Below are 58,654 nucleotides of genomic sequence, written 5' to 3' on the forward strand. Positions count from 1 at the left end.
CCGTCCACTGGCTGAAATCCGTGAGGATGCAACCCACCTGTTGGTAGCTATTTCCCCATCCTCTCTCTCTCTCTCTCTGTCCCCGCCTTTTACTTCATTTCCTCTATCTTTGTCTCTCCTCTATCGCAAAAATTGTTGGCATGCAATGAAGTGCATAGTTGCTTGCTGCTGAATAAAACTTGAGTGTCTCGCATTTTGTCTTTTTCACCCTGGGGTCAAATGAACCATCATGACTCTGCTCGGGTTGAGTGGATCGTGACACAAACCTAGAGCCATCTCAATACACCATTGTCATTGCAATGATTAATGCCGATAACAATCAAGAGACGGTGGGTTCTGTCACCAACAAGCTTAGGAATTATGAAAGTATGATCCATGGCCTGATACAGGCTCGTGTCTCTGCTGTAATTAAAAGCCTCCAAGACGAGATGAAGGAGATGAGGGAGGAGATGAGGAGGAACAGTTCCCATATGGCACCAGTACGAGTCATAGGCCCCAAAGTAAGAGCTCAACGCTCTCCAGCTAAAGAGAGAGAGTGCACTCTGTGAGCTGATCTGTGTTTTTTTCTGCGTTACCATAGGGAAGACATGATGAGAAGGTGGGATAAGAAACCCACTTCTGTCCTGGCAGGAAGGGTGAGTCAGCTCAAGGAGGGAAACACTAATTGAGGGAATTCCACTAAAGTGAATGTAGACTCAACCTCCCCATACCAAGCTGTTGGGTATTACAGAAGGGAGGATGAGAGGCTTATCTGTTGGATCCCCTTGAAGGAACCTCTACTATGTATGCCCAAGAAGGAAATGATAATCAGAACTAGATGGGCCCTCCCTCTAGCCAGTGAGAGGCACGGAAAAACCAGGTCTTTGAACAGTGTGGATCCTATGGCCTGTGTCACGGTGTGACTTCGGTTTTGACGATTTTAATATATTTAATTTATTTTTAGAGATAGGATTTAGGAGTAAAGACAATGCAGGCTTAAAACTTAAAAAGGTACAAGAAGAAATTTATTAATAACACAAAAAAGAATTCAGAATAAGATTCCTAGATTATTCCCTCCTCCCCTTTCTGTCATTCCACATTCCTTAACAACAACATACAGAGAACACTTCAGTCAGTTATCTACTTAAATAATAATTTCAGTTCACTCAAGACAGAAAAGTCCCATTTTTTATTTAGGCTTAGGGGGTGTCTTCACCTTCACAGTCTGCATCCACCCGGGACCTATAGAACCATGAATTTTCCTCCCATTTACACAGTCCTTCCAGAGCCGTGTCATGGGTTACGATGCACACATGGGGTACAACTTTTAAAGGCAGGCTGCTGAAAAACAAAATTCTCTTCATCTTCTTCTGTATCAAATGTTTCTGTTCATATTCCAGTCCCAAAACAGAGAGCTCCATTTTCCCCGAGGCAAAAAGTTTTCTTCTCAAGCACCCCAAACCTCCCCATGTATATTTCAGAGTTTAAAGGAATTTTAGTGAAGTCACAATCCCTTCATAGCCCCACAAAAAAGGTTTGCAGCTACTTATCTGTTGCATCTTTTCAATCTCTTCCCATCAGGAACTTTATCATCATTCCGCTGATTTCTGTGGACTCCATGCTTTATTCCTTCTCATGCAGGGGAGTTCAGGAGATTAAGAATCTTATCCAGGCATTAAAAGAGTTAAAATTGTATCCAGATCATGAAGAAAACCACATGGGCAGCTGGAGACCTTTTCTGCCACATGGAGAGGCAAGCCGAGCCGAGCCGAGCCGGCAGGGCCGAGGCCATGCAGCTGGTGCTGGGGCCATGCGGCCGGTGCTGGGCCGGGCCCCTGCTGAGCCCATAGCCGGACCAGGGGGCCGGTGCCCCGGCCAGAGGCCACCGTATCACCCTGAGAGCCGGAAACCGAAAGAGGATTACTTAGCTTGATCCGAGGTGATTTGTGAAAGTGAAATAACTTTTCATTGGTTTTCCTAGCTGTCCATCACCAAATCAGCTCTTCGATTAGTGCCAGCAGCTCACAGGGGAAGCTCCCAGAGACGGGAGAGTCCCTCCCCTCCCCAGCCTCATGAAGCTTCCCTCAGGCAAAATCCACCCCTCCCCCCTAGCAAGTGAAACTAACACAGCCTGGCACATCAAAGCCAAAGAAATATGAAGTGTTAGCTGGTACTGGTGCATAGTGTACCCTAATGCCATCGGGACATGTAGGGGCAAAACCTGTTTCCGTTGCTAGGGTGATGAGGTGACTGCAGCAATTGAGTCTTCTGGAAGCTGAGGTGAGCCTGACTAGGAAGGAATAGCAGAAACATCGTATTGTGACTGGCCCAGAGGCTCCGTGTATTCTAGGCATAGACTTCCTCTGGAATGGCTATTACAAAGACCATAAGTGACTCAGGTGGCCTTTTGGAATAGATGTTATAAAGGCAAAAGACATTAAGCAATTGAACACCTTGCCTGAACTATCAGAAAACCCATCTGTGGAAAGACTCCTGAAGGTGGAAAACCAACAAGTACCAATTGCCACCTTGATGGTGCACCGCTGGCAGTATTGGATGAATCCAGATGCCGTGATCCCCACCCACAAGATAATCCCTGTACGGCCCACTCACCCTTCAAAACCCCATTTGGCCCATGTGCAAGTCTGATGGAAAATAGAAATTGTCTGTGGACTATCATGCCTTGAATGAAGTGACTACATCACTGAGCACTGCTGTGCCAGACATGCTGGAACTCCAGTACAAGCTGGAGTCCAAGGCAGCAAAGTGGTACGCGACCATTGATACTGCAAATACATTTTCCTCCATTCCTCTAGCAGCAGAGTATAGGCCTCAGTTTGCTTTCACCTGGAGGGGCAAAGCTGAAAACACAGCCCCACCATCTGCCATGGATTCCACTGAAAAGGGATAAAGCTCCAGAACATCTGCAATACATCGATGACATCATGGCGTGTGAGAACATGGCAATGGAAGTATTTGAGAAAGAAGAGAGAATCATCCAGATTCTGCTGGAAGCTGACTTCACCATCAAGAAGAGCAAAGTCAGAAGACCTGCTGGAGTGATCCAGTTCCTCAGAGTAAAGCGGCAAGATGGACGGTGTCAGATTCCCACTGAGGTCATCAACCAGATCACCACAATGTCTCCACCAACCAGCAAGAAGGAAATGCAAGCTTTCCTAGGCTTTTGGAGAATGCACATTCCTAAGTAAAGCCAGATTGTGAGCCCTCTCTACCTGGTCACTCACAAGAAGAGCAACTTCCACTAGAGCCCTAAAGAGCAACAAGCCTTCACCCAAATCAAACTGGAAATCATTCATGCAGTAGCCCTTAGCCCAGTCAGGATGGGGTCAGAGGTAAAGAATAAGCTTTACTCTGCAGCCAGGAACAATGGTTTGTCCTGGAGCCTTTGTCAGAAGGTGCCTGGGGAGACTTGAGGCTGACCACTGGGATTATGGATCTGAAGTACAAAGTGTCCGAAGCTAACTACACTCCCACAGAGAAGGAAATCTTGGCTACCTATGAAGGAGTTCAAGCCACCCTCCAAGGTAATTGGCACTGAAGCACAACTCCTCTTAGCATCATGACTACCAGTGCTGGGGTGGATGTTCAAAGAAAAGGTTCCCTCTACCCAACATGCCACCAATGCACAAGGAGAAAGTGGACTGCCCTCATCACACAGCACACCTGTATTGGAAACCCAAATTGCCCTGGGATTTTGGAAGTAATTATAAACTGGCCAGAAGGTGAAGACTTTGGTCTCACTAATGAAGAAGAGCAGGAACAAGTGACACGGGCTGAAGAAGCCTACCGTCCAACCAACTGCCAGCAGACAGAACACGCTATGCTCTTTTCACTGATAGTTCCTGTTATATCGCAGGGATGAACTGGAAGTGGAAAGCAGTCATATGGAGCCCCACATGACAGGTCGCAAAAGTTACTGAAGGAGAAGGTGGATCAAGCAAGTCAACTTGTTGAACTCAAAGCTGTTCAGCTGGCCCTGGACATTGCTGAAAAAAAAAAGTGGCCAACACTCTACCTTTATATTGATTTGTGGAGGGTAGCCAATGCTCTGTGGGATTGGCTGGAAAGGTAGAAAAAGGCTAACTGCCAACTGAAAACCAATCTGGGGTTCTAAAGAGGGGAGAGACATTGCCACTCGGGTAGAGAAGCTACCTGTAAAACTCTGTCATGTGGATGCCCATGTCCCCAAAACTCAGGCTAATGAGAAGCACAGAAACAAGGAGTGAGTAAATCAGGCTGCAAAGATAGAGGTGTCACAGATAGACTTAAATTGTACAGATGTACTACTCCTAGAAAAAGCTTTCTCCATAGTACACATGCTGCATGGGCTCATGGTAGTCCTGTCCCTTCCTGGAAGCCCTGAATATTGTCTATAAGGATGAGTGGCTGTTAACTGATGCTGAAAGCATGTATTATGTCTGCTGTTGAAAAGGCTTTGAGGTTGGTGCTTCAAAATAAACAGCACTCCTTACCACTTTGATTTGGGGGTTGGTTTTTCCTCTTTGGAATTTTTCCCATTGACATGCTAAAGAACATTGAGATGTCATTGAGATGGGGGAGAGGGAACCTCCCTGTTGTTTTGGGAGTTTCTCTTGGAATGAAGTGAGAGAAGACAACACAAGATTAGAAGCAGGTAAAAGGAGAGTGGAGGGCAGTTGCTGTCTCTTGCTCGCTCTTGGCTTCAGAGGAGGAGGGTCACTGATACCACTGCCATATGCCAGCCAGAGTTGCCTTTTCTGCTGTTCGACCCCACACCTGTGCCCTGCTAGGATGCCCAGTCGCTTTAGCTTGCTGTTTCCAAGTAACCTGCTGGAGCATGGTGTTATAAATTACTCACCATAATTGGGTAGGTCAATCAATAAGGCACTTTATTAGTTCATTGATAAGGAACAGGCAAGCAGCACTGGGACCTGGGGAGTATGTGCTCCACCAACATGTCCATCCTACTCTGGGTCACTGACCCTCTTATAGGCAGTTTCTTGGTGAGCTGTGACATGCCCCTGTGCTAAGTGCAAGTTCGAGCAAGCCTGAACATGTTTGCTAGCACTTCAGCAACAGTGGCTACAAGCCTCCACAAGGTTTGGACAAGGCTTGAACATGTTTTCAGGTTACACTCCTCGCAAGCAGGTAACAGCAGGGACAAGCCTGTTCATTTTCAAACAAGGTCGCATTTTTCTTATATGTATAAGTGGATACAATTCATGATTATAGTGAAAATAATAATAAAAACAAAAGAATTTGACAATTTAAAAAGTGATTAAATATTCTTATGTCTCATGTCCATGCTTTACTTTGGATTCAATATTCTTGTTTTATTGATCCCATGGTGTATTTTCATAATGACATGAATCACTATGTAATATCTCACAATGGGACCAACATGGCCCCAGGGTTCATGAGCAAAGCCTCTCCTCCATCCCTTCCCATCTTGGACACAGCCGCCATCACCACAGCACCCCCTGAAGCCATGAAGGAATCGTCACACCTGCCCTGCCCACCGGGAGCCCACCAGTGTTCCCTGCCAGCTGTGATGGGAACTGCACCAAAGTGAAAAGTGTCTGTGGCCAAGAGGACTGGAACTGAGTTCCTCTTCTCTATGTTGTTAATTTCATAGTTGTTGTTTTACAGTTTGCCTTGTTACATATACTAGTAAAAAAGTGTTATTCTTATCCCCATATCTTTGCCTGAGAGCCCCTTAATTTCAAAGTTATACTAATTCAGAGGGAGGGATTTACTTTCTCAATTTCAAGGGAAGGCCCTACTTTCTCTAGCACACCTGTCTTTTCAAACCAGAACAGTAATTTTCAAGGTTAATGCAAGAGTGTGAGCTGCTGAGTGGTATTAAAAAGTTCAAGGCTCCAGGGGGCTTGGAGAGCAGCTGAGGTCAGTTGTTCTGTTCAGCTTGAGGAAAAGGAGACTGAGGGGAGACCTCATCGCACTCTACAACTTTCTTGTGAGGGGAGGAGGAGAGGCAGACACTTACTTCTTCTTTGTGGTGACCAGTGATAGGACCTGAAATAGGCTCTTCAAGAATATGGTCACAGCACCAGGCAGGCCTGTCAGAGTTGAAGAATCATTTGTACAATGCTTTCAGGTCAATGGTGTGATTTTTGTGGATGGCTCTGTGTAAGCCCAGGAGTTGGGTTTGGTTGTCCTTGTGGGTCCCTTCCAATTTGGCATATTCTGTGTATATTAGCACATTGAACTTTGTGTTTTGTGAGATGTCTCCACCCCTGACAGATGAAGACTGCAACAATTGTTTCAACAAACAGACATCAAAATTATAACAACTAAGTCCCATTGATGGACCCATGGTTGATGTCTATATACATCTTTCTATTCTGTCTTCTTTTCTTTTTCTTTCTTTTAATTATCTTTCTTTTCTTTTTATATTTTGTTAAGTGTTATTTTTCTATTTTTTAATTGCTATATTACAATAGGTTATAAGCAAAATGACTACTGGGACCAAATTGTTCTAAAATAAACCCTAAATATATATTTACAAACACGGATCATTCACTGTTTGGGGTGGGTCATAAGAGGATGCTGGGGCACTGGAACATGTTGCCCAGAGAAATTGCAGATTATCTCAGTGATTTGAATTGACATGCCCAGTGATCAAAATGCAAGCATACCTCAGGCTGCTGGTGTGAAATTAGCCTTTCCCAGCAGTTCAGTGAAACTCTGGACCCGTCGACTCTAACTTTGGAGCATGGAGGCTAAAATGGAAGAACATACTGCCATTGCTTTTTCTCTCATTTCTACTGATCCTGTTCTTATTTCCATGCTGCTGCTATCTTCTACAAACAAGAAAGCAGAAAAAAAGTATAAAGTACAAATTTATAATATACTTCAAATAAAATAATATAACTTTCGTGCATGAAGTTGAAATACCTCTGAAAATGAATCCACAGCTTTGTGATAGCTATACCATAGCTGCAAGGTTGTTTGGTGTGAATTTTCTTAAAGAAGTCAAATTTTTCTTTATAGCATGGATCTCCTTGCTGCATTACTGCAAAGAATTGCATGTGCCAAATGAAGAGCTCTTCAAGTGTCAGTCAAACGTCGCAGTCTGAAATACCTTCAAAATACCTAAATAGTATACTTTTCAAAGTCTGCATGCAAATGGGGAAAAAAAGAAACACAACCCAAAACATGAAGCAATATTAGGAAAACACTGAGAAGTCTCTGATGTTTAATGTTTTATTAAATAGGTAGCAAATAATCAGCTACAATAGCTTTGACTCAATGTTGCCAGGTGTTTTATGTTCTCAAGCACAAAACTCTGCTTTGCTTTTGGCAGTTCTTTTGTCTAAAGATACTAGCTTTTTATGGGAGCTCAAATGCCTTTTGTCTTCACAGCTGCAGCATGCTGAGAGGCAAGCATATTTCACAGATAGGAACCTGCAAACAAATTGGTCTACGTGCTCCAGTGAAGTCTAAGAATCTTATTGGGAAATTCAACTGGCACCAGTTCACCAGTAATACTTCTTAATATTCTATGTGATTTCAGTTTTCAGTGCTTTAAGAAAGTAAAGAACACAAAAGGACAAAAAATAACAAAAACCAAAGTCCCACAACCCAACAAAAAACCTAACTCAACCAACCAATCAAAACCAAAACAGAGATGTAAATGAGACACCACTGACAAATGGGCAAGCAGTAATGTTCATCACAAAATACGTGTTCCAAACTTTAAAATCTTTAATCTTGCAAAAAAAAAAAAAAAAAAAAAAGAGGAAAAAAATTATAAAAACACCATTATCTGTTGTTGATACCCATGGCAGTTGGAGGTCTGTAGGAATATGGTGCATTTAGTGCCTTTCTTCTGGCATTTCAATCTATTTCTTTGCTAGCATGATCTGTGGGAGGTTCTGCTCAAAGCCGGTATTATTCATAGGTGTGTTGGTTTTGCTCAGCCTGGTTTTTCTTAACAGGGAGGTGGCTTCTGTGAGAAACTGCTGGAAGTTTCCACCATGTCCAGCAGAGCCAATCCATGATGGCTCTGAGGATGGACATGCTGCTGGCCAAAACTGGGCCAATTAGAGACGCTGGTAATGCCTCTGTGATGACATATTTAAGAAAATCAAAACAAAGTCACTTGGATTTTCTTTGCGCCAGAGAAGAGAAGGAGGTGAGAATGTGTGAGGGAGACAACATGGAGACACCAGGATCAGTGGAGAAGGAGGGGCAGAAGGTGCTGCAGGCACTGGAGCCAGGATTCCTCTCCAGGCTGTGGTGACGGCCATGGTGAAGCAGCTGTGCCCCTCAGCCCATGGGATCCAGAGAAATGCAGAGATCCACCCCACCCCGGGGGGGAGGTTCCCATGCCAGAGCATGATAGATAAAAGCAGTGCTGCAAATCGCTGGGAACAAACTGTGCCTGCTCAGTACCAGAGGTCAACCAGCTGACACCACAATTTGGGCATCAAACATCACCAGAGACCCCAAAAGACACCCCTAAGGACCAGAAAATGACTTCTGATATGGATGGGACTATGCAAAACAGGGCAATGGATATACATCCAGCAAGCAAGGATACCTGATAAATATGTAAACAACACATGTAACAAAAAGCCTTACTTGCCTGTCTTTGGTTACACAAGACTAGAGGAATGTGTTCCTCATGTCCAGCAAGTTGTATTAAAGAATATGTACTTTCTAACATTTAAAACTGTATTAGAAAATTTCTGTCCAGCTGAGATCAGTACCAATATAAAATTATTTCTTCTTTGAAACAAATTAAAGTAGCTTGTCTACCTTGCCTTTATAATAAAAGCAGACCCTATCCGGAAACTCAATTTTACAAAAGCACAATTAAAAGAGTAACATTTACTGCTAATTCTTATTGTTCACCTGCTTAAAATAAGAAAGAAAGAATGCAAAAAAATGCAGTGACTTTAGTTGCAAATTTATATTTCATACAAATTCTAATTTTCATTCTAATACCATTCTAATAGTGGTATTAGCAGAATTCTATTCCAAAAAGAATATAAATTTATGTGCTGTATTCCTAAGTACATGTTAATGATTTAAAATAAAAAGTGTAAGTTGTTTTTCTTCAGTAACATTCTTTCATCCTCTTAATTGCTTCATGTTCTCTGGCCAAGTAATTGATCCTGGCACTGTCATGTCATAGCCCTTTGGTACCACAAGACCAAAAGGTAATAAACAAACATGAAAAAATAATGCTAAACATTATGGGATTTCTCAGTCCCTTCAGGACATTGTGGCAAAAAATTTATGCAGAAATATAATAAATTATTTTAATTATGATAAACATTCAGTGTAGGAATATCATGACAAGGAAAATACAGAATAGAATAGAATAGAATAGAATAGAATAGAATAGAATAGAATAGAATAGAATAGAATAGAATAGAATAGAATACAATACAATACAATACAATACAATACAATACAATACCAGATAGTCCCTGGCTCTGTAACTGCACTGGTACAGGAAGTGCCATTCCATGTCTCCAATGGCAGACATCTATGTGCAGCATAAGAAATCCATTCAAAATCTGGTTTTAGGCATTTTTTTTCAGGTTTCAAAATATTCTTTACCTTCACATTGTAGGCAGCACTCTTATGTTCAAGAAATCATACTTTTCCACCAAGTTTTCTTTAAATAAAAGAGCTCAATTAGTTTCATACAGAGCTAATGAAAACATTTCAAATAACAAATATGTAGACCTAAATAGCTAAATTTTTAAAGGTATCTATCTAAGAAGGCCCTCACCTGCATTCTAAAAAGCAGTCAAGTAGCAATCATACTTAAATATAAAATTAATCACTTTTTATTAGAAAAGTTTATGAAAGGTATCTGGAAATTCTTTGCAGAGCATATTCTGCAATGTTTTGCAACAGTCTGTAGTTAATCAGTTTGCATATATATCATAAGGGAAAGAGTAATTAAAAGAAAAGAGATTTAACTGAGGTTTTTTAAATTGATTACTCAAAAAAATTTCTCATCTATGCAAGGTATATTTTGACAAAGATGTCCTCAGATAACATAAATAATAGAGTCTAGAACATAATTTGGAGACTTAAAGAACTGGATAGTTTCAGGGTTTAAGAGCTTAATATGGGTTACAGGGGCAGTAGGCAGCATGCTCCTTGTAACCTCCTATCAGAGCAGAAAAGTGTGGTTACTTCTTATCTCTTCATTTCTCAAAATCACCTGAAAGTCATTCCACAAGGACTTCATAAAGAATGAAAACAAACAACTTGAGATTGGTGTTAGCGAATACCCAGGTTGTGGGTTTGATGCTTGTAAAGATCTTTCATCTAAGAATTGGACCTGATGAGCCTTGCTGGTGCTTGCCAACATACAGACAGACTGATAGTGGGGAGGGAAAAGGAAATGTGTTGCCTTTTGGTGCTACAAGTATCAGGAACCATAGAATGACATTTTAGTTCAACTAGCTAAGGAAGAGTTAAGAATATGCAGAGTTCCTAAGTGCCTTTATCCGAATTACTGTTTCATTTTGTAAGGAGAAGACCTTTTCAGACATCCTTGACATTCAAATAATTGTGTGAACTCATTTCTGTGCTCTTCCAATTAATCTGAAAGGTCTGTTTTATGGAACTAAAAAAATAAAATTGATTATTTTTGTTTTTCTCAAAGGGAAAAACCCTAGTAAGCTCTATTATTTTTAATGGACAATTTAACTGTCTCCAGGTCTTCTACTGGTCCCCAAGTTCTTTCACCTTTTAGATGTAAGGCAAGAAAGTTCCATATTCCTTTCATAAGTGGAAAAGGTTTTACACTTTAATTTAGAATGGGGAAATACAACCCTAAGGCGCATCTTTCAAAAGCTGCTTTATACCATAATGATCACAGAACACCACAATTTTTTAAAAATTCTGCTCCCTGTCTTTGTCTCAAACCAATAAATTAGACAACAATTAGTAACAGTCATGAACTCTAAAAAAAATCTAAAAATGTCTGCCAGTTTCCACACACAGATCTGAAGTTACCTCACACTTCATGAAAGAATTACCTTAACTCTCTTGAAGCAAATTTTTGCATGCAAACTTAAACTTTATTTATACCTGACTTGAATACTGAACAAATCTATGCAATTCAATGATTAAAGAGCCACTCACCCCCCCAACCCAAAGAAACACACACATATTCAAGGACTTCAATAATTAATTTTGTTTCAAAATAAAAAACATTAATTGCTCTACTTTTTGGTTTCTATCTGAAAAATCAAAGACTATTCTAATCTGCTGATTATTAAGAGCACTAGTTTCTGATTTAGGAAAAAAAAAGTCCAAAAAACAACTTTCACCATGCAGCACCAGAACCCTTGGTTTTAAGAATAGCATTAGTTTTGCTAAGAGGGCATGTTAAAATACTAATATTGTCATGCCACAGTTTTTACTGACCAAGGTAATCCTCTTTTCTTTTCCCCTAATGCTTTGCATCTGACATGCAATTTACCACACTATTGTATCATAACACCCTAAGTGAGCAACCCAGCTCTATTAGACTTTACACAGTCCATGCATCAAGGACATTTCTGTAGGAAAATTTAACATCAGTGACTGTATTTCTAAAAAATATTCTCCCTTGACTTTTGAATATAAAAATTTCTTCCATCCTATGTCCCTGTGCTGCAAATAAGTTGCTTGGACTTGTCAACAGAAAATACAGAGGATAGAAGCAGGTTGATAGATGTTGGCAATGGGAGGACCTGGATAAGTCAAGCTGTCTTGTAAAAGGCTATCACAGAAGCTTATTCACGTGCTCCATCCCTCCAGCACCCGCAGCAAAATATATTGTCCATATAATCTGAAACATTGTTCCCATTAAAAGGCCTACATTTTTTCAAGGGGGAGACAGGTAATAGTTTAATAGCTCATGTGCTGCTTAAATCAGTTTTACACTTTCCAAATTAAACTAACTGTGTGACACGAGACCATGAATCTGTTATCTCAGTTAATGGAACGATAAACTTCTTAATAAGTTAACTAATCACTATTTTTACATTATCTGATGTATTTATAGGACCCAACACTGTTAAGTTTAAGGTCTCAGGGATAATGAGTCTGCTTCTGAACAAGATCTAGTTTTTGTCCATGTTACTTCAACTGCAGACATATATCAAGGCTTCTTTGCTACTCTGGCTTTTTATTCATTCCCTTCAACACAGTGACAAATGCCAAAGAGCTCACCACCAATGTGGATTTCTCATTCTGTAGGCACAGTAATACCCCTGAAATGTTTGCTGTAGTATACAGAAACAAAACAAGCAAACAAGCCAATAAAAAAAAATCTTATAATGGATTCTAACAACTAAAGGATTATCCTATCAGGACAAGATTTAGTTGAGGAACAATTCGACACAAGAGCAACATTTATGGCACAGTCACTTTGTAGCATTACCCTAAGTCAGGGTCCTCTCTTCCGGGTTCACTGGCTTTGAAATACACTGACTGCTCCATTACCTTCGGCTGTGGTCCGTCTAGATACAAACCTTTCCACCACTGGACCACAGCTGAAACAAAAACTAGAGTTTCCAGGACCTACCACTTTCCAAAACACCCTTTTCCTTACTGTTGAGAATACGTGTGCTGCAGATAGCTCGATAGCACCGGAGGACTAGCTCGGGCTGTTTCTCTCGTGCTGCACCGTCAATAAATGAGATATCTGAGACTTATATGGTAAACCCAGTCTGACTGTGTGAGTGGGGTGTGGGGAGATCAGCGGCGATACATCGGGTCACTGAAGCCGCCGCTGCAAAGGTGGATTCGAATGTCAGCAGTGACAGCTCTGGTGCTGGAAAATGGCTGCCAGGTAGCCTCCTAAATGGTCACATTGGGAAGTTCGCCAAACATTTCCGCTTTCACTGAAGTCAGTTATAAAGTTTCCGTTTTTTGTACACAGAATCAGGCTAAGTCAGGAGACTGGTTAAAAAACCTACCCCGCCTAAATTTGTTACGTTCGAACTAGCCCCTCGCTCGCGCCCAAATGCCACCGACCACCCACAGGAGAAAGGCAGCGCCCATGAAAGAGATGGAGCGACACGGAGGGAAGTGGAGGGGCTTCCGCTTCCGGCGGCCGCGCTGACGGTGGCGGGGTCCGGCTGCACTGCGCGGCAGTGTTGGGTGTCAGGCAGGAGGACATGCGGTCGCCGGCGCTGCCGTGGTTCCTGGTGGGGCCGCTGCTGGTGTCGCTGTTGCTGCTGGAGGCCGCCCGCTGCGGGGAGGCTGCGGCCCCGCGCCCCCGGGACGCGGCCACCGCTTCCCCGCGCCCCACGGAGGCGGCCGGCGGGGCCGCCACGCGGAGCAGCAGCGGCAGCAGCCGCCTAGCCGAGGTGTCGGCGCAGCCCGAGCAGGGCCAGCCCATGACCCAGCGCGCCCTGTCCGTGCTGGTGCTGGCCAGCGCCGCCCTTATCGTCTACTTCGTGATCCGGACCGTGCGGTGAGGGCGGGGAGGGCGCGTGCGGGCGCGGGGGACGCAGTTGCGCGGCCGAGGCTGCGGACCGCGTCGGCCCCGCGGTTCCTGAGGGGCCGGCGGTGCCGCCTCTTCGGTGTGGGCGGCTAGCAGCTCGGTGGGCTCCGCTCGCGTCACCGAGAATCGCAAATCAGTGTAGGGCGTTTCCCGACTCCCTCCTGAGCCCTCCGAATGAACTTGTCACTGTGGCATCCGTCAGCCTATCTAAATTTATTTTGTATGTTCTTAGAGTGATTTTTTTACCAGTTTGCAAACCTCCATATCACTAAACTACTAAAGTTGTCGTTTTCCTCGACTTTGTCCGGGAAGATCTTTTTTTTATGCTTTCTTTCACAATAAAATTGACCTATTTTGTGTCTTTTTAAAGAAAGGGCCCTTATAAAGCTTGGTACCACTTAGTTGCCTTTATGTCTCTCATGGAAACTATTCTGCACATAACTCGATGTGCTTTTGCAGTTAAGTACAGTGTTTGTCACTGTAATTTTTTATTTTGGTAGTTTTACTTGTCTCTCTCATGCTTTAATAACTTGAATTTTTCAGAGCAAGGCCCAAATGTATGATTATGCATAAAGCACCTCAGTTATGGAGCATATTCTCCATGTACTTTTCATTACATTTAGATACACGCATTGTGTCTAGTATCTGCATAATTTAATTTAGAAAGGCAGTTGAAAGACTGTTTTGTGTATGTCATGTACTAAGATAAACAGTCCAAGTAAAGTAGCATATTTTCATCCATACATCTTACAAATCATTCTTGAGAAGCCTTGAGGGCACTTCTCAGTGTTAGTGTGTCTTGTCTGTTGGATTTGGAGATGTAAGTAGTACTGTGGAAATGCCAATAAAATAAAAAAAAAGAAATAATTAAGGGTCTGTCATTGCAGGAGCTGGAGAGGAAAATTATCATCTATTGCCATTATTTTCTGAATGAGTGGTAATTACTTGATATTCTGGTTTTGGCAGTTGGGTGGTGTTCTGCATTTGCAACTGGAGTGCTCTCTTCTAGGTGCTACTGTAAACTGGAAGCTTAACACCTCATATTTCGTAATTCTGTTGCATCTTGCTTCTGAAATTTGGAATAGATAAAGTGTCTGGTTTTGAATTTGAACTTGTAGCCGAAACGTTTTTGCAGTAGTTGTATAAGAAATATAAGGATTAATTGCAAACGACTCATTTTTTGGATAGGTTTTCTTGGCATGCAGATGTGGCTTGTTGTAAGGCATAAAAACATTTTGCAAACTTTCTACCAGGTTGCCTGATAGGTGGATGCAGGGAAGAAAGTAAGTGTAGTATTTCTGGATTTTAGTAAGGCTTTTGATGCTGCTCTTCACAGTACCCTTCTGGACAAGTTCTCCAGCTCTGGGGTGAGCAAATAGCAAATTTGTAGTGCACTGGTAGAAGAGGCAGCTGAATGACAGGGCTTATAGGGGTGTTAGTAAGGAGGGGTACATCCGACTGGCGCCCAGTCACTGGGCCTCAGGGCCCAGTTCTAGGGCCAGCTTTGCTCAATACTCTTACCAGGAGATGAATGTGCCATTATCAGCTTTGCTGATGACACCAAGCTGGGAGGTGCATTTGGCTCTGTCGAGGCGTAAGAGGCCTTGCAGAGGGATCTAGATGGAGCACTGGACAATCACCAGTGGCAGGACATTTAACAAGAACAAATGTGGACTCTGCAGCTGGAACTGGGCAACACTGGGCACTAGTTTTACTTGGGAAAGAAGTGACTGCAGAGCAGCCATGAAGAGAGGGATCTCAGGGTGCTAGTTTACATCGAACTCAGTATGAGCCAACATGTGCCCTGGCAGCCGAGAGGGCAGACTTCACCCTTGGGTGCATCAGTGCAGCCAGACGGTCAAGAGAGGCGATTGTCCAACTATTCAGCATTGTCATGGCTTTCCTGTGTAGTAAGAAGCATACTAAGGCACTTGAATACAAACAGATTAGGGCAACCAAGTTAGTGAAAGAGCTGGAAGGCCTGTTCTCTGAGGAGCAGCCGAGGACTCTGGGTTTGTCTGCTTTGGAGAAGGTGATGCCTAAGGGGTGACCTCATTGCTCCCAGCAGGTTCCCAAGGGAGATGCTTATCCCTTCTTGCTAAGATCCAGCTATAGGATGCATGGTAATGGTTCAAAGTTGCACCAAGAGAAGAATAAATTGAACATTAGGAAGCACTTTTTTACTGGTCGGGTAGTCAAGGATTGGATTAGGCTTCTTAGAAAGGGGGTCAGTGTTTAAGAGGTGTTTGGACAATACCCATAGCACCATGCTTTAAATTTTGGATTGATCAGGCAGTGGACTCGATAATAGTTGTAGGTTACTTCCAACTGAGCAGTTGTCAATCACAGAGTAAAAGATCTTAAGTTATTTTTTTTGACACTCAGGACACTGCTTTAAAGTCATGGCAATGATCATACATGCATGTTGTGTAAGCAACATGTCCAGTACTCCTGTGGCTGAAGTTTTTTTACTACTTCGTGTATAGAGAAGGGTTTGAGTCACAACTGATTAGTGTATCTTTTTTCAACAGGATTTGCTTGAATCTAAAATCTGTGCCAGCTTTGTGATAAGTTTTTTTGCATTACCTACAATCTAAACATTTGCTGTGACTGTCTTAGATTACTCTCAAATCACAGTAGCTACTCACTTTCCATTTTCACCCGTTAAAGAAAAAAGGTAAAATGTAAAGTGAGATTGACAGAAATACTGACTATATGAGTAGCATGTACTGCCTCTTCTTAATTTCATGTTTTTGTTGTGTTTAAAATAGTTTCTTATCTGCTAGGATATCCATAATGCTTGTCCTAGTCCTAATTCCTTAGCTTCTGCTTCAGTGAAAACCAAGAGGCACAATGTGTAAGGAACAACCCTATTTTTTATCACAATGTCATCTTAAAAGTTTTAGAATTTTTTTATACTTGATGTTTTAAAGTATTCAACTTCTTTCTATGTTAAGAAGTAAAGAAAAGCTGAAATAAATGAAGAACATGGAAGAGACTTTGTCTTGAACTGAAAGGTGAAATTTTTGATTTTGGTACTAGCCTTAGCTTTAAATGAAAAAGCTAGGTATTTTGTTCTAGGCGAAAGCACTTGAATGCCTGGGGTAACAGTTGCTGCATTTTCGCATCTTAATTTAGAGTGGAGGAAATAATCATGTTGATTATTTCTTATAACATTAGAAATTGGGGAACATTGGAGAGCATTCATCTCTTTCCCATTCTTACAAGGATATATTTGATTCTCAGTTTCAAAAAGAGATCTGTTTTATGTATTGGAGTGTAGTGAAAAGGTAAATGAAGATTGAATGTTGTTGTGTGTTCTTTCAAGAAGGGTATTTAAACAAGTTATGTAAGCATGCTAGAGTTTCCGGACAGGATTTGAAGCTGAGAATCTCAGTATTGTGTTTGCTATCTCTTACAAGATAGTTAAAATGGTGCCTAAATGTGGGACAGAGAAATCACTATGCACAGTATAAAATAGTATATGTAATATGATAGCAATATATATCTATATATACTATAATATTATAATATATTAATATTTGATTGGCTCAGAAATATTCTATGTTGAAGTTCCTGAATGTTGTAAACATGTTTTATAGGCACCTAGCTTGTTTGCCAGTTACTGAAAGTTACTCTGTCAGCATTCTGTGAACAGATGCCTTTTGTACAGTGTTTGGTGAGTTGCTACTAGTCTGAGTTCTGGAACTTGAGCAAGGCTTGTTCCATGGGTTAAGAAGTTCTGGAAAGCCAAATGCAATGGTTCATTGTGTGGGTAATGCACGTGGGACCCAGGCCCATGCAGCAAAGCTGTGGAGAGTGAGAAATGCAGATGCAGACAGTCTGCTTGTTTTTGATAAAGCACTATGCCTCAATCCTGAAACATGAGTCACTGCCTCTTCCTTCCGTGCTTTGTGAAGCATACAAGACATTGACTCTACAAGATCTGTCTTATTCCAAAGTGTAATTATAGATGATTTTTTTTAAACTTGATGAGTAAAAGACTTCACAAACGATAATAAAGTCTCAACCATGGCTTGTGTTCTAACTTTGCTATGACTTTATTTGGTTTGTGCCTGATGTGATCATATGTTCTTTACAGATGCATAAGGCACATAGGAATATGTAGCAAGGCAATTATTTTCTCAGAAGTATATCAGAAGTATGCTTTGCATGTATTGCATGTATTTTTATGTGGCTCTTATATTAAATGCTAAGTGCTGTTTTGTATTCACTATATTAATCCTGTACAAAACTGCAGATGACACTCTTATTGGTCTTAATCATTTAATGTAAACTATTGACACTTACAGTTGTCTGACCTCCAAATTTCATAGATCTGTATGTGTACACTTATCATAAATTTTAGAAAACTTACACTATGTATCAACATAGCAGTATTTTACATTATTGGATCAGAAAGTATCATAAGATTTGCATTACTTGAATGTTTTAAAATACTTTTCAGGCTTAGAGGGCAAAACAGAAAAACCCGAAGATACGGAGTTTTGGATACAAACATAGAAAACATGGAGCTGACCCCATTAGAACAAGATGATGATGATGATGATACAACACTATTCGATGCCAGCCATCCTCGGAGGTTTGTATTTAGAACCTGAATGTACTTCTAGCAATAGAAGTGATGGAGTGTGGGTGATAAGCAGTTTGTCTGAGAAAGCTCACTACTGTGTTTCATATGCATAGTTGGAGAAGGGATGTCAAGATCACTTGAATTTTAAATGGGCAAGAATTTAGTGAGCAAGAAGATAAAACACCATTTGTCTTCAACTTGTGAGTTCCAGAGAAATGGAGAGGAAGGTAGGATATTTTTGTTACAAATACAGTGTCATTGAAGCTAATATTAAGTCAACAACTAGCTTTTACCTTTCTCTTTCCTTTTTTTTCCTAATTTGGAGGCTCCTCAGTTTTTCCTGTGTATTCTCATCTATGAGTTCTGCCTCAAGCAGCTTTGCTTCATTCTGCTTTCTTATTGCTAAAGTAGTCAGCACTTAGTTGATGATGATCCTGCACCACGTTTTACGCTTGGTACTGCTGCCCTGAAAGATTCACATTCTTAAGCTAGTCTCTGAAACTTTGTAGATACAGGAAGTTTTTGTTGCATTTCCTTATTGTGTTTAACTTTTCTTCTGTTTCATTAGTGTCTTTAAATATGATCAATTAAAACTTAATGCAATTCACACTTACATTTTTTTCCTTATTGAGTAATGCATTTGCACTTGCAAAAATACAGAAATAAAAAAATTGATGGGATTATCCTAGTCATAGTTCATAGTGGAGGCTACTTGACTACTCTCAAGTATCAGAAGAGATCAGATGAATTCTTCCAGTCACAGCAAGTAATTGATTGACTCTGTTTAATGTGAAATCAGATTCAAATCTTCAGCAAAACAGTTTGATAAATGCAATACATGATGTATCAAATGAATTAAAAGTATTGGAGTAGTAAGTGAGGTATTCTGCCATTTATTAGGTGGAAGTTGGGATACAATTCTGGAACTTGAATAGAAAGGTTCAGTCTGCTTTAACTTTGTTTCCTTAATGGGAATCTTTCTGATTTAAATTTTTTTCAGAAGTCAAAGCCTCTCTTGATTTTTTTCTCCCCCATACACTAGATTAAAGTAGCTAGAATATCTCCACTTAGCATTCCTCTGTATTTTAGAATTATGTGACATTAACCATTACCCTATATTACAAGTCTTTTTCTAGTAAAATGTGATGGTAATTGTCACATTGTATCCAGGAATTCCCTCAATGTCTTTCTTAAATCTTTTAGCTTCTGTTATAATTCAGCATGCTTGTTAGACATTGAGGTTTGATGACCAGTTAACATTATATTCTTTATAAATGCTTATTTAAGGAGTATCAACTATGTTTTTAGCAGGAAGTAAAATGATAATATAGCTACTTGCCATAAATAAAAGTATTACTCAATTATAACTTTCAGAGAGCATATTTCCAGTTTTTCTTCCTATTTCTTAAACACTTCGTTTTGAGGGAGAAGAAAAATTTGTTGAAGTATTTTACTGTAGAAGTATCTAAACTGTTGTTTCAATAGTGCTCTGAAAGTGTGTGCATAAATTATTGAATTTATTTTGATACTGGGAACTCAGGAAAACAAAGACTTAGTTATATTTAGTGAAGATGGTGAATTTTCTCTGATTTTTGTATATCTTCCTGTGTTCTCTTTTATGGGGAGTAGTTCTTAAAATTATTAAGAGCTACTTTTTATTTTGAAATATTGTTTCGTGTAGGATGAAAGCAGTGCTGAACAATGTGAATTCACTCTACAAATCTCTGGAAAACAGCTTGATAAAATGGTATTCAAACTTTGCAAAGATATGCCATTGGTGGGAGGATAGTTTGAAAGCTAGAGTACTTGAATTATTTTATTGTTTTTTTACATCTTGATTGGGAATGTACTTTTAAAGTTAATTTATTACCCCTTGTTTTGACTTGTTTGCATCTGCACTGAAGCTTAGTAATCAGTTTTTGTGTTACTGCTTAAGCACAATAACCCAAGGGAGTACAAAATGCCTAATTAAACAAAGACAACTTGATGCTGAGGACAACTTCATGAACATGATACTCACGTGTTCTTGGGACATGTCATTATACTTTGTTCTGACATTTGCAGTAATTCAGAGGTGTGGTCGATTAGGGTTTTTTTTAAGGTAGCTTAAATATATAGTCAGGCCTGGAGCCTGGGAACAAGGAAGAGAGGCTTGTAGTAGTTTTTTGAGTTTAGTGCTTTGTTGAGTAAAGGGCAGTAGCAGTTTTACTTAACTTACGCACAAAAATTGAGCTTATTTAGTGCTTAAGTTTCTTTCTCTTGCAGCTCATAACAGAAGGCACTAAAAAGCTAAATGCAGTTACAGGAAATTCTTATCTCCATATTAATTTACATTTGTTATTAACATCAAAGTAGTCAAGTTTTGGTATATATATAAAAGTATTATTTTTATATAAAAATACGTCTTTTTTCCTGACTTCTTTGTGACCTGTTAAAAGACTGTAGTGGCACCAGTCTTCTTTCTTTTTTATTGCTTGAAACAATCAAGCTTTTTTTAAGGTGATACTCTACAAAATACTATGCCTGTATTAGAAATCCCTATAAGCTTATTTTGGGTTAGGTGGTAACTGTATTAGACCCTTTGCAGGACTAGGCAGAGAAACTGGCTTCTCTCCTAAAAATCACCATAGTAGTGTTAGTATACTGTTGTCCAGATATATTACTGCTTTCAAGGGTTGTTACTGTCTTTCAGAGCTGTTTGGAAAAAGGTCCCCAGTGCCCTCAGCAGTAACATAGACACAATTTAAGTGTATTCTTGCTGTCATCATTGTCCATGTCACTGGTCTCTGTCCTGCTGTTTGGGGCAGTTTACCAAAACTAGGTTTTAGCCATTTTGCTCAATAGCTTACTATTAAATGCCCAAGTGTAAAATTCTAGCCTTTAGTCTCTCTCAATACAATTTTACATACATGTTAACGGAGGAACAGTATATTAATACCACATACTTGTTTTTCAAAATTATATCACACTAGTAGTTTACAATTCTCATTGAATGAAACTACTTGCTCAGTGCTGAAAGGCACAAGGAGAAGAATTTACTCAATTTTTTTATAGTATTCCATAACTGGAATGCTACCAAGACTTGCAAAAGTTTCAGTATGAACTTGGGAGCCTTGAAAGTTCAAAAATATATTCATCATGGTAAGTCCCTTTTTATTTCTGTAAATGAGTTGTCTCTCTACTTGGAAAGGTTAAATAAGTGCAGGTTTATGGTTCACAGTAATATGGTAGCTATGAGTCAAATTTAATAATAAAATGTCATGTTTCTCTGTGTTCTTTCAAAATGTGTGATCTTTAAAAATGTAGGCTAAATTCACCTTGAAACAGGGCATTTCAGATTAATGCATCTGTTTCTTCTATTGTAGAGAAGTACGTGCCTTTCAATGAAAGAACTTAATCTTAGAACCAGAGAAGGAGACTGCTTCAGGGGAGAAATAAGAAGCAAGAGGGTATGCAAGTGTGAGGGGGGGGGGGAGGGGGGGACTAATATAATGTGTGTTTTTATGGCATCCTTAATATCTTGCAATAAGTAATCTATCAGTTTGTTGCATCTTTTTCTATATAGAGATTCTCAATGTATAGTCTATGGGGAGAGAGTACTAACTGCACTAAAGTAAAAACCTATTTGGAAGGGAGATTCCTTGTAAAGCAGGGTATTTTTTGCTTGTTACGAATCTTGTATGCCATTAAGTGTGGTATACATTTTTTTCTACAGTAACCTGGAATGTTATTTTTTTCTTCTGATATTGAATTGTAAGTAAATATAGCCACTGTAGACTTCTCAGAATTGTTAGAACTTGATTTTAATTGAGGAGATGATTTATTGTTTACCAATAAAAAGCCAAACTACTTCCTTCTGTGTTGAGAATTAAAAAAAAATTAAATTAACAAGTTCTGTGCAAACTTCACTGAAAAAATAAAATGTGTTTATAGTGTTCCTAGTATTTAGTGTGATACTCCAACACTGTACATTTTAAGGATACTTGGGTTATACTTGGGTAATTATGTAAAACATGGTATTGCAACATCTTCTTGGTGTTGAGACTCCTGATTGCAACTGTTGAGTTAATTTTTTGTCGTCTATCTTCAATGTGTATGAACAGATGTGGCTCAGTGACTATAGGGTGTTGCTGATGTAATCCATGTGATAACAGTATTCAGACCTGTAGTGAAAAAGAAATAAGCCTTTGAGAAATTCTAAATGTTGTGTAACTCTTAAGATGAAACATTGACATCAGAAGCAGCTATTACTGCTGAATACTGAAATATGTGGTAATACTTACATGCATGTAGTCGACCTACAGCAGTTATGTTTAGTTTTCGGCTAGTTTCATAAAAAATATTAGAACAGTCTTTAAGACTTGGAATATACACTTTTTTTAATGTGTTGCAATTTCCACTGTAATCTTGATAATGTAGACAAAATGTTCAAATTCTAGTTTAGAATTAATGTGTGGGTTTTTTTGCTAATTCCATATACCATATACCCATATATACCCATATATACCAAGGCATAAACTTGCTACAGCATTATTGGTGGGGGTGAATATGTATCCTCAAAGTGCCTAAATTATGGGCTACAAAAAAAGAGGAATAATTTTTCTTGATTCTTACCCTATTGGTTTTTGAATAAAGTTGGAGTACTTTTCTTTGAGGTCATTTCTGCAGTCATAGGGTGGGGAGGGAGTTTGCTGTAGATTTTCTTTACCTCTGCCAGCTGATTTGTTATATTGAAACCTTCTTACTTTCTCTAGTAACAGCTCAGATGAGATCAAATCAGCTTCCCTAGGTAATTTTTATCTACATCTGCCCATGTGCCACACAGAGCTGGGAAATAGATTGTATTTACAACAAATGCTAGTCTTTATTTTGCTTCCTGTTGTACCTAACTTTTTCTGCTTATGTTTAAAGATAAAACTGAAATGAAAACACTGCACTAATTTTTGGAGCTGCTTAGTTGAGGAATCTGGATACACTGTAAAGAAAAGTTGGGTTTTAGACTGCAGGTGAGAGAGCAGTAAATGATAGAAGGTAAAGTATGCTATTTCCATAATCAAAGGAGACCACCAGTGTTTAACTAAACATAATTGAAATCTTTCAGAAATTTAGATTACTGTCTTCCTGAAATCCTAGAATTAAAACCTGTAGAATCTTTCTAGGCTTTGAGCCACCCTGAGGAGGTGTTATGCTTGTTATGCACAGATATTTGAACTTGTAAAACAAGTTAAAATCACTAGAAATGCAATGCTTTAAGCTCTTGTATGTGCCACAGGTAAACCTTGATGTTTTCCTGCAAAAAAAACCCAAAATGGAACAGGTTGTTTATGTTTCCAAGCAAATTTTCTGTTGGGGAAAAAAAAAAAACCTACAAAATTTCTCAAACAGTTTGTGTAGGCTTCTTTCATCCATTCCTCCAAAAATATAAGGCTCTAGTTACAGGAAAAGTGTCTGTAAAGCAATCATGCAACTGGTAGTAAGTTGGAAAAATTTGATTTCTGGTATGTCCAATACCATGTGGTTGATGGAGCAAACTTCCTTGGACTTATTCAGCTTGTATCTAATTTCCGTACCTGAATTGGTTCTCCTTGCATTTGCAGACGCAAAACTAGTAAAAAGAATAATGATTTTGTACATCTTGGTCTTAACAGTTGGAAATTTCAGCTGTGAGTTACATACAGCACCCGTTGATAGGTGTAACACCATTTCCAACTACATGTGAAAACATGTTCTTAGAGCTGTTCTAACGTACTTTCAAAAATTTGAGAAAGAATATGCCACCACAGAAGCCAGTAACTGACCTGTGCATAAACAAAACTGAAGTTTATATCAAGTTTATTTATCACTTTAAAATTTCATTTAAAAAGCAAGATTAAAAAGATAAAGACAAATAATTATGAAATGTGTAACTGAGTAGCTGCCTGTGGAAAAACTGATCCCTGTTTGAACTGAAATATTAATAGGCCAGTAAAGAATGTGAGCTGATCTGCTGATGTAAAGCTCATTGAACATAGCAGATAGCCCAAATTTAATGAGAAATTAACTGGGAGAGAGGCTGGGTTTCTTCTATAACTTGAATTTCTGAAGGCAGAAAATGAAATGTGGAGAAAAATCTTGGAAGGTTGAAAAAACTTTAAACTTTTATAAAGATACGCTTACAATTTTACGAGAGCTATCACAGCATATCTATTACTGTTTGTTAGGACTTAGTGAGTTTTTTCCTTCATTAGTGTAATTTGAGGCACAGCTTGTACAAGAATATGTAGTTCCTGGTCAAGTCTGAATGTATTAATTAAGTGCATTGGTAGGATAATGGAGCAGGCACCCTGTGATAATGAATAGGTCTGGGCACAAGAAATCCATGTGACTGAAGAGGCAGAAAGCATTTTTATTTTTTGTGTTAACCAGTAAGACCTACGAACAATATTTTAAGCCAACTGAAAAACTTGAGTCTTGAAAGACCCAGTATGTATGGACTGCTTCATAGTTTTGTAATAGACTTCTGTTTGCTACAGGTGTCTTGTTTCATGGTACTACTGATGATGGTGTTCCAAACTGTAGATTGTAAAAGCCCTGCAGAATTTGTCCAGCTCTCTGGAGTTGTGTCCTCTGATGAGATTTTTGTTTGATTTTTCTCTGTCCAAAATTATTCATCATTTCCAAGTGGCTTGTACTCTGTTTAGCTTCCATCTTGAAGCATTCTTATTTAAAGAAACGATAATGCAAGAAGATTTTTTTAAGGTATTATCAGAATGGATGGATAGGTTTAAGATTTTATTATGAGATAAAAAGAAGGTTCTTAAATAATGAAATCTTTTGCATGTAATTACCTGCTTTCTTCAGTAGGGAAAGTATGAGCTTATGATCTTGACATAAGCCTTTTCAATGCTTACGGCAGTATGCTTTGCACAAAAATGCATCATATAATGTTTTCCTAAGTGATGTGGACATATGAAACAAATGCACATTAAGTAAATTTGCTGTCACAACTAATCTAGGAGGAGCTGAGAGATCTGAATAGATTATGGGGCAGCATAATCACCAGGCATATGTAATAAAGAGCAAGTGCTGGATTCTCCAACTGGAATGAGATAATAATACATACAAACTGAGGGACAAGAGGCTGAAGAGCAGCTCTGGAGAAAGATGTAGAAGGGATTTGAGTTAATGGCAAGTTGAATATGAATCAACAGTGCCCTGGCAGCCAGACAGGCCAACTGTGTCCTGGGATACATCCGGGCGAGGGAGGGGCTTGTCCCAGTCTTCTCTGTTTTGAGCACCACAGTACAAGAAGGACAGGGAACTACTGCTTTGTTCACCTTGGAGAAGAGAAGGCAGCGGGCAAGAGGGGCAGCAGAGTGGGAGATGCTGATGTTTCTGCTGACCAGTGAAAGGGCAGAAGGGATGGGAATGAAGTTGTATCCAGTGGAATTCACGTTGGACATATGGTGTACTCTGAGTTCAAAAGTTATATAAGAGTTCTTTTTGATACTTATTTATTTATCAACCTAGGTAATGGGCACTTTGTTTATCAGTTTTCTTCCCTAAGCTTCACCCTGTTTAATAGAAAAAAGGATTCATTCATATTAGCTTCAGGAAACTTTGTCCATAATTACAGATGATGAAACAGTACATATTCTCACCCAAGCATTTCATTGCTCATGTTTTTAAGAAAAGTCAGTGTCAGTTCAAGAGCTGACTGGATCATGCATTGTATAAAGAAGTACTCATTTTTAAGAAACAAATTCTTTATTCTTTCCACAGCTTTTTCTTAAAAAAAGAAAATAAATCCAGCAAAAAGCCTGTAGGTAAGGTAAATGGCATTTGTGAGGAACATTAATGAAACTTCTTCAAGAGATTACATTATTGAACGGTCTGTATGGCACATTTTGAACCTTGGGAGATTTCACAGGGAATACGTTTGCTTATATTACTTCTTTTACCTGCCTTGGATATATCCAAAAAGACATGTGTGATTATGTGGATTTCTGTGCAGACCAAATACAGTAATTTTTAGTCTGTCATCTGATAGAGTCCGTAGGCCCCTCATCTCTCTAAACAGAAACCACAGTTTTACAAATATATAAATTAAGCCTGCTGAATCAAAACAGACATATGTACATCAGCATTTTTGTGATATTTCTGATAGCTAGTAGTACACTTCCCAGCGAGAAGGTTGTTCGGATAGGTGGTGAGATGTAATTCGAACTTTAACAGTCCTTTCTATCAGATCTTTGATTTGACCTTTCCTAATATGAAATCTAAATCTTGTTTTTAGTCATTTTAAGACTATTGCACTGAAGCTACAGTGAATGGTAAAAATAGCTTTTTATTGCAGATCTGCCATTTCTTTCAAGATCATTATATTGCCTTTCCATCTTGTCTTAAAAAGACCCCCCTCTGTGACCAGCTGCAGAGGGAAGTTAATGAGTGGCTTTCATTGGTGCCTGGCATCTGGCCCAAGTCAATCCATGCCACCTCCCAAGGTAGTCATAACTGACAAACTTGCTTAGTATGCCTCCAAATCCTACATCTAAGTAATCTATGAAGACGTTGAAGAGCACTGTGCCTGGAATGGAGCCCTGTGGAACCTCACTTGTGACAGCTTGAGTCACCTATTGGGCCCAACCCATGAGCCAGTTGCTACATTTGTGATTATGTGTTTATCCAGCTGAGTGCTGGACATTTTGTCCAGGACACTGTGAAAGACAGCATTTTTGACTACTGAAATCCAGAAAGATGATTGCATCAAGTGTCTTCCCTTGATTGATGAGGTAGAGAATGTCATGAACAGGTAACAGAAGGACTTTCCCTTCATGAACCCATGCTGGCAGTGAATGATGACTCTCTTGACCTTCAGGTCAACAGTTATTTTTCAATAACTCACAGAATAATCTTCTCCATAGTTTTGCCAGGCACTAAGGTGGTACTGGCATCAGGTAGTTACCAGGGCCACTTCTCTTGCCCTTTTTGAAAATTGGGATGTTTGCCAGCTTTCAGTCATCTGGGACCTTCTATGATTCTATATTTCTTTGATTATCTTGTGATAGAAACATACACAAAGGTTTGTGCAGCTGTCATACTTTTGGCCTTGAGTTGTATAAATAATTTAACTTCCTCCCCTACCCATATAAAAGATAAGTTACCACATTTTCAATTTTAGCTCTCTAAATAACTTCAGTTGACTAGGAGCCTTAAATTTTGTAGCAGTTTCAGAACCATTTGATACTAGAAAGTAAATGCAGAAAATAGGGTTCTGAATTTCATATGGGTACCTACACATTTGCTTTATATCTGCAAGTAGGATGGACATTCTAAACCTTATTCTGTACAAGCTGGACATGACAGTATTCATTTTCCCAGAGGCAGTATAAGACCAGGGCTTATTTGCCTGAGCAGCTATGGTGCTTCTGGTCCTATTTTTTTATGTTTTCCACTAACATACCATGAAATACCCGAATGCCAGTGTGCTATGTTGATTTAACTGAAGTATTTGTAGTCTTCTGGATATAAATAGTAGACAGTCATTAAGATTTTAATTTATAATCTTGCCAAATCTAACTGTCCCCAAGAAAAACCCTTAAATTCACTTGTGTTGGTGTAAGTTTCAAGGAAAAGAAAACTAAATTAGGATATATTAAAACTTGCTAATTATAAAAGATTTTGTTCTTTTTATATGAATGCAAACTCTGTTGTCCTTGGTGCAAATACATGTTTTCAGTACCTATGAAATTGAAATATTTTCCTCATTTTTAAAACGGCAGATGCTGTTCTGCCCATTTGCATTGCTAGACACCATAAATCAGCAACAATTTTTAATGTTTCAAATTTTAAATTAAAATAAAATTTTCATATTAGATTCAGTTTTGTTTCCTTCTAAATTCACAAAAGGGCAAAATTATGATTAAAAAATGCAAGTTGCAAAGTTTTGGGGTTTTATCTGTGTGTTGTTGCTGTGGTCACTGTTCTGTCACCTAAACTGGTTTTGAGTGCAAAGTATAGTGAAGTTAATGTACTCAACACCCCTTATAACAAGGTGTGAGACTTGCCTTGAATATGACATTCCACAGCAAAATCCTGTTGAAATATTTAGGATTGTCTTTTGTTTCTTTTCTCACAGTGAACAGAAGTTCAGTTTTGGGTAGCATATGTGTTAATCTCCAATGAGCAAAAGCGAGAGAAGGCTATTGTGAATATATTTTATCAATATCAAAAATAAATCAAAAATATATTAAAATATATTTTAACATCAAAGTTAAATCTACAGCTTCTTAAAATCTTTCTCTGGTTAAATGGCAAGATGATAATAGTTACATGTTTTTAGAATTAATTTGAATATTTTGTTTAGAGGCTACTTAAAGTCTGAGACTGACAATGTACTACCAGCCTTTTACGTAGAAACAGCATTATAAACTTGCCTACGCTTCTGAGTGAAGTTGCAACTCTGACAGTGGAAGAGAGCATATACATTGTCCAAGGTTAGCCCTTGAACAACAAACATTTTGGGTTGTTAAATAGACTGACCTGTTTTGATTACTGTTGCGTGTGTAAATTATAGTCCTTTGCACTTTGCAAAACTGACAACATTCATCCTACAAATATTCATGGCAGACTTCTCAGACTTCTGTGCCCATACACTGAAAAACAACATCCCCTTAAAAATTCTGCAAGCAAGGCTTCCAAGTGTATTTCTTTTTTTCCTATCTAGTAGTCAGAAATCTAGTAGCCAAGTTGTTATTTAAACTCAGTAACTGGTCATATGAATGAAATAGATGTGTTATAAAACTTTACTAGCATTGCAAAGTAGTATTTTCAAGTTACTTCCACCATTGAGAAGTTTACAGAACAAACTGACTCCAGCAAGACTTTCACAGGAGTGTTGTTGATTGTGGGAAGAAGATGAGAGTTTCCCTTGCCTATTGCAGAAATACAAGAGGGTCACAATTAAGCTTGTATTGCCTGAATCTCAGAAGTAGCATTCAGTTACCAACAATGGTGAAAACAGAAGTGTTCTTAAGCTTTTCCCCTGAGGACATTTCTGAATAATGTCAGTGATATATCTGACATAGATGTGTGGCAGCAGATATCCTATCATCACTGACAGAGAATCCATCTACTTACATTACTAGCCGAAACCAGGTGCCCACTTTGTTGGGGCTACTGCCAAAAAGTGATATGTTCCTTCTGGAATATACTACCTAAGGCTCTACTACTAGCTGTGGCTAAGATGGCTGCTAGCCTAAGCCTCTTTTTTTTCATTTTGATTATCTGCTGTCAGTCAGCTTGGACTTCTCTTCAGCAGCAGCTTGCAAGCTGAACTATAATCATCATCCAGACTTCCTCTTCCTTATCAGCCAAGCACTCAAGAAACATACTTGATTTAGGGTTTTGTGGATTTTTCCCCAGGGCCAAAATGGGCCCCACAAGCCATTTTGTGAAGCTGCTGTGAAGGACTTCGTGAAAGCAGGCAAGCTCTGTCAACTGTTCCTACTAACATGAGAGGGCAACACCCTTTAGTGTATAAATGACTATGAGTAGAACATGGATGAAGTGCTGCTAATATATTTTGTCACCTTTTATTGTAAATTTAAGTACACTTTTGGCACTTATAGCATCAAAATTACAACACCTGTATGTTACAACATACAGGTTTTCTCTATTGGAAAGGCATTTGTTTTCTTTCTGTCTGTGACTTGTAAATGCTGCATTTTATGTTTTCTGCTGTCATCTTCTCGAGGATGAGAGGCTGCGTCCAGATCACTTAAAGGAATATGTAGTGGAAAATGAAGAAGCCTTTGAGGAGCCATGAAAGGAATGGAAAGGTGAACTTTCTTGCATAGGTATCATTCAGAGTTGCTGTTAATGAGTGTATGAGTCAAGTGATTGCATTTTGCTGGATTATAAACAATTCCGTGTTTTGCTTTCTTCCTTCTTTCCTCCTTCCTCTCTGCCTTCCTTCCTCTTTTTTCAAGTACACCCTTTTCTGTTGTGTAGTAAGTGCAGAGAAGGAGACATATCGTTCCTATGAAATGCTCTCCCAAACATGATCACTATCCAGAATCAAAGTCAACTTGGCAGACACCAGGCTCTGGGTTTCCCATCCCTTACATGTGTGCACATGAGAATGCCTGGAGGCTTAGTTCTTGGTCACCTGGAGAAATTAAGGACCCACTATTTCCATTAGAATTGATTATTAGAATCAGAGCCATGTTAGCCACTGGAGAAGTAGTAGTAAGGTAATACTGTTGATGTTGTTGTAGTTGATGTCTCATGTTTAGAACAGATGCCAGCTTATCACAGTAGACAACTGCTGGAGTTCTGACACGATACACAGATTTTTGTGTTTACAGCCCATCTTGATGTGAGTGTGAATGAAACATTCTGCTGAGACACTGCTGTCATCTCACTGTTTTTTTGATTGAGACTGCAGGCTGTCTGTGTTAGTAACTGTATTTCTCCTGCACAGGCTCACATGATATGTGTTCTGAATTCTGTGGCACTTACACTAAGTATTTCAAGTGGTGCCACAGATCTTTGTTGTAACTATGTTAACTGCTGTACTGAACTGCTATGAAGCTCATCCCTTCGAGGTTATTGTTGCCTGCTTCAGGACTGGAACAAAAGCCTGGAAAATGGAGGCTGCTGAATTGAATATAGCACCAGATCCAAAAACTGGAGGAATGCAACCTCTTGCGCATAGAAATTTATGGGTACAGAAGTTGAGGGGATCAGCCTGTATACCTTTAATTTTTTGACAATGGTGGGTGTAGGCTCAAAAACTGTCAGCTCAAAACTGCTCAGACAGCAGCTTAGTCTTTTTTTTTATTATTATTATTTTTATTTTTTTATTTTTTTCTGCAGATTGAGTTCCTGCAGATTGAGTGGGTGCCTCTCCCATGATAGATGTCTCTTGAAATTCTGCTTGGTGAAAGGTCTGCCTTATCTACCTCCATCTTGTCAGACATGCCAGCATACTGCCTCATGAGATGTGTGTGGCTGTTGAAGGTAAATGGGAGGCAGACCTTAAAAAAACAAGGTAGATGAGAGAGGAGCTGATGAGTTGGTGAGATGGTAGTGAAAAGAGGGCCGGAAAAAAATTGCCAAACTTTGAGCAAATCTTATAAATTTTGCTTTAAATCATGCCTTCTTTATATCTTAAATCTTGATTTAGTGGTCTCTCTGTGGTTTATTACTGTGGATGTGAGTGAAGATATATTGGTGTCTTTCCATGTGGGAATGTTTTATGCATACAGTTGAAATATGTAGCCTAAATAAACCCTTGAAAACAGTGTCTGGCTGACCATACATAGTCACTCAGGCATATACAGGTCATTGGCTCATGTTTGTGACAGATTACTTTTTATAAGGTGAATGCATCTGTGTTAGCAAGGTCGTTTTACATAGATGTCAGCATGGGCAGATGGCAGATAATAACATTCTCACTTAAATTTGATGTGAATGAACAGTTTAGACTTGATGGTTAGATCTCATTACAATGTATTTAATTCACTCTTGGGGAGTTATAATTGAGCTAGATTCTTCTACATTGTCAGCACAGTGTACCAAGAGGAGATAAAATTTACTTACAAGTTGTCTAAATATTTACCTCTGAAATAGCTGCACTAGTCACAGCTTTACCTTGCAATGTTCTTACTATGCAATAATATTGATGCTTATTTAAAATAGTTATCAAAGCACTTTTTCAGGTGCCTAATTTCCATAGAGGTCAGCTGGATTTAACTTGATATCTAACGTCTCTGTGTAGCTTGAAGCATTTTAACTTGTAGTAATGTAATTCCAGTTTGTCTAGAAGAATCAGGTAACTACACCAGGCCCCTGCAGAGCCCTGTGGAAAGTATGTCAAGGAATTATACTAAGGATCATACCTTAGTATGATCCATACCCTGTTCACGTCAAGGAATGATGTACTAAGTAGTACTTACTGAGCCTTGTCAAACCATAGAGTTCTGGCTTAATCTGAAGTAGATGTATTTAAATAATCATTTGCATAATATGAAGAACTTGCTAACTACTTTGGTTGCGTGTGTTGCTCCACAGATATTGAGAAGGCCATATGCTTCAGTGTATGAAAAAGAGGAGCACTTACTCAACTTAAAATTTACAGTTATATATTTAATGGTAGTATGCAGTATCAAAAAATTTAGTTACATGTGTTAAACATTATTCTTTGCTTTATACTGAAGTAAAAATTTAATAAGTTTTTACTAGATAATAGAATTTTGAAAGTATCTTCAAAAATAAATTCGTTTGTTGGAAGATTCTTGCTTAATATGATTCTCTGTTTAAGGTGGACAGAAATATTTACATGAATTTTTTAATATCTGTTTCAAGTAATATTCATTGTTGCCGTGAAGTGGTTTTTTTGGTCTTCATGATCAGAAGTTTGGGGGTTTTTCTGCTGGCTTTCATTTACTAACAGTATGAAGTATTACACTGTTTTTTAAATCTTAAATTTTAAATATAAAAGTTTTCAATAACATATTTGATCACTTATTGGAGAACTGATTGTTGATATTTATAAAGGCAGTATTTCAAACAGGAATTCTCTGACCCTTGTTAAGTTCTTTCATGGCTTGTGTATGTCGTCATTAAATATAAAGCAGTTAGAATTGGTGAACTTAAAACAAAAGACCAAGTGCTTAAATTTGGGAAAGTACAGATTTTCTCTGCAATCTTATATTAATATGATTATAGTATAGGATTATAAGATTAATAAGATTATTAATATCTTATTCTCTGCACACATAATGATATTATTAGTTACTGTGTCTCCTTTTTCTTCCCACAGGATTTTTCTAGTTTACTGTAGGATGGAGAAAATTAATAAATAAACTTTAATTGTACTGTTTTCTTCACACATTTGCATGATTTAGGCCATAGTCCAGGATTCAGATGTTTTCCTGCATAAAGAGTAACTACTTTTTCCTTAGCTTTATTTCAAGACACCCACGCCAATTGTGTCTTAGGCCTTCAAATGAATAAAACCAAATCTATTTTCACAGAAACACCAGAAGGTCTTACTCCCGCTCTACAGTTAAGGTACCAAGACCATGAGAAATTAAACTGTTACTAATTTTAGTAGGTTGTCTTCAGATAAAACAGCTAGAGATGATTTTCCAGGGTGTTGAAGAATTTAATATGTTCTATGTATGTGCTGATTTTTTCATTTTTTGTTGGATGAGCTTTTATAGAGTCAGAATCCTAATTTGATCAGCAAATGACACCTACATTGTGAATGGCAAACTGGAGAAATTTTGAGTTAAAAGATTTCTTTGACATCACTTGAAAACTCAGTGGCAGAGCATTGTTCAATTTTGTTTCGCTTTCTTTTTCCTTTAAAGATTGAAATAAAGCACATGGATGTGTAATCTCTGTGCATCCCTAGTTCATTCCTCAGTTGTATGGAGTCTAAAGGAAGAGAGAAAAATACTTTCTAATTATGTATTTAAGCGCTGTGCTGCCGTTATATGCACAAGGGGGAAACTTTCTTCTGCTGTGATTAAAGAAAAGTTATTTGTGTTTGAAGGTAGTATACAGAAGTAAAAAAAAAAAAAAGAATTAACTTGGCAACTGTTAAATTTGCAGTTATTTTGGAACAGAATACTTTATTAAATATTCTTCTGAAGGAGGAAGGATTTCTTTGAGAGCAGGGGATATGCGATAAAAACCAGTCTTTGTAGTATTTTCCACAGGTTTCAATTTATTTCATTGTCCAAGAGAAACTAATTCTGAATTGATTTGCTTTGAATAACCTCTTGCAAATCTGGACCAAAAGGCTGAAGGAACCATTTATCTGCAATTGTAAATTTTAAGTTCTCTCTGAGGATATGCTTTATTCCATTTTCTATGCATACATGCCAGCAATCTGTCTTGCTAAGGAGCTCTGTTTGGAGTTACCTGTTTTGTTTCCTTCCCAGCTATTGGTATTTGTTTTACTTACAAATAAATATGACAGACCAAGAGCTTTGAAGCTAGATAAGTGAAACATACAAGATTAAATAGACAAGAAGCAGTATCTTCAGTTTACAACTATAATATGTAATATAATATATAGAGTCCACAAACTTTGCATTGGGAAGGGCAAATCATAAATCTTTTGCTAACCTGGTCTGATCTCTCACTCAAAAATGTGAGAGCAGAGGCTTTTCCTTTTTTCTTTTTCCTTTTTCCCTTTTCCTTTTCCTTTTCTCTTTCCTTTTCCTTTTTTTTCCCCCCTAATGAAGGAGAAATTAAAGAACATAGCATTGTTTAAGGGTCAATTTTAAGTAAGGGGCCTTTTCGGAACTAGTGAAAGGTATGTCCCATCTTCCCATGTAACACAAATTAGGTGGTTGGATTCCAGATTCTGTAAAGCAGATTCCATTAAATGTCTAACCAGTGTACTTATACTTAGATAAATAATGAAATATGAGAATAGAAAATGTTTGTTTTTATTCTGAATGACAAATAAATTTACCATCAATGCCTGAAAAGTTAATTAACAAGATGGAGTCCAGAGGTCAACAACTGAGCCTACAAACTGTACCAGCCCTTTGTCTGTGTTAGAAGGGGACCACGTAGGTGAAGAGGAAATAACTTTAGCATATCGGTCCTAGGCATAACTACAGTGTGTGGAGCCAAGATGAGAAGAAATCAAATTAATCATTCAGATTCCTATTTACATGTCTGCGTGTAATACTGGCTGGTCATACTGGGTTGAATGTGAACACAGACACGTCCGAGTCAGAGTGGCTGCAAGTGAAAAGTGCTTCCAGCAAACCCAGGGGTAGCATTTGACTTCCTGCAGTCAGAAGTCCTGAAAACATTTTGGATACCTCAACTTCAGAAGGTACAACCAAACTCAGTTTTAACTCTGCCTGTGTTTGAGGCCACAGCAACAGCAGGAAGTAATGGATAGCCAAGAATTAACATAATTGCCAAGAATTAACATAGCCAAGAATTAACATCATTGGTGACTTAATCGTTCTGAAAGAAAGTTGAATCTCAACAAAGGGATGTGTATACAGATGTCCACTTGGCAGATAAACCAGATTTATTACAATGCATGTTTACTGATATTTGGTCTGACTCCAATGTTTAACGATTTATGTTTGTTATTTGGTATCCAAGATTTCCTTGGCTGAATATTTTTTCTTTCTTTTCTTTAACTAAACATGATTTAATTCTCTAGGAATAATATCTTAATAATAATAATAATAATATTTTAATAAAGAAACACTTCTCTGTTGTCACCCCTGCCCCCCCACCCCTTTCCAGTTATTTTGATGTGTAATAGTGTAGAATTTTTAGAGACCATCCTTATTTAATTTCCTTGGCCATGGGATGGTAGCACAAGGCTCAAGCCTAAGGCTCTCTATTTCTGTGAGTTCACCAGCTCATGGAGGGAAGAACCAGGAGCAACAAACCCTCTGAAGAGCCCCATATCCAAATGAAGGCCTCTCAACAGCTCCTTCTTTTTATTTGCAGACTCAATCTGGAGCCAAGTGTAAATTCTGATTTCAGGTTTATTAATAAATGAGATTTCTGACAGGTACATCTTGACATCAGCATCCAAAATCAATTGAGGTGTTTACTTTCACTGAAAGAAGCAGGGAATAAATATTCAAGTGAAAGAAAGGACTTTTTTTGAGCTGTAAAGAAGGAAATCAAGTAGGATGCAGCAACTATTAGACTAAGAGAATGAATTTTCCAAATTCACACCATAACTACATAAAAGAAAGTAACTGGGTACTAGGAACAAATCATCATATATTTTAGGTAGAAAGGGTGAGGAGAACAATAATTTTCATTACATTTAGTTAAAGTACAATTTATTTGCAAAATTATCTTACTGTTCTCAGTTGAAAACAGCTAAAGTTACTTTTCTCTAAGAGATAATGCTATTTTTATTGACTGATGTATTAAAATGAATGGCCTGGGTTGAAAGAAACCTTAAAGATCACCTAGTTCCAACTGCTTGCCAAGGGCAGGGACATCTTCCACTAGACCAGCTTGCTCCAAGCCCAATCCAGCCTGGACTTGAACACTTCCAAGGAGAGTTCTTCCCAGTTTGTTGTCTCATGACAATTTTAAGGCATAGTTCAGGAATTTTATGGGCTAGAACAGTATGGTTGTATTTAAAACAAATGGGTTTTGTGTGTATATCTAAGTTTTGTGTGAAGGAACAAAAAAATCACCCTAATTTGATAGAAAATAAATATTTAATCACTAGAAGCACTTGTCAAAACATTTCAGTACAGGGATATCACTGTGGAGAATTCAAGCATCAGAAATCCGTAGCCATAAGACAAGACTAGTAATAGTAGTTTGGAAATATTGCTAGCGAAAAATATTACATGTCAAAGGTAAAATAAGACATAGAGAAATATTTGTTTTGGCAAAAATGTTTTCAATTTTTATGTGTTCTCTTCCAAGCAAGAAAATCCTACTTTTTAAAAAAAATTCCTGATATGAAGAAAAATTTCCATTGTCAAATTGATATTTGTCTTTCCATTTTAGCTTTCAATTACATCTAAAATATTTAATATGAAATACTGGGTCAAATATTCAAATGTTCTTTGAAGTAATAAAACGTTTCATTTCAGTGAATTTTGGAAAATAATTTTAGAATGTATTGGCATCTGGAAAATGTCTATCTTTTTCAGTTTTGTCCTAATTTGAAAGAACAGTTCTTGTAGAATTGGAAATTTCTGAAATGCCCTTGTATAACATGATCAACATTTTTATTTCCCCCAATACCAGAAGTCTGTTCCTTTTTTGTGAAGCACAAGCCTAGAAGAGATTTTCATGACATTCAACTACTGAAGGCAAACCTAACATTTTGCTTGCAGAAGCTTGATCTTGTAGTTCCAATAAACCTAAACATTGCTTGACACATCAGGGCTAAAACTAGACTTTCAGAAAATCTTCATTTCTGTTTAGGCACTTAAATAGGAGATGGGTTTTAAGACAAAAGTGTGGCAGTGATTTAACAATCATGCCTGACTTTAACAAAACAAAGTTTTATCAAAACTACTAATAGTTGCATTTGTTTCAAAAACCTAGTTGTAGACTATTTATAGCCTTGGTGGAGTTCTAACAGACTCCCAGATGAAAAGTGAATCATTAAACATAAAATACTAAAATTTTAGGAGCTGAATAAGAAACCAAAATATGTACTTGGCAGAAAAGATGTCTGGAATTTTATTGTTTTGTTTTTCACTTCTCTTTTTCTCTGCTGCATCTATCTATGATGTGAGATGAGATGACAAAATCATTATAAAAATACATAGTCTGACCAGGATGCCACACAGCCAAAGTCTCAGCTTCCTCCTTTCCCTCCCTGGGTGCTGGTCACACAACCACTTCAGCTGTGATCACTGGGTTAGTAATTTTAAAATGAAGGAGGGTACAGATGCTGAAAATTCCCTAGGAATGGGAAATGCAGGGGCTGGGATTTCTTCCTCTGTGTGTATGTGTGTTTACATGCAGAAAGGGCATACTCTTTCTTATGGTTTCATCCCCTCTGCTGGTCCCTGTAATTAATTTTGCAAATTAATTTGCACCAGATAACTTTATAATATATCACTTGCATTTCCATATTAAGTGGCATTTTCTAGCATTTTAGCATAACTCATACATTTTCATTCTCTTTCTTGCCCTCACTTCTTCTCTCAAAGGATACAGCCCTTTTCTTTATTAGGACAACTCTTCACCCTTAGACAAAAACAACTGCATTATTTTTGAAAATATTTGTCACTCTGACTGTGCCTGTGTATTATTTACTCAACAATATGAACACACATTCTGCTGCTATGTTATGTTTGGCACAAGCGTAAACCAGTAATTGCATGAAAAACGTATTGTGGAATTGTTAAGAATGTCTGTGCTGAGGTTGGTTCAAAGAGATAGGCAAAATAGTTTACAAGTTAGGGGCTGGGAAAAAACGCAGGAATTTCTTCCCTTTGGTGTCGCAAAGAGCTAATAATATTTATCAGTTCCAGCCTTCCAAAAGTCTTTGTATGGTTTGATATCTCCTGTTCATCTTTGTCATGCGCAGATTCTCCTACTGAGGCTTCCTAGTATTATTCTTGCTCTTTGAGTGCCCTGAAAGCAAATAGTGCTACCGAAGATTGTTCAGTATGAGACAATTCAAGCTGAATGATAATGCTGAGAAAGGCTGGTCATAGACTGTATGGCCATAGATATGTCTGTGAGCTACTAATTAAACACACTAAAAGTGTCAAATTAATTTTGCTAGTTCATGGAGCTGATTCTTGAGACTGGCAATGTCCTTATGAATGTCTTCCTTTATTTCTCCTGTCATTTCAGGAGTGCACCCTCAGCAAGTTCATAGACAACGCCAAGCTGAGAGGGAGTGTTGATCTGCTGGAGAGCAAGAAGGTTCTGCAGAGGGATCTGGATAGGCTGGATTGATGGCCTGAGGCCAGCTGGATGAGTTTCAACAAGGCCAAGTGCTGGGTCCTGCCCTTGGATCACAACAATCCCTGGCAGTTCTACAAGCTGTGACAGTGACTGGAAGGCTGCCTAGGGAAAAGGGCCTGGGATTGCTGGTGAGCAGTAGCTGAGCATGAGCCAGCCATGGTGGCCCAGGTGGCCAAGAAGGCCAGTGGCATACTGGCCTGAATCAGCAACAGTGTGGCCAGCAGGACCAGGGCAGTATCCCTGTACTCAGGACTGGTGAGGTCACATTTTGAGTGCTGGATTCAGTTCTGGGCCCCTCAATTCAGGACACTGAGGTGCTGAAGTGAGTCCAGAGGAGGGCAATGAAGCTGGACAAGGACCTGGAGCATCTGGAGCACAAAGAAGGGTTCGATGAAGAGAAACTGAGGAAATTTGGGTTGTTTACCCTAAAGAAAAGGAGGATCAGGAGGGAATTATCACCCTGTACAAGAACCAGAAAGGAGATTGTAGCCTGGTGAGGATCAGCCTCTTCTCCTAGGGAAGAATGGTAAGAGGAAATGGCCTCAAGCTGTGCCAGGAAGGTTTGGATTGCATACAAGGAAAAATTTTTTTACAGAATGGGTTGTCAGACATTGAAACAAGCTCCCCAGGGAAGTGGTGGAGTGACCATTCCTGGAAATGTTCAAAATATGTGTGATATGGCAATTGAGGATGTGGTTTAATAGTGAACATGTGGTGGTGATGCTGGCTTGACAGCTAGACTTAAGGTTCTTAAAGGTCTTTTCCAATCCTAATGAATCTATTCCATGGTGTAGAGTACTTCCTCAATAACAGATCAAAACTGCCACTGAATCTTATTTCATTTGTTAGTCAGGCAGCAGGTATGAAGATGCCAGGACACAACCTATTGAGAAACATACTGGAAGAAATGTCCAACATAATAGAGGCAGATTTTGCTGTCTGTCTCTATTGCAAAATCTTGAAGGTTGTAGATGTGAATGTAGAGTTAACTTTGTAATGTCCTGGAATGTGCTATAATAAATGTTTTTTTTCCTCTTGAGGATGAGGCTAGCATACTCGTGATAGGGAAAAAAAAATGAAAGCCACCAAAAAACCCTCAAAAGCAGCAAGTTTGTGTACTGATGTGGTTAAGAATGGAATAAATGGAATAGGAAGCTAAGAAATAGATATAATTTCAGAGTTTAAAAATCATTAGGGTTTGTCTGAAAAACATTAAGCATTCATCAGTCTGATGTTTATGTTCAAATGTTTAAAATTTCAGTAGCTTATATTTCTGCAAAAATGTTTCTGCAAAACTCTGCAAAGCTTTGTGCCTTAGCTATTTGTGATGTTAGCTTTTCAACCACAAGGAGAAAACCTGTGCTGTAAACTCATTTTGGAATAGGTCAAAGACCTGATGACCTATTGGAACTTTTAGCAGACTGTATTTATAGAAAGGTTGGGCAAAGAGATGTGATATTATTTCTTCTCACTTGTGTTTTATTTCCCTCTGATACACAGAGGCTCATCACATTACATAGAATCCTAGAATCATACACTTATAGAATATACTAACTTTGAAGGGACTCATGACAATCATCTAATCCAGCTTCTGGGCCTGCACAGGACACCCCAAGAATCACGGCATGGGCCTGAGAGCCTTGTCTAAACACTTGCTGAACTCTGTCAGGCTGGCTGATGTGATGACCACTTCCCTAGGGAGTCTGTTGTACAAGTAATAAATAATTAAGTGGGTACTCCTAGACAGAAGTAGAAATGTTTACCTGACTGTTCTAGGTGAAGGGAATTTGGAAATTTGGAAAAGGAATGCTTCCAACTAGACAAGCAAGTCTCTGAATATATCATGCAAAAATTTCATATTTTGCATGAAAAAATAAGTACATGTTTGTGTAGAAGCTCAGTTTCACGAGGTCTGTTCTACCTAGGTTTGCAGACAGATTTTTGTGTTTGTGGTACAACAATAAAAAAGAAAGAATCTGCAGTACAGCTTGTAGGTTCAGATCCAAAATCTCTAACATATGATCAAGTGTTTCGGGATGAAGGTCAACAAGAAATACATTATTAACTGTATACTTTTACTTCACAATAGTTTCAGGTTTTGTCAGTGTATTTTTTATTTCACTTTTATATTTTTATAAATCTGAAACATTATCAAAGCAAGGAGGTAAGACAGAAATATTTGTCCTTTGGACATTTTTCATCAGCTTTAATTTTCTTTCTGATTCATGTGTTCAGCCTGTACAGCCTCACCTTCCTAGGTATTTTTGTTCTCTGAAATGAACACTGCTGACCGCATAAGTGATATGCAGATTGTAAAGAATGCATTACAATGCTTTGATCACCAACTCTGTCATTTCCACAGGCAGATACTTGTGATATCAAAAGTAACAAGACTTACTGACAACGTCTGCAACAAGCTTATCATCTAAGTCAAATGGACAGATTTTTGTAAATTGCTGCAACCATTTTGGTAAAGATAAATAATAATTTTTTCTGAATTACCTTTGTTTTACTAGGCAGTACTCCTTTTACTGATTTTTTCATGATGAACAAAATAATGTGTTTTAATTTTTTATAATTTCCCAGATCTTTTTTCCTAATTGGTTTTGTCTGCTTTATATCTATGCATCCATTTAATGGCTTTTCATATTTTCTCAAGGTTTGAGCACTTTTTTATATTTGTTCTTTGTTGTCCTCAGCTTGGCCTGCTTTAAATTGGATGCCTAGAGAAAAAAGTGCTGCATAAGCAGCTGTTTTTAGTATTCAGATCCTTATCGTATATCCTCTTTAGAACTCCATTTTATATTTGTCTTCAGCAGGAAACAGAAATAGATTTGATAAATCTCTTTCTATGACGTCTTATATTTATTGCACATATCTAACAGAGTTGCATGTCATACTTTAGTTACTTTGGAGAGCATGTTTAATAATCTGCTAAGTGTTAGAGAACAAATACTGGTCTCAGAGCCTTTGCTCTTACCAGTGGGATTAGTAACATTAGTAAGGCAGAAGATGCCTCTGTTTGTAAGCATGTTTCACATTCAAAAGGTGTGATAAATATTACATATTTAATAAAAATCCCAAGTGTCCCAGGATTCTTTTCTGTCTGTAGCTGTTTTTAAGTAGTTTTTGAGTATTTTGACATAAGCAGGACTAGTCTTTATAAACAATTCACATTCGGAAAATTTTCAACTTAATGAGAAATCACATGTAGTGAGTGAAAGAACATGGAGAAATTTGTGGTCTTCCATATTCTTCTGATCCATACATAAACATTCACCCTCTTTCCATTCTTAGTTATATTAATTAAACACACACATACATGCACACTATGGAATTAATTCAGTAGCTTTCTATGAGCATATGTAACAGCAATTAAGACTGCATGAGCAACCTATGTATTTCACTGAACTACAATTCTCATTATTTTCTATTTCTCCTTGAACAAATAAACTGGCACTTCATTGTACACAAAGAGCTCTCTTGTATTGTGCCCAGTGTCCTGACACTATTTCTGTACTATTATTCAGAGGTCATATCACTCCTGTGTTCCACTTTCAGTAAAAGCTTTGTCTACTTGTTTGGTGACTAATAAAAATTGAAAAAGTCTATTATCTGCCAATTTCACACTTTACTTTCTGTAGCTGTCAGAGAATTTAATCTGAGGAAGATTCAACAGGACAGAATAAAAAATACCTGGAGAAAGATAAGGACAGGATCCTCCATTAAGTTTAGCCTTGCAGACAGCATTCTTTCCAACCTTGAAGAACACTTTTTTTGGGTTATAATATGTATTTTAAACGTCATCAAACACTTGAGATTGGATTTGGGTTTCTGAGTGTGAACATCTATTGGATAACATTCAAACTGATAAATTTAACATAAATCTGAAGTACTGATATCTCATCATTACGGGGAGCATTTTTTTTTATTTGGATCTACATTAGCAAAAAATGTGGTATTCCAAAATATGTTTTGAAAATAATACCATACATAGAAGTACACTTTTGTATGATAAATATTTTGTACTATTGGATGGACTTTAAAGATTCTTTTTATGCCTGATAGAATCCTATTTATATTTCTGTGCAAAATTGCACCTTTTTCCAGACATCTTTTATTTTAGTAATAATTACAGTAAAGTTGTATAATGTCTGTCAAGCAATTTTTTGATGCAAAAAGTCATTCCCAGTAGAATGAAACATCAAATATCTCTGCTTTTCTTTGGCTCTCATCAGTATTGTACCATATTGGAATGGAAATGTTATTGTAAGTAAGATCCTGGGTTTACCCAATCTTCTTAAGGGAACAAACATCATGACCACATTATCTGCATGGGAACAAAAGTCTTTCTGCTAGCCTATCTTAATAATGAAAATGCTGGCCCATTTCATCTAGATGTAGCATAGAGAAAGGAAGTCCTCAAATGCATTGTCTTCCTACACATAAAAAAAATAAAAAAGGTAGTCAAATAGAGAAGAGAGACTCTAGAGAAGAGACAAAACAAAAAATTTAGTCTATTAAACAGAACACCAAGTGTTCAGGAGTAGTACTATGGAAATCCGAGTGTAGAAGTTCAATTGAATGTGGAATTGTTTTTTTTTTTTTTCCCTTTGGCCACACTAGCAGTGTACGTTCAATCAAACTGCCAAAGCTTTCATTATGCACATATGTATGTATGTATGTATGTATGTATGTATGTATGTATGTACAAAGAAATTGGGAGTTTTTCCTGAAGAAATTAGGAGAACAGTGTTGACTTTTGTGAGCACAGCAGGTATGCAGACATTTGAAGGCAGTTTTATTCTTGTGGAACTGTTAGGCTGCCTAGTCATGGCATCTTAGGGTTTGTGCATTCAACAGCCTTCCAGCTCCAAAATTCTTTCATCATGCTGTGGTCTGAAAAAAACATCAAACTTTTTACAAAGGCCCATACTCTTGAAATACAAAGGGATTGTTCATCTAAAAAGAAAGATTTCAACTTCAAGAATTAAATTTAAAGAAAATTTATAAATATGATAAAAGACTGTGCCAGGCAATCTAGTGTGGCAGAAGAATAGTTTATTTCTGAAATAAAACTTGGCAAAGAACATGACATATACTGGAGGTCCAGTATTAGTAGGATTGCATGAGGCTCTAGAATAGACAAGGATAGAATAATTCAGTTGAAGGGGACCTACAGTAACAATGCACTCCAAGTGCTTGATGAATTCTGAGCTGACCAAAAATTAAAGCATGGCATTAAAGGTACTATCCAAATGCCTCTTAAACAGTGACAGGATAGAGGCATGGACCACCTTCCTAGGAAGCTGTAGCTGCCTGTCCACACACACTCTACAGATCACACTGTAGATGCTCTCAGCATCTAATGTTTGCATTATGGCTGGACTAGATTTTCTTCTCTTTTTCTTTCCAGCCCTGATTTTTTTTTCTCCAATGGTTCTTTTTTTTTTTTTTTTCCTTTTTCTCCCTGAAGCAGGAAGTGAGAGAGATCCTGCCACCCTTCTGACATATTTTTCTAGTGCCAGGTGGCTGGCACTTCTAGGAAATGGCAGCTGCATTCATGGTTGATTTTGCCTAATTTCACTCTCCAACTATTTATTATTATTATTATGAACTTCACTGAAAGACTGAAAAACTCCACAGAATCAATGGTCTTTCCCATGTCTGATTTATCAAGTTACTTCTAAATGCCTTTTAGAGAAACCAAGTAGACTAAATTTTGATTGCCTAACACACTCCACTCCAGCAGTTGCACATGAGCTGTGACTGGCTAACCATTTGACCATTCAGAACTAAATTTTATTTAATCTAAAGATTTTATTAACAGAAGTAATACAGTATCTCTGCTGTAGTTGTGAATGACTTAAAATGCTTAAACTACCTCCTATTTCACTAAGCATTTGCTTATGTTTAAAAAAACAAACATAAAAATCAGTTTTGAAGGAGCAGGTAGTAGAATAAATTCTTAGTTAAACATGCTTAAAAGAGTTTACTGAAAAAATAATGGTTTTCATCTTAATTTTCAGGGGGATCAGCTTATCCAATAAAAGGTAGAAATGAAAAGTAAAGAAAAAGTAGTTGTACCTAGAGGACCCATTAAAGAATAGAAGGGGAAAAACAAGCCATGATAAAGATCCAAGCCTTAAGTTATACCTTGATTTTTCAGATTCATGGGGCTCATTCAGAAGATCTTTCTTTATTAAGCTTCCTTTCCTTCCCTTCCTTTGCAATTTCCTTTGCAAGTATGGCTAATGAATACAAATTGGGCTGGTTTTTTTGCAGTCTAGCAGTGAACAGCCTTCATTCTTCCACCTAAATATATTATACTTCCTAAAAATGATAGCAATCTGTCTACTGGAAAGAGTTTACAGAACCCAGTTTCTAAGTCCTAAACTGGGTTTGAGAATCTCCTAGAACAGAGTTTCTGGTCCCCTAAAATTGCCTGTGAAAAGTTTAACATTATGACAGAATAGCTTTTTGAATTTTATTACTGGAATACTACCTGCTTAATTCATAACACAGATGAAGTGCTGTTGAAAGTCCCAATAACACTTCAGTAAGATAATAGGCAGAGTGTAGGAGCCAACACCTGGTACTCTTCAGACATTTCCTCCTAACATTAGCTATCAAAAGTTTGCTGCCAAGGGCTATGGTCATCAGAGAGCATGAGTTAGAGAGGAATTGTCCCTGCTTGGAGGAAGCAAGGATTTGTCATCACTCTTCAGGACCAACTCTGCCATCAGAGCTGACCCTACTGTAGTCAGGAGCAGGGCTTGAGATGTCCCAAGGCCTCTTCCCACCTGAATTATTTTCCCTGTGTGTGAAGTTGTGGTACACTGATCCTAAATGAGCTCCTTGTAATTCATTTTCCTGAGACTTCGACCATAAGGACACCATGCCTGTAAATGTGGCTAAATGTTAATGCCTTCATAGACAGTGCCTAGGTCTCAAAACACCTCACTTTTCTTTCTGTTTTGTTTTAAAGCTATTCAGTGTTGGTTCTGCTTCTGCTAATAGAGACTACACTGCCAGTAATATGTTCACAGTGTTTGTATACCTTATTTTATTAATGTGTCACTCAAAAAAAAAAAAATCTCCAAACCAAAATCTCTAGGCTGAACTTCTAGAATATACGCTATTTCTACTGTCAGGTAATGAATTTCAGTAAACTGAAAGAAGAGGTTTTGTTCATTTTTTCCTTTTTTTTCCTGTAAGATAGTCTTAAAATGTTTTCTTTAATAATTTTCTCTATAACTACCATAAAGTATATAGTTACATAAGTCTAATTAATCATGCACATTTACCAGCCAATGATATAATCAAAAGCAGCCCAAAAACCTGTTAAAACCCTCAGTTATTCTATACCTGCAGGGGATCAGTGATGTCATATGTTCTCTGCCAGTCACTCTCGATCAATTTTGTGTACTTTATTTAGTTTTATGATTTATGCTAGTCTATCAAGGAGTTCAAAATATTAAGTTGACCATTTCATTTTAGTTAAAGTATTATTGGTTATATCACAGGTATCTTTGGAAGCATCATTTACTCACATAAAAGAAACATACTGAAATATGAAAACACAGCAGTGCTTGCTATGATAGTATTTTGGAATACAGATTTCATTGTCTGTGAATATCAGTAACATTATCAGTTTCCAGTTGTTTCAAATGCTTTACAGAAGATATGTTCAAGCTGGAACAATATTTCTCAATTTCTGAAAATGTAGTTTTAAAATTCTTCCATACATATAACAAATGTTTCAGTACAAAATGAATACTTTTTATGTTGCTTAAAGCTATGGGGATGCTGAGAATATAAGTCCATTAGGATACCAGCATTAGAAAAAGGTTATATGAGGAAATATGAAAAATATATTGAGTATATTCTGGACTTGATTGCAAACTGTAAAGCATATAGTCTGGAAGTACACAAAGTGATACCATTATATTAATTAAATAACATTAGTAAGGATAGCAGTAGTGATAAGGATAGTTGTATAATTTTCCAAATATTTATGGGGCTATCTGGTTTGGCTGTTCTTTATTCAAACCTTATTCAGTTTGCAAACTGGAAGCATGCAGCAGTGCAAGAATAAGACATTTATTCTTCTCCAAAGCCAACTTTTTTTTTTTTTTTTTAACACGGCTGCACTATTAAAGGACCAGTTATTCAGAGATAGCTCCTAAGAGCAAAATTTTAATACTAAGAAAAATAAAATTGTGTCAAGTTATTCAATAGAATTATTGTAGTTAAATGTCCCTTCACATTACATTGAACAGATACATTCCAAAGCACTGAACATTCCTTTTATGAAAATAAAAACAAGCTTATATAAAGGGATTAATTAAAATCTTAGATTGCTGAATTCATGAAGCAGCTGACTTTGATGGTTTTCTAACAACATTTTATTATCATAAAATATCTCAATTTAACCGTAATAAATATCTCACATATGACCAGACATTAACAGTTTTATTTCTTAAATATGAATGATAAAGAAAAAAAAATCTATTCTATTTGCTTTAAGTTCATTCCTTTTGGTTAGAAAGGCATTAGTTAAAGGGCTGTTGGTCAAAACTGACATATGCAGTTCATTGCAATTTAAACACAATTTTCACAAGCTGAAGGCATGAGAGACAATGACCAAGCATTGGATTTCTCATCTGGCTACTAAGAAATACTACAATATTTGATACCACTGAGACTTATTAAAGACAAACAGCTTACTGATGCCTCAGAAATTCCCCTGGAAGAACAGGAAAGGCTACAGCTGAAATACTACTTTCAACTAATGCTGCACTACTTCAAGAAAGGCACTGTGTACCTGTTTCAAGAAAGCCTTTGTAAACTGCCAAACACTAGGAAATTTGTAAGTGGAATTCTAGTCTAACTTAACGCCTGAAGAGCTTTTTTTTTTTTTAATTTTAGGTGGCTCAAAAATTTCACATTTTAAAAATATCAGACATCTCAAAGATCTCTTAGGTGCCCAAAAAGGCTTTCATATGAGTAAGAAGCTGGAAATGTTGAAGCTGAGAAAGTGAAATAAGGGGTTATATTTAAATGATGGGTTTTTTAGGATATGTTTGCAGTTCTTCAAGTCTGTTTACAATAGTTCAAAACTGAATGGGAATTCAGCTTTCATTCTATTTTTGTTATTCTTTTTAGGTGGAAATATCATCATCTCTTGATAAATTTACAAAGTCAGATTTTAGAGCTTTGTAGAAGAAATGCACCCAATTCTTATATCAACACACCTGAAGAAAATCAGAGATGAGGTTTTTCAAGGTGGTTCAATCTGTCTTGCTCTGACACTTTTTCTTGCTGTATTGTCTCACTGCAATTTTGATGATTGTCTGTCATACTGTAATTCCTACAGCAAGATCAGATGCTCTTTGCTTTAACTTTATGGCATTGGAGCATATCATAGCTGAAGATTTTTTCTCCTTGTGCCTCTCTGCCATGTCACTGTTATACCCCCTTGGAAGAGAATTCAGGTTTGGACAGCCTGTTACCCACTTTGCATGAATAATACCTAAGGATATGTTTTGTGCTCAGGTTTGACTAACTGCTACTGTAGGAACTTGGGTAATTAGTTTTAGAATTTAATAATTTCCCCAGAGTTTGTGAAGAAGTTCAAGCTGTGACTTCAATCATCAAGTAGATAAAATAGGGTGGCAAAATCAAAGGTGCACATTTGGGAATGCGAACTTAGAAATTCTGAACCCTGAGCCATACAGCCAGAAGTACCCTTGGAGACTTTCAGAGCTGTCAGTTCTCAGACCTCCTTTTAAACACAATTTTCAAAAAAGTAGATTCCAAACAAAATCTAAACAAAGAAAAGATGGAACATTATATATCATTATACTCAGAATGAAGTAGTTATTATGGAGAGTTTCTTACAGAAGTGTACCCTTCAATCAATGTTTACAGTCACAAATGTGATGGAAATTCAAAGCGGACACTTGCTTACCACTTACCAGAACATCCCTTGATTATGATGTCAGACTTCAAAGGAAGTAATTTGCTACTTAACATATAATTAAAGTTGATAGCCTGACAATTTGCCACAGGATGTCATGCCTGAAAAACATACAGGCTTAACAAATTAAGAAACCAAAAGCACATAGATACAGGATAACCACCAGAAAAAGAGTCTTAGTAGACTTTCTAAAAGGGAAACTTTCTGAATAATGTTTTTTGGAGACAAAGAAAATATTCTCCGTAAGTGCCTCTTCCTACTCTCCTTCTCTACTGCTTTGGTTATATCTGAGATGACATATCTGAGCAGAAACTGCTTTGATCTTCTTTTCTTAAGGCTAAGATATCACAGAAAGGGCATATTTGTTGTGAATGGGAAGGAGAACATTCGCTGGAAATAGCAAGAAACCTGGAGGTGAGATTTTGTTGCAAGAGTGTCTACTGTTCACTGCAAAAGCATGGAGAAATCTTAGAACTTGTTGAGATCAATAGTGACTGCTCAGACTTACAGAGCCATTTAAAGCACATACTTAAACATCTTAGTAAAGGACAGAAGAATTACAAACAGCAACTTCAGTTTCATTATCCATAAGCTTTAGTTCAGGTTGAAATCAATTTATTTACCTCCTAGAAAGAAATGAAAGAATGGAATGGAATATTGAAATACAGAACTCTATACAAACTGAAATATAAAATGCAAATGTTTCTAATAATGGGCTAAAATTTTAAAGACTTGAATTTTCTTAGGTGTCTGTTCAAATTGTAATTCTAACGCTGCATTCTACTGTTTCAATTTGTTTATTTGTGTTTTTGTTGTTGGTTGGGGGTTTGTTTGTTTGTTTTGGTTTTTTTATTTTTTCAAATAAATAACTTCAGTTTTTGTATTTGAATCAAAACTCTAAAAGCAATTTAAAATCTGAAATAAAGTTTTCCATTTGTTTATGCAGTAAGGAAACTTCGGAATAATTAGTTCATTAGATATAAAAAATACACTAGAAAATTAATATTTAAACAGTATCTGTCTTTTATTTTTAACTTTTGATAAAGGTTGTGAAGAAATGTATTGATATAGAGGATATTACAACAATCCATTTTAAAATTATGGGCTTCATTAAAATGTAATTGATTTCAGTAATTTTTGCAGCCCCCAGATCAAAAGCAATGATGCTAACAGGTTAGGACCTACTCTCCAAAAGAAGAAATTATTATTTTATTATTATTACAAAAATGCATTAAAATGAACATACACCCAAAGAACTCTGCAAAAACACAACCAAAGAGAAACACAAACCCAAATAAAACAATTAAAACCAATTGGCTTTTATGCATTGGGAATAAATTTATATTATTCTGTCTTTTCTATATGTAAGGGCATTTATAGAAATCATCTAAGATATATTCACCAAATACAATGGTGAATTGAAAAGAGTAAGTCAGTGAAAGACCTACCATACAGAACCTTTCACAAATTACTCAGTTCATGACACAAATGAAATTTATTAAACTTTCTCATTTAATCTTGCTTGGAGTAATGATAGAGAATATACAGTCTCAAAACAAATTAAAGGGAAATTCTAAACAACAGCAAAGCCTAATGAGCTTTAAGCAGTATTTGCAGATCTATGTTAGGGGAATGTTTGAAATTTTTATTTTAACACATGCAGTGTTAAATTTGTGAAGGCAATGCAACTTGCTCAAAGGAAATATTCCTGTGCCCAAACTAAAACCAGGATCTATATCCTGTAATACAGAAACAGCTATAAATTACAGCATGTCATTTTTTTTCTTATTCGCTCTACAACTAACATCAGCAGAGACAGTAGTAGGAAAAAAGTGAGCTGTAGAAGTGGAACTCAATGTCTTGCCAGTATTGCAGCCACGCACAATGTGCATTTCCTTCCCCAAGCCCAAGTCAGATCCAGCTATTCCTGAACCCCTGATCAAACACACCAAGGCTGTAAGGTTGTTCTTTGAGGCCCCTTCTTGAATAATGCCAAAGCGTTAGAGCTTGGGTTGTTTTAATTACAAAAAATTGTCAGGATAAAGCCTTTTCTCTCCAACTTTGTTTTGAACCCTGTTCTACAGGAGAATATTAAATGTCTGTCATTTATGTAGAGAATACCATAGCAGCTGCAGCTAGAAACTGGCTGAGACAGAAATCAGGGATTTGATCCTTATGACAGAAGTGAGAGGATAGAAATACTGCCAGCTGTTTTCTGCAGCACTTTGTGTACTCCGTGCATACAATTTGACATACAATCTCTAAGAAAAACAGCAACAAAATAAATCAATTTACTGGTATGAAATACTTACCAAAAAATATTTTCTATACCAACTATTTTGAGCTATTGGAATTATGTTATATATATAAAGGTTTTGAAACTAAAGATTAAAACCTAGTTGTATTTCTTTGATGATTTTATGACAGGACCAAAATGATCTTTCTTTAAGGTGCAATGACCTTTTTGTTTGTTTTCATTTTAGTGGATTTTAACTTGGACTAGTGAGTATATATAATGTAAAAAAAGAAAAAGAGAGGGTTTAGACATTGGAGCTATGTTTGAACAAAACATGTTTGAGCCTGTAACAGGATGACAACGAACCATTAATGGCTTTCTTTAGAAACTTACACTTTTCTGTGCAATCTTGCTTTTAGGAGGAGTGAACTTCTGAAACCTAACTCCTAAGTATCTCCTTTCATCATACTTTAGTTCACACTGTGAATGGCTGTCCTGGTTTGGAGGACAGGTGTCTGCCAAGAAAAGCAAACATTCTGTTTGAAATGGAGAATGTAAACCCCCTCCCTCCAAATTATTATAATTTTGAAATTAAGGGACTCTCAGGCAAAGATATGGGAAATCTGATTAACCGTTCTTTACTAGGAAAATTAATACAGAAATACAATATTACAAAGAACAATCCCAAAACCACTGACAGAATCAAAATATAACCTGACACTCTGTCAGTCAGGGTGTTGGTAGCAGTCTGATTCAATGGTGGCTACAGTCCTCCTGCAGTGGCAGGTGTGGTTTAATTGAAGCAGCGGTCCTGTAAAAGAGTGCAGTTTTCCTCTGAAGGTCCAGGGATGATGTGGAAAGGCCCAGCTTTCCTCTGGAATCCAGTGGAAAGAAGGCTGCCTTGGTGTTCAAAATCTCAGTTTTTATCCGTGTAGGAAAGGATTGTCTCCTCCCCCTGACTGGAGCATCTCCCAGTGGAATGATGTAATTTTATCAGTCATACAGTGGGACTTAATGGGCCACCAGCAGATGATATCTTACTGGAAGGAGGATGGGTTCTGGAAAGTATAAAAGATGATTGCCCCACCTAGTTTTAAAGATGGCCCATTAGCAGATAATATGTGCCACGGAGATAAGGGTCACTGCCCCGCCCGGCTTCAACAGATGGTGATAGCATACACATTTCTGGTCACATGCTGTATTGCAACCCAAGACAATGACAAGATGAAAACTTGTGCCCACATGTATGATCCCACAGGACACATGTATTCCGGAAATGCACCTGTTGGGCTTCAGCTACAGGTGGTCATTCAGTCATTGGAACTACAATAGAACCTGGCATGGAGACTGGCAGTGGTGTCTCAGCATTAATTTCTTTTCCTGTATAAAAGTCCTTCTATTTGCTAAGGTAAACACAACCTTAAAGCAAGTCATCTGCTAGAGGGAAAAATAAAAATAATAAACTACCTACACCATCTATATTAGATGCTGACTCTTTTCTGAAGCAGAATACATTATCCAGGAAACCTCTTTCCTGAATCAGGAGGGTTGAAAAAGACAACTGGACAGCTTCAGATAATAATACAGTGCATCAGGGTTTTAAAACCTCTGTTAAATGGCAAATCTAACAGAAATATGAACAATGTAAAAAATCAATTAAGTGTAATTGATGTGCATATTCTTCAGTTATGGCAGTCTATTTTTATACAGGGCTCATAAAGAATATTAATTTTCCTCTGGGTATAGAAAAGTTTGGGGTTTTTTGTTGTTGTTTGTTTGTTTGTTTGTTTGTTTGTTTTGGGGGGGTTATTATTTTTTTTTTTCTTTTTTGTCTGTCTGGGTTTTTGTGGTTTTGTTTCTTTGTTTGTTTATTGGGGGCTGGGTGTTGAGTGGTTGGTTTTTTGTGGGTTTTTTGGCAGCACTTTAAAAATTAATTCTTGTAGTTCCACCAAGGCTTTTCACAACAATACTTATTCTTAGAGGCTGTTTGTTTCTCTGAAATTGAAGAAGCTGGAAACGAAAAGGAAATATATAAGCCAGACACTCAGATGCCTGAACATTAGAACAGAATTTGCATGGCTGCAAATGCACATGAAATGGTTTAAAACACTATTCAAAAATGCCACCCTCTGCATATGACTATCCGTAGTTAATGGACAACTAGAGCTCTGACATGGGTATCGGGTCTCTCCACAGTGCTCAGATTCACTCCTCTTGCCTGGTTTGTTCAATTAGCTCTGTTGGGAGATTGCAAAATGCAAGGAGGAAGTCCTGAACAGTCATCTGAAGGAACATGACAGTGACAAGTTCAGATATGTAATTTCGGCTCTTTTCTGTGTCAATTCATAGCACCTGGAGGGAAGCTGCTTGATAATGAAAGAGGACCTAGAAATATTTTTCTCTTCTTCATTCTGAAAAGTGTCAGTTGTTTGTTTTCTTGCCTGTTTAATGCTCAATAACTAAATCCTTGCTGTATCAGGCAATAAGACCCAAGTATCTCTTTCCTTATTCAGGAAATGACTGAAAAAATATCCAGGATTTTTCACTCTCCTAGGCTTTTCAACGCCCCACACAAAGTAGGAACTTGGCATGAGTCTGGACTTCAATGCATGCCATTGTCTTCATATCTGTCAGGCCCAATAAGAGTTTCTGTCACATTCAGATTCAGAAAGCAATGGCAGAGTGGAAGTGGGGGCAGAGAGGAACCTGTGGGCTCTAATTTTCCTGCGCAAAAGAAGAAATGGCAAAAGGGAAATGGTACAGCTGTTTAGAAATGCTTACAAAAAGGTATTTGTTGTTTCCAGAATTATTAATGGAGAAAGTCCAGGCATAAATATCTGACTTCAGAAGGGAATTCAAGACTTCAAGTGATAAACCTCTGAGATTATCTGGAGGTAGACATGACTGCAGTCTTTCATCCCAGGGGTTTTGTTTGGCTGTTTGGACAATTCCTCGTTTCCTGCCTTGGCTGTTGTGGACCACCTTCTGAGATATTTATATTGTTTGACTCATCTAGCCACCACTAAATGACTACATCAGTGGATAAGGAAAGGCCTTGTAGACCTCGCTAAACATCTCTAAGACCTTTGATATATTCCCCTGCAACATTCCTACCTCTAAGCTGGAAAGATACGGGTTTGGTGTGGAATCAGAGTGTCTTGATTTGTTTGTTTGAGGAAGGTGTTTGTTAAGGAAGGCAGGAACTTCCCTTGGAATGAAAAATATTACCCCCTTTCCTCTGAATTATTATAGGTTTGAAATTAAGAGGCTTTTAGACAAAGATATTGGAAAAGCAATAATAGCTATTTACTAGTATGTATGTGTATAGCAACAATGGCAGAAGCAGCAAACGAAGAGCCAGAAAACCCAATGAAGCCTCTTCCTGCTAAGCATTTTTCCCTTGGTGCAGTTCCCATCACAGCTGGCAGGGGCGCCACTGGCTCCTGGTGGGCAGGGCAAATGCGATGATTCCCCCGTGGCTGCAGGGGGCGCTGTGGCATGGGCTCAGCTGTGCCTCCCTCTCGTGGTAATGGCAGGTGGGCTGGAGGGTGAGGTGGGCTGCAGCAGAATCCTCAGAGCAGAGGCTGGCAGTGCAGTGGCAGGCACGGCCCCTGCGGTGGCAAATAAAAATGCAACAGGGAACTCTACAGACTTAGCAGGAGCTGTGGGCACTGGGTGGACGCGGGTGCTGAGTTGGAGTGTAGCAATAAAGCCCGAGGCAGTGGCACAAAGCAGCCGTGCTGAGTACTGGCAGCCAGGCTTCTCTGTAGGCACACAGCTGTTCTTCTTCCACTGCAGCACACAGCTGGGTAGATGCGCCCTCTGGGAAGGGGCAGGAGACTCAGGGTCCTGGCTTTTCCTCTGAAACACCCCAAGAGATGGTGAGAGTCCTTTCCAGTAAGATTGGGTGTTAATAAGGTTGCAGTGCTCTTACAAGCAATGGCTCACCCTGAGTTAGGAAGAAGCTGTACAGGACTGGGCTCTGTGGTGACAGTGGATTCTCCCTGTGGTAAGCAACAGTTTGACCATCCTACTCTGATCCCAAGGGCCAGTGAGGGAGAAAAGAGCCCAGCCAAAATCTTGTGGTATCTCTGCCCTTCTAGAGAGAAAACCCCTCAGGTCAGAGAGTAGTCAGCTGCACCCTTCCCCCTTATTCTGGGTTGGTGTTATGTCTGCTCCTCTCCCGCCCCCACCTCGCTGGCTCCATGGAGCTGCCGCCGGTGCCCTTTTCTTGCCCCCCCCCCCCCACCCCAACCCCGGGGGGGTGGTGCCCTGGGGGGCTGGGCTGCTTGGCTTGCCCTGCTGCCCCGGCTGCTGCTTGCTGCGTGCTTGCTAGCTACCCCGGCCGCTGCTTCTGCCCCGCTGCTTTTGCCCTATTGCTTCTGCCCCGCTGCTGCAGCTCCGGCTCTGCCCTGGCTGCTGCTGCCTTCCCCTCCCCCTTTCTCTCCTTCAGCTCCAAGATCTGTACTGGCTCCGGACGGGACCTGGACATCAGAGACTGCCTCCGGAGCCTGCCCAAGAAGCTTCTCGCCCTTCCCAGCAGCGACCGTCTCTCACTTCGGTGAAAACATTTCTTTTGTCATCTGGGATTGTACTTTCCTGTTGCTGGGAAGTGTTTTTTCTTGTGTTTGTTAATAAACAAGTTTTTTCCACTTTTCCCCCAGAGTAAAATTCACTCCGAGCCCAGTGGGGGGGAGGAATTGTGAGGGGGGTTTATTCTGGGGGGCTCCTTTGGAGGCTTTCCCCCAGTTTTGTCCTAAACTTGGACAAATTTTTTTGGTGGTCCATACGGGGAACCGAAGAAAGTGGAAAAAACTGTGTAACTGTATATAATGCTGTTTGGAATGGATTTCAGTATGTGGTTCTGGATACTGGGGTTTTTTGAGGTTTTAATGCCTCTTTGGTCTCTGGGGTTATTTTCCTGCCCGGAAATAGCTCCAGTACTGTCCCTTATTTGTAGTTTTTATACTAGAGGGATAATGACCAAAATATTGATTGGACTGGGCTTGGTTGCAATGGCTTGTAAGAGGTTTATGAAAATGCTGGAATCGGTTCCAGGGATATCTTCTGGATCCTGGTTATGGATATGCATCCAGTTTATTAGAGGAGAAGCAGGGGAGGAGGCTTTTCAGCCTTTGCTTCCCTTTGTCTCCTCTGAATTTTTTACATCGTTATTAGGATATGTGCAGTTCTCCTTTAGTATTAAAGAGATCATCTTTCTGATGTTTAATGTTGTAAGCTTCCTCTACACAGTTTACAGTTTATATAAAATCAGGGCTGAGATTTCTAGAGGTGCTGGTGCGACTCCTGATTTAGCAGCAGGACAAAGTGTGAGGAGTCCTGAGTGGTGTGGAAAATGACAGGACCTGGGCCAGATGTTAAAGGAATTTTCTGATCCTTTGGTTTGGGATTTTTCACATGAGCAAATTCAGAACCCGGCTGAGGTGGTAAAATATTTGAAAGAGAAATGCCACAATAGCTCCAGGGAAAAAAAGATTACTGCAGTGAGCTGGGCTCTGGCGTATGCTTATCGTACCCTGTTAGATAGTGGAGAACAACAAACAAAGGAAAGGGAACAGGGAGATAACATAGCTACTATGCCAGCTACTCAGGCTGTAGTTAACACCCCAGGCTCGAGGACAGGGATGAAATTAGAAAGCAAGCTTCAACCAATGGCTGTGGCTACCAGTACAAGGAGTGGGAAGTGCACCAGGAAGACCGATCGGCCAGTGGAGGATGATGATGAGGATGCAGGAGAAGGACCTTCAACACCTCCTGATGTAAAATCAAGAGTTAAAACCACTGGTGTAAGATCAGAAACTAATAATGAGTCCCTGTCCTTAAAAGATCTTTGTGGATTAAGAAAGGATTATACAAGACAGCCTGATGAATCCATAATTAGTTGGCTGGTTTGGCTTTGGGATGCGGCAGGCGAGGCTACCATCTTAGATGGCACTGAGGTGAGACACCTGGGATCCCTATCTCATGATCCGGTCATCGATCAAGGTATGATGAGGGAGGCCAACCCTCAAAGCCTCTGGGCACGTGTTTTAGACAGCGTAGCACAAAGATATTTGTGTGCCGATGACCTGTATATGCACCAGACCAAGTGGAAAACCATAGAGCAAGGGATCCAACGTTTGAGGGAGATGGCAGTGGCGGAGATTATTTTTTCAGATGATATAACAACTAGGAACCCAGACCTGGTACCATGCACACCTGTAATGTGGAGGAAGCTGGTGTGACTCGGGCCATCTGAATATGCATCTGCTTTGGCAATAATGAAGCGGGAAGAGATCTATGAAATGGTGCTGGACATGGCGAAGAAGCTCCGGGCATACGCGGATGCTGTGCATGGCCCAACCCATGCCAGAATCACCGCCGTGGAAACATGCTTGCAAAATTTAGAGAACAAGATAGAGGAAAATCATAAGAGGCTCAGAGAGGAAATTAAGAAGGACCTCCTCCAAATTTCAGCTGTGCAAATTAGACGTCCTGGCAACCAACGTAGACGTTCTCCCGATGGGGAGAGGAGGTACACTCCCCGGGCTGAGGTATGGCTTTTCCTGCAGGATTCTGGAGAGAACATGAGGAGGTGGGATGGAAAGCCTACAGCTGCTCTGGCACGACGGGTGAGGGATTTGAAGGAAGGCAAGATTGAAAGCGGAAGTTCCATCCGAAGGAGAGCCGCTCCTGTTGCCCGTACCCAAAGTGCCAAATATGATAGTGATAATGACATGTTGGACCCTCTCGAAGGAACTTCTAAGATGCATGCCCCAGGGAAGAAAGATAAACAGGCTTAGAGGGGCCCTGCCTCTAGCCAGGGTGAGGCGAGGGAAAATCGTGTCTTTTGGACTGTGTGGATTCGGTGGCCTGGCACATCGAAACCACAGAAGTACCGAGCTTTAGTTGACACAGGTGCCCAATGTACGATAATTCCATCAAGATATGTGGGGGAAGAATCCGTTTCCATCGCTGGTGTAACAGGTGGCTTGCAGGACTTCACCCTGGTGGAAGCAGAAGTGAGTTTAACTGGAAGGGAATGGAAGAAACATCTTGTTGTGACTGGTCCAGAGGCCCCATGCATTTTGGGCATAGATTACCTTTGGAGCGGGTATTTTAAGGATCCAAAAGGCCTTAAGTGGGCATTCGGGATAGCGGCTGTAATGGCAGAACACATCCGGCAATTGAACACCCTGCCTGGACTAGCTGAGAATCCCATTACAGTAGGACTTCTGAAAGAAGAAGAGCAACGAGTACCAATTGCCACTTCAATAGTACATCGCCGGCAATATAGGACAACTCGAGATGCTGTGATCCCCATTCACAAGATGATCCATGAGCTGGAGAGCCAAGGGGTGGTGAGCAAAACCCAGTCACCCTTCAACAGCCCCATCTGGCCTGTGCGAAAATCTAATGGAGAATGGAGACTGACTGTGGACTATCGTGCCTTGAATGAAGTGACTCCACCGCTGAGCGCTGCCGTACCGGACATGCTGGAGCTGCAGTACGAGGTGGAGTCCAAGGCAGCAAGGTGGTATGCCACCATTGACATCGCCAATGCGTTTTTCTCCATTCCTCTGGCCGCAGAGTGCAGACCTCAGTTTGCTTTCACCTGGAGGGGCGTGCAGTACACCTGGAACCGACTGCCCCAGGGGTGGAAACACAGTCCCACCACCTGTCATGGACTGATACAGGCTGCACTGGAAAAGGGTGAGGCTCCGGAACATCTACAATATATTGATGACATCATCGTATGGGGGAACACAGCAGCAGAAGTGTTTGAGAAAGGAGAGAAAATTATCCAAATCCTCCTGGAAGCCGGCTTCGCCATCAAGAAGAGTAAGGTTAAGGGACCTGCACGTGAGATCCAGTTCCTGGGAGTGAAGTGGCAAGATGGACGGCGTCAGATTCCTACTGATGTCATTAACA

At 38.7% G+C, this 58,654-nt stretch overlaps 1 protein-coding gene across 9 annotated transcripts; it reads left to right on the forward strand.

Annotated features, from left to right (window-relative positions):
- Positions 1 to 12,428: 12,428 nt before the first annotated feature.
- FAM174A (family with sequence similarity 174 member A) lies at positions 12,429 to 54,862 on the forward strand. 9 transcript variants are annotated; one of them, XR_008842639.1, is made up of 5 exons: positions 12,429 to 13,438; positions 17,937 to 18,071; positions 30,921 to 31,064; positions 38,391 to 39,030; positions 47,673 to 54,862. XR_008842639.1 is itself a non-coding variant. In XM_056514829.1 (4 exons), exons 1-3 carry the CDS (start codon positions 13,140 to 13,142, stop codon positions 31,042 to 31,044), a joined length of 558 nt encoding a protein of 185 aa, XP_056370804.1. In that variant the 5' UTR covers positions 12,429 to 13,139; the 3' UTR covers positions 31,045 to 31,064; positions 38,391 to 42,115. The 9 variants fall into 9 exon arrangements, 3 of the variants coding, with proteins under 3 accessions (XP_056370804.1, XP_056370805.1, XP_056370806.1); XR_008842638.1 differs by lacking the exon at positions 47,673 to 54,862 and adding an exon at positions 34,676 to 34,908 and having other exon boundaries at positions 38,391 to 42,115; XR_008842642.1 differs by lacking the exons at positions 30,921 to 31,064; positions 47,673 to 54,862 and adding an exon at positions 40,867 to 42,115.
- The last annotated feature ends 3,792 nt before the right edge of the window (positions 54,863 to 58,654 follow it).

The sequence above is a fragment of the Oenanthe melanoleuca genome, chromosome Z, assembly GCF_029582105.1.
Source record: "Oenanthe melanoleuca isolate GR-GAL-2019-014 chromosome Z, OMel1.0, whole genome shotgun sequence".
NCBI classification, from domain to species: Eukaryota; Metazoa; Chordata; class Aves; order Passeriformes; family Muscicapidae; genus Oenanthe; species Oenanthe melanoleuca.

Excerpts from the sequence above, each read along its gene's own strand:
- FAM174A (XM_056514829.1), top strand. The coding sequence starts at position 13,140 with ATGCGGTCGCCGGCGCTGCCGTGGTTCCTGGTGGGGCCGCTGCTGGTG. Across the intron at positions 13,439-17,936 it reads TTCGTGATCCGGACCGTGCG|GCTTAGAGGGCAAAACAGAA; the intron begins GTGAGGGCGGGG and ends AATACTTTTCAG. Across the intron at positions 18,072-30,920 it reads GATGCCAGCCATCCTCGGAG|ATTGAGTTCCTGCAGATTGA; the intron begins GTTTGTATTTAG and ends TTTTTTCTGCAG.